Source organism: Castor canadensis, chromosome 10 (assembly GCF_047511655.1).
Source record: "Castor canadensis chromosome 10, mCasCan1.hap1v2, whole genome shotgun sequence".
Classification (NCBI taxonomy): Eukaryota; Metazoa; Chordata; class Mammalia; order Rodentia; family Castoridae; genus Castor; species Castor canadensis.
The window spans coordinates 24,805,433-24,877,521 of NC_133395.1; positions in this window are offsets into that span (position 1 = coordinate 24,805,433).

The window sequence follows — 72,089 nt, forward strand, 5'->3', positions numbered from 1 at the left end:
CAGCTATGCAGGAGGTGGAGGTAAGAGGATTGTGGACTGCAGCTAACAGACAAATCTGAGACCTTACCTGAAAAATGAACTAAAACTGACAGGGCTGGAGGGGAGCTCAAGTGTTAGAATGCTTGACCAGCATGTACAAAGTGCAAGGCCCTGAGTTAAAAGCCTGGTATATCTCTCTCTCTCTCTCTCTCTTTCTCTCTCTCTCTCTCTCTCTCTTAAAAACATGCATCTAAGATTTTGTCTTTGACTCTGGCTTTCTTTGGTTGGTAACATGTTTTAATTGCTTTCTGGATTATACTTTGTTTCACAGATGTTGTACCTGTGCTACTAAATAAGAGGACAGCACTGGAGTGAAACAATTTATATAATTTCTAACCACTATTCTGAAATAGTACAAATCTTCAGACAATTATCATGTGACTTTAAATTGATTGTCTATGACACTGTGTATGTTAACTATCAAGTCTAGAAGAGGATATTGAAATCAAATCCTAGTGATTCACAATTAATAATACCATAAATAACTTGGTATTTTTACACAATGTTTTCAAGTCACATTGTTCAGCAACTTCATAGTCTAAACTAGTACCTCTCATGCAACAATTCAATGTGTTTTATCTTAATAATAAGTAGAATTAAATGTAAATAGTAAAAGTATTGATTAACACACTCAAAGACACCCAAAATAATAAAGTTTGAGTAGGATTTAAACAGTAAACTACATCATAGTTTAAGACCCATGTATCTTTTTTTTTTTTTTAATATTAGGGTTTGAAGTCATGGCCTACACCTTGAGCCACTCCACCAGTCATCTTGTATGATGGGTTTTTTCAAGATTGGGTCTCCCAAACTACTTACCCATGCTGGCTTTGATCCTCAATCCTTCTGATCTCTGCCTCATGAGTAGCTAGGATTACAGACATGAGCCACTGGCACCCAACACCCATGTGTTCTTTTTATTAAGAAAAATGTCTCTAAATTACTGCTTTTTAAGGATTTGAACTCAATATTTTACAAATGAATATAAAGTGGAGAATTGTTATCATTATGATAATAATTTGATATCAAATTTAAAATATTTTATTTAAATGTTTTGGTTCTAAAATTAATGAAGTACTAACTTTTTCACTCATAAAAGGTACTGTGGTTAATAACAGCAGTTCAGCAAACAAAAGGGTGGTGGTTAATTTTGGTTATGAATTTAATAGGATTAAGGGGAACCTTGAAAATTGGTTTGTATAAGTCTATGAGGGTATTTCCAAAAGAGTTTGTCCTGAGTGTCAGGGAACAATATGCTAAATACCTCCTTGGAATGTGGATAACACCATCCAGTAGGGTATGAAAAATAGAGGAGGAAGAAAAAAGCTAAATCTTGCCAACTCCATACTTCTTGAGAGTGTGCAGTTTTGTGCTCCTGTCACTCGTAGACATAGTGTCTCACTCTTTGAATGTAAATTTCCATCTGCAGCTTTCCACAGGTCTTTTAAGGGTTTGTCCTCAGAACTGGGTCTGCATCATTGATCTCTCTCTCCTTCTAGGGGTCCAGGTCTCTTGCACTGAGCAGCTATCAATTTCTGAGGCTCTCCAGCCTGTAGCCCATCCTGCCTCTTACCATGTCAGCCAATCTATAGATGATAAGTAGATCAATGACAGATAAATAGGTATAGATATGGATATAAATATATTCTATTAATTATGTTTATTGGAAATCCTAACTTATACCATAAATAATATTAAAATAAATTAGACACTTTCCACCTTATTTCTTTAAAATTCTCATGTGGTGATTATCTATTATGTGTCTTACTTACCACTTTTCCATTAGAAAAAAAAAAAAAGGCCTTACACTTATTATTTAAGAAAAAGCTTTCCGAAATCAGTCTCTCAACAATCCCCCTGACTTTAACTGGCTACATGGGAATGTCACCTGTCACACACAGCTCCATGATTAGAATGGTACCACACCACAGTAAATGCTTTATTGTAGTGCCCCGTTATCACTATCTTTCAGTCTTAATAATGTTTTTAAACAGCCCTCATTTTCATCTTGAACTAGACTTCTCAAAAAGTGTAAGTAGATCCCCTTTCAATTATGTAGTTAGAAACTAAATACCATGTTTATCAAAGAAGTACCTTTTTGGCAGGCCAAATAGAACAGGTGAATTTAGTACCTTCCTTTAGAAAAAAAGAACTTTTTAAAACGCCATAATGTACCCCCACCCAGCACAACAATAAAAAGAGAAAAAAATAAAATAAGATAATTAATAAATAAATAAAAATATGGTAGTAGAAATTGTAAGTGGTAAAGCACTAATAATTTTTAAACTCTCAGCCTCATGTCGAATTGAAAACATAAATAGGTATTGAAGATCACAATATGTTTGGGGGAGGACTGTATGTATGGAATCACAAGAACTTATGCAGATTTTGATTTTTCAGTGGAATGTCTTTAAACAATTCAACTTAGAAAGGTTGAACAATGAGTTATGTTCTGAGACTTTCATCCGTTTCACAAAGTGGAAAAAGGTCTGACCACAGAATTTCTTTATAATAGTATTTTTTTCCATATTTTTTGGAAGCTGAAATTTTAAGGGCACATTTTACTTAGTCGTTTTTATCTTTTCCAAACTATGTTCACAACATGCATTCTTTTTCAGGTCCTGATGATAGCTAAATTCCCAAAGGAGAAAATGGCTGGAGACACTTGGTTTTGAGAGGCTCGCTCTATAATGTGCATTGCTGAACTGGAAAACCTGAAAAATTATATCCATTCCTCTGCCATTCTTAAGCCAACAGCTTTTAAATCTAGGAAGAGCAGCGGCAATCCTTCCTGATGGCCATATTTTCTAAGTACCAGGAAAAGACTGTACCAACTTTAGAAATTCAGAGGCTACATTTAAAGGAATTCTGCTCGGGACTTCCTTTTGTGTTTTTACGATGTGCATTTCATTTTAAGGAAATGATTGCCATATGGTCTTGATTCCTTTGCACTCAATTTATAAAAGTACAGTATCTTAGAAAACACTTAATATCTACAGAATTTCTGAGCCTTTTTATGACCCATTTTATTAAAATCAGGGAGTTATGTTTCCTTGGCATGTTACATTAAATAACAAAATGGCCCCTATGTGCAAAAATAATAAATGTCCCATCTATGAACAGATATATGCTGAAGGTTGACTTTTTATTTCTATCTCTTTAAATTCTAGAAGCCACAAGGACATATTTTAGGAAAGTGTAAATAACAAGCTTCTGAAGCTATAGTTTACCATTCATTAATTTTTAAGTTTATTCAAGTGAAAACTAATTCATTACTGAGTTTTAATTGACATCATGTAATTAACTTAGGATATATCAGGACAGATACCTACAGGTAACTAAATAAATAAAAACCTAACTCAGTTTACTTTTCTTACCAGTGGAAAAAATGAATGCTGATTTTGTTTATTTTAAAACATTTTTATGTCTCAACCAGAATAAGATTTACTTTTGCAAATTTTAGAACCCCAAGTCTAAAAATAATTCTTTTAATTCTTATTTCTTAGTTATCTGATTATTAGGATTCAACAATATCATAAAATTATCATGTTTAGCCACATACCTTGGTGGCTTACTGATAATTGACATTCCTTTGCATGGGCAAATTATATGTCTGCGTAGTGACACATTTGGTCAAAGAAAAAATTTGATAGAACATCGATTAACTCAGAGGAGTAAATTCTTTTTCTTCTTTTTTTTTTATTCATTTATTCACATGTGCACACATTGTTTGGGTCATTTCTCCCCCAGTCCCCGCTCCTACCCTCTAGCCCACACACCACTGTCTTCCAGGCAGAACCTATTCTGCCCTAATCTCTAATTTTATGGAAGAGAAGACATAAGAATAATAAGAAAAACAAAGCATTTTTCCTAGTTAAGGATAGCTATACAGAGAAATACCTACATTTGTGCTTTCATATACAAATGTATTACAATCCAAATTGATTCATCTCTAACTGATCTTTACACTGGTTCCTGATCCCTTCCTCATGTTAACCTCTGTCACTTTAAGGTTTCTGTATTAGTTCCTCCGGAGTGGGGACATCAAACACTTTCATGTTTTTGGTTTTCTGCATATCCCCATACCTACCTTATGTGCTCTCCCCTTGTCATGTGATCCAAGTCCAAAAACATTGCAGCATTTGCCCTAGATCCAAAGTCCTCATATGAGGGAGAACATAGGGTTTTTGGTCTTCTGAGCCTGGCTAACCTTGCTCAGAATGATGCTTTTTAGTTCCATCCATTTACTTGAGAATGAAAAGATTTCATTCTTCTTCGTGGCTGAGTAAAGTTGCATTGTGTATAAATACCACGTTTTCTTGATCCACTCAGCAGTAGTGAGGCATCTTCGTCATTTCCATAACTTGGCTATTGCAAATAGCACTGCAATAAACATCGGTGTACAAGTACTTCTGGAGTAATCTGTGACACATTCCTTTGGGTATATCTCCAGGAATGGGATTGCTGGATCATGGCAGATCTATGTATAGATTTTTAAGATGTCTCCAAATTTTTTCCAGAGTGGTTGCACTAACTTGCATTCCCACCAGAAGTTTACAAGGGTTCCTTTTTCCCCACATCCTTGCCAACATCTTTTATTGGTGGTGTTTTTGATGATGGCCATTCTAACAAGGGTGAGGTGGAATCTTACTGTGGTTTTGATTTGCATTTCCTTTATGGCTGGAGATGGTGAGCATTTTTTCGTGTGTTTTATGGCCATTTGAATTTCTTCTTTTGAGAAAGTTCTGAGTAGTTCAGTTGCCCATTTCTTATTTGGTTCATTGATTTGGGGAGAGTTTCGATTCGTAAGTTCCCTGTATATTCTAGTTATCAGTCCCTTATCTAATGTATAACTGGCAAATATTTTCTCCCACTCTGTGGGTGGTCTCTGCAATTTAGAGACCACCTTCTTTTGTTGTGCAGAAGCTTTTTAATTTTATGAAGTTCCATTCTTTCTCTTAGTTGCTGGGCTGCTGGGGTTCTAGTGAGGAAGTTCTTGCCTATACCTATTAGTTCCACAGTGTTTCCTGCTCCTTCCTGTACTAACTTCAGAGTTTAGGATCTGATATTAAGGTCCTTGACCCATTTTTAATTGATACTAGTACAGGGTGATAAACATGGATTTAGTTTCAGTTTCTTGCAGACGAATAACCACTTTTCCCAGCAACATTTGTTGAAGAGGCTGTCTTTTCTCCATCATATATTTTTGGCAGCTTTCTCAAAAATAAGGTGGGTATAGTTGTTTAGATTCATATCTAGGTCTTCTAGTCTATTACACTGGTCTTCATGTCTGTTTTGTGCCAGTACCATGTTGTTTTTATTGTTATTGCTTTGTAATATACTTTGAAGTCAAGAATTGTGATACTTCCATCATTTCTGTTTTTGCTGAATATTGCCTTCACTATTCGTGGTCCCTTTTGTTTCCAAATGAACTTTAGGATAGATTTTTCAATGTCTGTGATGGAAGCCATTGTGATTTTCATGGGAATTGCAATAAACTTGTAGATTGCTTTCAGTAGTATAGCCATTTTCACTATGTCGATTCTAGCAATCCATGAGCACAGGAGATCTTTCCATCTTCTGTAGTCTTCCTTAATCTCTTTCTTCAGGGGTTTGTAGTTCTCCTTGTAGAGGTCATTCACCTCCCTTGTTAAGTTTACTCCTAGGTATTTAATTTTTTTGAGGCTGTTGTAAATGGAATTGTTTTGTAAATGGAATTGTTTTCATATATTCCTTCTGTGTTTATTGTTGATGTATAGAAAAGCTAATGATTTTTGTGAGTTGATTTTGTATCCTGCCACCTTGCTATAGCTTTTTATGGTGTTTAGGAGTTTTTAGGTAGAGTTTTTTGGGTCTTTAAAGTATCTGATCATATCATCTGCAAATATGGATATTTTGACAGTTTCTTTACCTATTTGTATTCCTTTTATATCTTCTTCTTGCCTAATTGCTTTGGCTGGAAATTCCAGTACTATGTTGAATAGCAGTGGGGATAGTGGGCATCCTTGTCTTGATCCTAATTTTAGGGGAAATGATTTCTGTTTTTCACAGTTAAGTATGATTTTGACTGTAGGTTTGTCATATAGAGTCTTTACATTGTTGAAGTACTTTCTTTCTCTTCCTAGTTTTCTTAGAGCTTTTATCATGAAGTGGTGTATCTTGTCACAGGCTTTTTCTGTACCTATTGAGATTATCAAGTGTAATTTGTCTTTGCCTCTATTATTGTGCTTTATTTCATTTATAGATTTGTGTATGTTGAACTACCCCTGCATCTCTGGGATGAAGCTGACTTGGTCATGGTAGATGATCTTTCTGATGTGTTGTTGGATTTGATTTGCCATTATTTTATTGAGGATTTTTGCCTAAATATTCATTAAAGAGATTGGCTTATAGTTCTCCTTGTTGGAGGTGTCTTTGACTGGTTTTGGTATGAGAGTAGTATTGGCTTCATAAAATTAGTTAGGCAGTGTTCCTTCCCTTTCTATATTGTGGAACAGTTTAAAGAAGTTTTATGTTAGTTTTTCTTTAAAGGTCTGATAGAATTCAGCAGAGAATCCATCAGGTTGGGAGACTCTTTATTGTTGATGCAATTGCATTTTGTGTTATAGTTATATTCAGGTGATTAATATCCTCTTCTTTCAGTTTTGAATGGTTGTAAGTATCTAGAAATCTGTAAGTTCTTTAAGATTTTCAAATTTATTGGAATATAGGTTCTCAAAATCGTCTCTGATGATTTCCTGGATTTCCATGGTTTTTTTGTATCTCACCTTTTGCATTTCTGATTTTATTGATTTGGGTTTTTTCTCTCCTCATTTTAGTCAGATTTCCAGGAGTCTGTCAATCTTATTTATTTTTTCAAAGAACCAGCTTTTTGTTTCATTGATTCTTTGTATGTTTTTTTGTTTGTTTGTTTGTTTCTACTTCATTGATTTCAGCCCTTATTTTTTATCTTTTCTTGTTTGGGGATTTTTTTGTTCTTTTTTTTCTAGGAGTTTGAGATGCAGCATTAAGTCATTGATTTGAGATTTTCTGACTTTTTAATGTATGCACCCATGGCTATAAACTTTCCTCTTAGGACTGCCTTTGCTGTGTCCCATAATTTCACATAGGTAGTGTTTTCATTTTCATTAACTTTCCAGGAATCTTTTAATTTCCTCTTTTATTTCATCAATGACCCATTGTTCATTGAGCAACATGTTTTTCCACTTCCAATTGTTTGCTTCTTTTTTACTGTTGTTTTTGTTGTTGATTTCTAGTTTTATTCATTGTGATAGAATAGAATGCATGGGATTATTTATATTTTCTTATATTTGTGGAGTCTTGCTTTGTATGCTAAGATATCATCAATTTTTGAGAACTTTCCATAATCTGCTGAGAAAAATGTATACTGTACAGATGTTGGTGAAATATTCTGTACACATCAGCTAGGTCCATTTGATTTATGGCGTGATTTAGTTCCAGGATTTTGTTACCGATTTTTTTGTTTGGATGACCTATGTGTTGGTGATGGAGGTGGTTTAAAGTTTCCCACTAGCACTGTATTGGTGTCTATATATGTTTTTATGTCCTTCAGAGTATGTTTGATGAAATTGGGTGCATTGATATTGGGTGTATATAGGTTGATAGTTGTTATTTTCTTTTGGTGTATTTCCCTTTTTATTAGTATGGAGTGTCCTTCTTTATCTCGTTTGATCAATGTAGTATGAAGTCTACTTTGTCCAAGGTAAGTATTGCTACCTCTGCTTGTTTTTGGGGCCATTAGGTTGGTAAATTTTCTTCCATCCTTTTGACCTCAGCCAGTGCTTATTTCTGTCAATGAGATGGGTCTCCTGTAGGCAGATTGTTGGATCTTCCTTTTTAATCCAGTTTGCCAAATGTTGTCCTTTGATGTGGGAATTAAGTCTGTTAACATTCAGTGTTAGTATTGATAGGTATGCAGTGATTCCTGTCATTTATTGTTCTTTGTTGTTTAAGGGTTTGATTATGTGCAGCTGAAGCAATGTTACTCTCTACTTTCTTGCCTTTTCTTCTCCTGTGCTTTGGTACGACCTGCCCTTTCATCATTTTATTTGCTTTCACTTTGTGTGTACAGAATTCCTTGACGAATATTTTGTAGTGGTGGCTTGGTGGTCATATATTGTCTTAGTTTCTGCTTATCATGGAAGACTTTTTTATTTCTCCTTCTATGTTGTATGATAGTTTTGCTGGATAGACTATTGTAGTGTTGAAGTTATTTTCATTCAGTGCCTTGAGGACCTCACTCCACTCTCTTCTTGGTTTTAAGGTTTCTGTTGAGAAATCTGCTGTGATTTTGAAGGGTTTACCTTTGTGTTTTATTTGTTTTGTCCCTCTTATAGCTTTCAACATTGTTTCTCTGTTCTCTGTGCTTGTTGTTTTAATGATAATATGTCATGGGTTAGTTCTATTTTGGTCAATTTTGTTTGGTGTCTTGTAGGCTTCCTGTACCTCAAAGATGAATATATTACAAATTCGTTTTGCTTGAACATTTGTTCCTTCTTCCATGCCCATGATTCTCAGATTTAGTCTTTTGATGGAATGGGTCAGTTCTTGCATATTCCTTTCACAGGTTCTGAGTAATCTGACTAATAATTCTTCAGTTTTTTCTTTAATTTACATTCCATTTTCAAGTTCTGAGATTCAATCTTCTGCTTGTTCTAGTCTGCTGGAATGGCCTTCCATTTTGTTTTGTATTTTTGTTTCATTCTTTTTTTCTGAGGTTTTCCATATAATGAGTCACTTCCTCTTTAATATTGTCAATTTTCCTCCTTAATTAATTTATCTCTCTATTTATGGTTTTCTCCATTTCAGTTTGAATTTTATTTAGGGCTCCTATGAGCTCATTTATTTATTTTTGTGTTTTCTCATATTCTTTATTTTTGCATCCTGTAAGTTTTAGTTGACCATGTGTAGTAACATCTCTATGAAATTTTCATTGATTACTTGCAGGATTTCTTCTTTCAGATTGTTCTTCTGGGCTTCGTTGGGTTCCTTGGTGTAGTTTATCTTTGTTTTGTTGGAGTATGGGTCTGGGTATCTATTTTCTTCAATTCCCTCTGAATCCTGTACTAATTTATTTTGGGGGGATAATTAAAATCTTCCCATCATTCCACTTGGTACTGTTTCTGTCCCTGGTGTATGTGTAGTTTAGTATTAGTTAACTTACAATAGTAAAACTAACAAAACCAAGAAAGAAAGAGAAAATAGAAAAAGGACAAAAAAAAAAAGAGAACCAAAGAATCAACAGGGAGAGATGGTGGACAATCAAACAATGAACAAGACAAACAAACACTTGAAGAAAAGAAAAGAAAAAAATTCCCAGGTCAGGAACAGTAGAATTTCAGTCTTAGTAGTTCTGGTGTTATTCCTTTAGCATCCAGTCCTATTTGTCTGCGTCTCCTAGGTAGATATGGAGAGGCGTCTGATGGTACTGGAGCATTCCTGTGTTTGCAATGTAATGTGGCATGGAGAAGCTTTTTGCAGGGTTTGGTTTCAGGGTTTTGGAGTTTTGTTTCTTCTATTTGTTTTTTTATTTTGCCAAGTGAGGCTCCAGCAGGAAAGTATTCTGTTTGGTCTGCTGAAGGTCTCCCAAGCATGTTTGGAGCTGGTGGTCCATGGGCCAGATAGGTGGTGGCCACACTGGTGGGCCAGCAGGCCAGTGGTCAGGCAACAGGACAGTGGGCTGGCAACATGGGGGTGGTGGCCTGCCTCTTCTTTCAGTGTATTGTGGCATGGAGAAAACTTCCACAGGCTAGGGGTTCAGGATGCCAAAGTTTGAGCTCTCCCTTGTGCTCTACCTCAGCCAAGTATGTCTCTAGCATCTCCTCAAGGTCCCTAATTCATGTAGCTCCCACAGTCTGTGTCTGCATCCCAGTTGCCATTTTGGATCTTCTAGTAAATGATTTTCTGAAAGCATAATTTCTGGGTAATGCATGCTATCTGGATATATTAAAATTGTTTTTTCTAATCATTGTGTTATAGATTATTATATATATGTATATATGTATATTTTTTAAACTACCATTAATTAGGGTCATTTTCATACCACTTCTTATGAAATATAAGCAACTTACTATATTAAAATGCCTTTGACCACCCTCTATAATTTATGTAATTTTCATATATTTAAACCTACATAAATAAGTTTTTAACAATGTTGCTTCTGCTTCTCTCATTTTGTTCTGTGGATTTAAGTTTCCATCTGGTATTTTTTTCCTTTGTTCTGAAGTGCTTTCTTTAGCATTTTTATTGTACTGCAGTTCTACTGCTAACACATTTTCTCACCATTTGATTTTCTTCAATGGTTTTGTTACACATGCTTTGAAAGGATATTTTCATTTTAAAGGGAATTACTTGCTTAAAGTTATGACCATAGTTTTAGCACCTTTAGATGTTATTTCACTGTCTTCTAACATATATTGTTTCTGAACAGGAATCCATCATCTCTTATATTATAGGGTTGAAAGTAATTTGCCTTTCTGTGGTTGAATCTAAGATTTCACCCACTGTATTAGATTTTCATCTATTTCCCAATGATTTCTATATGTGGTGATTTTTTTAATAAATTCTCACTGGCATGTTCTGATTGACATCAATCTATCTCACAATGCTGTTTTTTAAACTTCAGAAATGACAGTGTTTAATCATTTATTATTGATATGTATATTTTCTTTCTTTCTGAAACTCAAAAATATGTGATATTTTCCCTACATTTCATGGGTCTGGTTATTTGGTCATTTATTTCAAAATCTATTTTCTCTTCTTTTTTTGTTCTCTACTTCTTAGCCTGAATTAACCATCTTGCTACATCTTGAAGATCATTAACTATATTTTGTTATGTCTCTGCTTTGTGTTAATGTACACCAAATGAAATTTTTATTTAGGATATGATGTGTTTAGTTCTGCAATTTATATTTAGTTAATCTTTCTGTGCCATAATTATCCATGTATTCACTTTAGATCAACCCTTTGCATTAAATATATATATACATTTACACAATATATATGATTACACAATTGTATATACACAATTGAGGTTTTGATGTTTTTATCTGCTATTTCCAACATCTGGATCATATTGAGTTTGTTTCCACTTACTTTTTTAAACATGTGCACTACATTATCCCTCTTCTGTGTATGTCTAGTTTTTAGTTTAGTTTATGTTGTATAATAGGGGTGATACATTGCAAGAAGTCTGAATTGTATTATTTTCCTATGGAAATTGATGGGATTGATTTCTCAGAAAAATAACTAATAGGTTGTTTCAATAATCATGACTTCTTTACCTAGAATAAAATTTTGGTGGGAAGATGAGTATACTCTAGCTACAAAATACTGGCTTTTTAGGATATTTTTTCAGTTAATTTTATACCTCTCCCAGATCTTTTCTTTCCAGTCAGAAATCTTAGATGATGTTCATAGAATGACATAAGGGATGGGGGGTATTGCTCTTTGGCTACTGTTGCTGTTATTGTTGGTAAAGGTTTATTTTACTGCTGCAGCTGTTACTGCATAAATAATGAAGCTTGACACAATCATTTCTTAGGCATATATGTTTTACATTTTACAAATCTGAAAAGCAAGTAAATTACAAAGCTTTACTCTTTGTTATCTTTAGCAATGCATTAAAATTTTGCTTATTCAGAAAATAACCTTTCTTTTATTATATAATTTTATTAAAAAGAAAAGATAAAAAAACACATACAGGAAATAGGGTATCATCTTGTCATATGTTTTTATCTTCCAAAGACCCATAATTAAAAATTGCATCACATCCTTCTGTCAGCACTTCAATATTATATTATATAACAAAACTTCTATTTAAAACATATTTAATAATATTTTAATATAACTAAAGACAAAAAATCATCAACCTGTAAAATACGGTAGGAATCTAAATAAAATGCTTTAATTGTTTTCTGGATTACTCTTTGAATAAATTATGGAATGCCAATAATGAATACAAAAATAAATAGGGTTATACCTATGTATTGGAGGTAGGAAAATGATAATGTGGGTCCTTTTAAATCTCAAGAATTCTTTGAATTGTGGATCTTACTATTTACAATAAATTTGAGATGTTTTTAATAAATATTTCCTGCAAGCTTCTTAATATCTTACTAAAGCCTCTAAGGTCTCTATATATGTAACATGGAATTTTGATTAGCATACTTAGATTATGATGGACTTTCTATTATCCAGTCTTCTATGATTGCAAAGAATAAGGATAAGCCAAATGTTTCCTAAACACATATAAATTATCATAGTTGTTAGTAATTTTCCTAAAATAATATATCATTTCTAGCTACAACCTTAAATGTATAAAGAAATAATGCCATAAAATCTTCCTTCAAAATGTGCTAGGCAAGTGCATAAGAAAAATATCCATGCTAGACTTCTATTCTCGAAGATCCATGTTTCTACCTTCCAGTATAATACACTATCATCTAAGGTTATCACCTATGTATCTTCCATGAGACTTCGGATACAAGAGGAAACAGTGTGAATATGAAGTCCATACTAATTCCTGTGCTGTAATAAATTCTTTTGTCTGTACCTCAAGAGTATATTCTGTTAGCATTCATGAATCAGGTCTACTAACATGTTAGGTTCCATGCAGGATAAATTCTTGACAATACTGAATAAGCACTTGATGTGTAATATGACATATGTATGGAAACTGTGCACTATGAATATCACATTCCAGAACACTGAGTGTGGAGGGAGACATTTGCAAAAGGCTACTGATGTTCTGAATAAAGCAAGTAAAAATTGAAGACATAATAAAGAACAATATGTCTGATAAGGGAAATGCTAGGAAGGAAATTTAAGAAAGATTATTAGGAATAAGTAGGAATTGGACATCAAATACATTTGAAAGACAAAGTGGGAAGAACCTTGTCACAGAGCAGTGGGTTAGAAAGTTATATGAGGGGAATTGGCATGTGCCTATATCTTAAATGGGAAGAATTTTGTATGTTACAGAACATTGCATGTAGCTCTGCAATGAGACCAAGAGAGAGGGTTGGACAGGCATTTAATGGTGGATGGTGTTAAAACATGTGCCAGGTATGGTCATGCACATCTGTAATCCAAGCTACTTTGAAGATGGAGGTGGGAGCATAGCAAATTACAGGGAATCCCAGACAAAGTTAGCAACACCTTCTCTCAAACATAAAATTACCGGGGTCATGGCTCAAGTGTTACAGTACTTATTTAGCAAGCAGAAGGCCCTGAGTTTGATCCCTTGTAAAAAGAATAAATTTAGAATGTGACACATATGTACAGGAAAGCAATGAGAGGAATCTCCCACTATAGCTATCCTTATCTCAAACACCAAAAACCTTCGGTCCTACTTATTAATATTTATACTCTCTCTTCAATAAAATTAGAGATAAGGGGAGAACATTTTCTTCTTGGAGGTATGGGGGTGGCGAGGGAGAGGGAGAGTGTAGGGGGAGAGGGAGGGAGTGGGAGGACGGTGTAAGAGATGACCCAGACAATGTACACACATATGAATAAGAGAAATAAAAAAAAAAAACAAACAAAAAGTCTGACATTCAGATACATCTTAAAAATGTTATCTAAATAAAGGAGAATGATATACAGGTGAATTTAACTGAGACATACTTTAAACACTTGTATAAATGTTACAATATACCTCCAGTACAATAATAATATGGTAATAAAGATGATATGCAAAATTTTATTCAAAAGACAGGCCATTGGGTTCCATTCAAAATGTAGTAGGCAGATTGGGATTTGTAGCCAAAGAGTTTAGTGAGGGAATCAGTGGATGGATAATTACTAACAAGGAGGATCATGGGTAGGGCATTCTTGCTAAAATGACCTAAGAGGATTCTTTCTAACAAGCCAAGAAAATATACATCAAGGTTAAAGAATAAAGATCTCAGGATGATATCAAGTGTGCTAAGATATCAAATATAAGCTGTGAAAATTCAAGAAACACTGATGGAAGAATTCTTATTAGGACTGAGTGAGTTGGGTCCAACAGAACATTGTGAGGGAGGTGGGTGTGAGTTGAGGAAGATAAGGAATGAATGGGGGGTGGGAGAGATGGTTTGTGGTAAGGATGAGGTCTTTCCAAGAACAGGACTCAAAGAACCCTGATTAACAAAGTATGAATCATGCAAAGCCTTATGGGCCATAGAAAGTAATTTACTTCTAAATTAGTCAGGTCTGGAAGGAAATAAACTTTTTTAAAAGGATTGCATTTGATGTTAATGTGAAGATCTGGAAGTGGTAGTTTCACCTCTTCGTAAAAGTAGAGTATAAAAACTAATTAATTTTTATGGTTTACATAGAATTATACCAAAATTCCTTTTCTACATTTTCTTTTAATAAGAGATAAAGCAGTAAGTGAAAATACATTGCAAATATGTTTTCAAAGTTTATACATTTATACCTGTCTCTTATGTGACAGATGTTTTCCTTGATTTTGAACATTATAGAATGTTGAACTAAATAACTTTACCATACTTTTTAATATAAAAAGAATGCAATCCATAATTTTGTAAGCAAACTTATAGGTATCTATTGAATATCCAGGTAAATATATGTTCTGTTATATCTAATAGAACAAAATGCATTAAATTAATAGAGCTAGTCTGATTAGGAAGGGAAAGCAGGTTAAGATCCCCTGCAGTGACCTATTACACATATAAATAGTGCTCCTGATAGGTGGTAATAGATGTAACCAGACATTAAGATTACGACCTTTTATGTCGGATAGATTTTAAGAACTAATAGCCTGCAATTTTATAATAGTTAATTACTACACCAATAGAGACCTTAGAAATGATTTTCCTCTTCACAGGATTTATCCAAAGCTTGTGATAAATGAATTAATTTAGGACTGTTCAATCTATTTTGGGGGAAGAAGAGAGAAATTTCATTATCCAGTTGACTTTAAAATATTGAAGGAATGATGAGTAAGAAGGACAGTAATGCAACCACGTAGATCCATCTTATAGAATGAGAGGTTTAAACATCAGAATTAAGAATCATAGTTAATCATCCTACATTTTCAGGATTGTATCAAAAAACAAAGAAAAAAGAATACATAGAATTTTCATTCATATCTTTAAATTGTATTTATATAGCAATTGAGCAAAATTTTGATTATTTCCTCTGAGATATTCTAGCAGTGATGGTATGAATAATAAGTTATTGGAAAGTATTTTACTTATTTATTTTATGTGTGTTACAACTTCATAAAACATGACCTCTTCCAGTTCTTCCTAATTTAGAATCTCTCACCCAAGACCAACAAACTTCGAAACTTGACTCATGCTGGCAGCTGATATGATCCTCTCATGGACACTACTACAGAAATAGCTTCATCTATGTATGTGCAGAAACAGACAGCACTGAAAGTTGCTCTCCCATTGAACTGTAAGGTTATTTGCAGTATTTCAAGTGGAAATGATGAAAACCAACCCTTCAGTTTCCTAAAGAAATCGATATAAAGGTTTCTCAAAAACCTAAAAATAGAGGTACTATATGATGCAGCTTTACTACTCTGCAGTATATACCGATAAAGAGGATTTAAGGTCACCATAAAACAGAAACACCTGCACATCCATGTTTATTACAGTGTTACTCATAACAGTCAAGTTGTGAAATCAGCATAGGTGCTCCTCAACAGATGAATGGGTGAAAGTATGATTATATAAAATTATATACAATTGTATATAATCACACACAAATCCACAAACACAACATAGAATACTATTTAACCATAAAGAATAAAATCATGTTGCTTGCAAGAAATGTGTAGAACTAAAGGTCATCACGTTAAATGAAAAATGATAGATTCAGAGGAACAAATATTGCATATTTTCTCTAATATGCTTTATCTGGAAAGGGAGATGATTTGGGAAGACAAATTTGTTTTAGCCAGAAAGGTAATGGGGGTTGAATATGATCAAAGAACATAATAAGCATGTATGAAAATGTCATAATGAAAATTGCTATTTTGTACATTTAATATAAACTAATAAAATGAGGAGGAATATGACTTAAGAATTATCAAATTATGAAGGTTATATGGGATCTAATCACTTATATACGCATATATATGTATATACGTATAATACATGGTATGACATATAAATGTGTATATACAAATGAACACATATACACATACTTATGCAAAAATACTTTTAAATTTGTGATGTGGTTATATAATAAAAATCTCATTCCTAGCAATGCTAGGAATCTCTCTGTATACCTCTCCTTAACTGAAGTAGCAAAAATCCTTTGTCTTCCTTATTATGCTTGTGTCTTCTCTTCAACAAAATTAGAGATAAGGGCAGAACAGGTTCTGCCTGGAAGCAAGGGGGGAGAGGGGGAGAGGGTGAGGGTTAGAGACGGGGGGAGAATGACCCAAACAAGGTATGTACATGTGAATAAATGAATAAAAAATAAAGAAACTTAAAATACAAGTGAAACATATTGTTTACAGACATAATCTGTTGAATATCATAGTTTAGCCACACAGGATACTATAGAGGATTATTTGTTTACCCTTGTGAACTCATAGCTTCATAATGCGCAAGGAAGTACAGCTCATTGTGATGTCTAGCACCATAAGAATATATCTAGTAACATACCTCCAGATTAAGAAAAACTCAGAACTCAAAATTTAAAGTAATATCTCTACTAAATGTGTTTTGCTTTCATACCAGTGTAAAGTTGAAAAAGTATAAATTTAACAATTGTATTAAAGGAATTGTCTTTCAATATAAACATCACTCACTACCCATAGTGGACTTGGTTTTGTGTTCCTCCACATACACCACAATCTTTTATGTATAATTTTCTTTTGTAACTGCCACAGAATTTACAAATGGCCAACACACTTGTTCTCATTTACTTTAACATATTTCTAGATTACTTTTAACATATAATATGATGTAAGACGTATATAAGTCATTGCTATTCTCTGCTGTTTAGGGAAAGCAATATGCTTTCATATGTTCAACACAGGCCTAATTGTATTTAAATATGTTTCATTCTCAGTTGGCTGTAGCTGCATGGAAAACTCACAGGTACAGATATATACAATACACACAGAGTTTATTTGTAATAGAATATTTAAATATAATATTATAAATCTATGTGGTGTGTCCATGAACCCATGATAGTAGAATATAAAAGCTACAAAGTAAAACAGTAATGACAGTTGCCAAAATAGATTATAAAATATGAAAACATTTCAGAGAAAATGTAAAATATAAAATAAAATTTGAATATTAAATACTGATATTCCACAAAAACATAGGCCCTGATAGAGGATGAAAATATTTTCAAAAGTCAAAGTTACACAGAATAAAAGTTGTGTTCTAGGAAGTAGAAATAATTTGTTAAATCTAGGGTTCAAATAATAATTAGATTTTAAAAAATAGAGACAGAAGCCAAGTAATGGAGAATTACAGTAATGGAGAACTCTACCAATGGGGGTAGAGTTGAACATTTAATTATAATATTTTGGGAGTAAAAAATGATTGATTATTAGTCTCTTTTTGAGCTATAAAGGCAAAGTTTACATCATGATAAGGAATATTAATTAAAGAAAGTTGCATTATAGATCCACAAAAAAAGAATGGGCCAGATAACCTTAATTTATAATTTAAGAAAATATAATATGCTATCTTTTCCAGAAAATTATTAATGATACATAAACCTGTGATCTTTCAATAACAAAAGTGATGAAAAAAACAGCAATTAAAAGTGCTTTACGTCTTATTTTCTAGTTAAAAATAATAGAAATTATTTTTCTTTCCAAAGCTCAAAGAAAATTTCTCAGTTGAATGATAGATTGTAAACACTTTTCATATAGCTTAAAAATGTAAAGATTAAGTAGAATAATAATTTTTATTTGTAGTAACTTGCTGCAAAAAATAAATAAAAAGTACATATTTTTTAGTACCCACTTTCTTATGGTGCAAATGAAAATTTATTGCTAAATCTACAGTGATTTTCATGATTACACAATAATGTAGCTTTAAAAGCTTACCTAACATAAAATATCCCAGAACATAAATCCATTTATTACTGTCAGAGTCTAAAGCAGTAAAGTTATTTAATAAAGTGTAGATTCTTTAGCACAGAATTGTTTTTTCATATTTTGATATTCACTGCCAGTGGAAATATTTTGGAGAAAGACCTGCAAACCTTTAGTGAAAAAACAGAAAATTCTATAAAATTTTATCTGTTTGAGATTAGGTTATTTATAACTGTTAATTTGGAGAGTGGAGACAGACAATTCCATTTAAAACCTTACAGCTATGATTTTCAGATATGGAAAGGAGATTCAAATCATTCCTGCCTATTCTCTTTTAAAATCCGTTAATGTAAAACACAGTAGAGAAAAGACATATCTCCAGAATAAATGCAAAACAAAATTCTATGATATTTTAGAATGTATTTAGATCAAAGAGGAAGGGTAGAAGAAAGGAACAAAATAAAGGAGGAAGAAGGAAGAGAGGGGATTTGCAGCTATGCTGAAAATTGTTTATGACCAATTCATAATAAATTCCAGAAGGGTTTCAAATTAGTATGTGTTATCATTAAAAAATGTTCACTTCACTATGGGTAGGTTTATACACACAAGAATTAGAAGTATTAGAAAAGAAAGTTTATACTACAGGTTGTAGATAACATCTGAAGTTAATAAGCAAACATAGGAATCAGAGAAGAATAGGAAATCAGGGCTGGGGGAGTAGGTTAAGTGGTAAAGCACCTGCCTAGTGTGCATGAGGCCCTGAGTTCATACCCCAGAACCACCAAAAACACAAATGGAACAAGAATAGGAAATAGGAAGGTTCTACAAGTGATGGATTCTTCCATTTTCTTTGGAAGAAAATTGAGGCTAGACAGAAAGAAAAAAAGGAAATAGCCCTTTGGTATTTCTACTAACTAGTGGACCTTTCTACTGGCTGATAATATCTAAAAACTTCAACATTTGTGTAATAGAGACCTGGGCATTGATAAAATAATGAGGATCAAAGAAATAAAAAGGATGAAAGGAAAGAGCAAATGAAGGTTAGTGTACTGAAGTTCAAAAGGAATATTTTTTATTAGTAATATTCATTAAAATAATTAAACTTATATAATAATAGTAAGACAAGTATGATTTAACAATACAAAGAAGAGGAAGAGCATCAACATTAAAATCTATAATGGATGCTCAATCTGGGTATGCAAAATTTCACATATATTATTATTTTAATGTCATCAGGAATAAGATAACATGAAGAAAATGTGTAAATAAATCAGTTCAATACACATAGGATTTTATAGGCATACTTTTTACCTTCTATTCATTTTATTAAAGTATAAATAGTAGGTTTCCATTTAAAAATTATTTTTCAATGAGCTCTGAAAATTGAAAAATAGTAATCCTAGCAGCAACAGTATCAAGTATTTCTATCATCAGGATTCAGAACATGGTACTCCAAAGTATGGCAGCATGGCATGCTTCATACACCGAAAAGTAGAGGATGCTGAAAGTGCCTGACAAAGTCATTCAGATGTCATTCACCCTCCTTTCTCCTGCTTTTCTTTCTTCCCCCAAAGCAAAATACAGAAAACAAAATTCCTCCCTGAAAGGGAGGTCACAAACCTAACAACTTCTCTCCCCCAAGCAAACAAAGCCTAAAAAGGCTACTGTCTCTTTCCTCTCTTCTTCCTTAAAGACTTTCAACCCAGAGGAGTCCAATCCATACCCATGGGGCAAGAAGTTCAAGAGTGAAGGGATACTACAAACAGAGACCAAGAAGAGTCTGAATAGTCAGCTCTTGTTCAGTTCCCTCCTCAGTCTATTCTCATTAAACAGTGACATTTCTATATGACTTCCCATTCTGCATGGAATCAAAGCATAAAGTTAGACCATCTTTCCTGAATCTTAGTAATTTCATTTCTGAAAGCTCTTATCTCACATACAATTTTTTAATAAATTTATTAGATGCTTGTCTTCTAATAAAGTTGTCTTTTGTTATAATGGTGTTGTCCCTAACACTTATGTCAGGAGAGAAAAATATCAGACCTTTCTGTCCATAAACTGCTAAGCTTACTATTGGTATTTATTTAAGTGACAATGTTGTTCTGCTACCCATCTCAGGATCCTATGTTCTTGCTATTCTTTAATCTTTCTATAAGGATTAGATTTTCAAGGTACCAATTAAATTTTTTTCCTTTATTTTTAATGTGGATTTGGAATGCTGGTTGAATTATTGGATAATGAAATACATTTTGTTTATTGGACGTGTTGACGTATACGATCATCATGTAGACTTTGACTTGTTTTTCTTCCATCAATTAGGTATATTAATGTCCAAGTGTTTTTCAGTAGTCATTTTATTTATTTTCTTGTTTTATACATACTCATAGGATGATCTTGTAACATAATGTGACACACAGTAACATTAAAAAGGTTTATTAAATTTCCCTGTCATTTGTGCATTAAAATTCTATGATTTTTTTGAAAGTGATATTGATAGGGCTGGGGATGCAGCTCAAAGGTAGAGCACTTACCTACTGTGCTTGAGGTCTTGGATCCAATCCCCTTCACCCAAGTGCTGCAAGAATAGAGAAAACTCTATTGATAGATGCTGCATATTCTACCTACATTAAAAAATATACTTCTTTTCTGAAAATAATTAAAGCTAACTTTCTTCCATTGCCTTCTCCAATAATCACATTAGTGACCAAAATAAGTATATGGTAAAATACATTAATGAATGAAAACAAAAATGCCACTGCAATGAGAAAAGTCTAGATAGAGTGCAAATTAAGTATTTTACTGCAAATTCCTATTATATCATGCAGAGCTCAAAATGACAATGACATCCCATGTTTCTACCATAATTTCATTTTGTGTTTGTTTGTTTGCTTGTTTTGAAATACACCAAGTATGCAAAGTCTTCTGGAAATGTGCATTTTATAAAATATCACTGTATTAACATATGAAAAAGAGAAAATAGCAATAAAATGACAGTAAATCATTATTTTCTAGCCTAACAATATGTAAAAAAATGAGTTTGCATTTTTAATGTTTTGTACATGATGAGGTAAAGAAGCAAGCAGCAGCCGCACAACAACATCCATACATAAACAATAATATTGAAGCTATGGATAATAAAAGTGAATGAAACCATGACTTGCAGTCCTCCTTTGTATAGAAATGTACTTTAGTGATTGTTCTCCTCAGTTCTGTCCTTGCAGAAACTAATTTCTTATTTTCTTAGTAATCTCATCAGGAAAGCTGAATTGCTTGGTGTTTGTTAGAACACTGGCACACTTTGCAATTGGTATAGAGTGGGGGAACACAAACATTTTGACCACCATCAGACCACAGTGGTGTGATGGGCAGTGCATCTATTTATCTATTATACAGCTAGGTAGCTATCCCATCTGTCCATGAATGAGAATTGCAATAATTCTATTAATTAGAATTTGCCATTTTGTGAATTTTCCTGAATGCTTTATATTTTAGGATTTATTCAGATGAAACAAAACTATCATTATGACTCATTATGCCATTTAAAGAGAAGATGTGAATGACTAATAGTAAGATTTCAAAATGTGTTAAAGTTAAACCTGGTATAATTCAAAGTAGTCCTATTAGTAGCTCTGCCTAATCTATCTTACCTTTCTAAAACTTCCATTGGAGAGCACTCTTACAGCTTTTTGGCAACCACATGCACTAGGCTGAACAGGGTGAACAGGGTGAACAGGGTGACCAGGGACTTGCAGGGGAATCAGCAGCAGAAACTGTGAAAGGATTCTGAGAGGCTGAGGAAGGTAAATGGGGGTCAAAGTCATAAATCAAGGATTGCATAGGCAGAGTAAATAAAGTCATTTTACTAAATCCAGAAGGATCGGTGTCCTCAGTCACACAATGCTGTTTGAACATTTCACTTAAACTGACCTGTCTTTGCTTTATGTTGCTTTCCTGAAGTCTTAACAATTTTCAGAATAATTGTTTCCTGTGCCATTATGTCAGACACTAAAGATAGACTCACAGCCCTTGAATTAAAACAAAACATCTGTTGCAAAATAGAAAGCTGCTTCTTTTTCCTCAAATAGAGTTATATCTGTCATAAGAAAATCTTAGAAAATTGATTTTTTTCCTCAAGAATTACTAACAATAACATCTTACTTTAATGAAGTAATAATTTTCATTTTAACTTCATTATGTTGCATAAAATCATATCTTCAGCTGGCCAATATTTTAAATTAATACATGTATACCTATGAATGTTTCTACTACTAGCCTACTTACTCCCAATTAATTAGGGAACAGCCTTTACTTGGCACAAATGACCTTCCCTAGATGACAGTAACAATGAGAGGGGACATCTAATTTACCAACCTAGAACATGAATATAATTGTACAATAAGAAAAATTAACTCACAGATAAAACACATAACATCAACAAAATCATAAAACCCAGGGCTTTTTAGATGAAACTGAGATAAATAATTTTTGTTAATTTACAAATTTGAAGTTTTTATAATATTTTGACTTGGCAATAATTATTTCACTATGCTTCCATAAATTAATTCAATCCATGTGCATGTTCATAGTGATTTCAAAATTCTTTAAGTAGTTAAATAACTAAGAGTCAAATTGTCTTCTCTTACCTATTTTGATTTCTCAAATAAGTGGAATCATGAAGTGTTGTTCCGTCTTTGGCTGCTTTATTTACCTTAGCAGAATACCATCCAGGTTAACTGTGTTGCAAAAGACGACCAGTGTTATAGTCAGTTTAGACTGCTGTAGCAAGATACCATAGGCTAGATGACATAAGCAATGTTTATTTCTCACAGTTTTGAGGACCTGAAAGTTCAACATCAAAGTAAGTGCTATTTCAGTCCTTGGAAAGGATCATGATTTTGTACTGCTTCTTCTATGTCCTCATATAACAGAGGTAGGAACTAAAAAAAAAAAAAAAAAGAAGAAAGCTCTCTCCTATCTATTATGAAGAAGTCTTGCTATAGGCCAGTTACATTCCAAAAGTTCTATCTGTAAACATGATCATATTAGTGTATAACATTTCAATCTATAAAATTGGGGGTGAAAAATATTCACTCTGTAATATCAGGACTGGCTTTTAAAAATCTGGACAACTTTCCTTTGTATGTGTGTGATCAGTACTTTTATTTATTCATCTGTTGATGGGCATTTTGGTTGCTTCCATAACTTGGCTTTTCGTTGTTTTTTTGAGACAGTGTCTTCTATATAGTCCAGAATGTCCTCACCCCACCCTGCCTCAACCTTCTAAATACTCACATATTGTAAATAATAGCTAAAATGAACATGAGAGTGGAACTTTCTCTTTGAAATCCTGGGGGTAGTAAGATATGGGGAGATACTATTCAAGTTTCACTTATGAAAGATAATGACATTGTAAAGATCTGTGGGATATAACTAGGTATACAGCTAAAAAAAACTGTTATAACTTCATCAGTGCTCTCACCAATAAAAGTATATCTCTTAGACTTTTCTTAAACTCTCCAGGTCCTAATTTTAAACTACTTAGGGCTATAGAACAACAACTCTTCATATCAGTGTGTAAGGCAAGGGTAGGTGTATATTTCAATAATAGTAGTAAATTAATCATGGGAGAATGGATGAAACACTAGTCTGTTGTTCTGTCTGCTTCTCTGTCATTTCCCATCATTGAAGTGACAACACTTTTGTCTGTTTAGCATAGAAAATACATGACTATCAGGAAGGGTGAAACTTGTGTATCTTTACATGATTACCACCAGCCCACAGACTTTGAATGTGTTACTGATCCCTTGGTAGTTAACCAGGTATCTAAAAGCTGTGTGAATGTCTTCACCACCTCTAAGTTGCTCTATTGGCAGAGTACCCTCCTTTTCTCACAGATATGTCTACTTATTACTTAGGGGAACTTTTATCTAGTGTATTTAATTCACAAAGTACTCACTGAATCAATAATCCGAGACATCCACTTAGGATTGAGTATATAATAGTGAACAAGATAAAAAGTGTTCTTCTCTTATTAAACACTCAAGGAAGACAGAAAATACATAAACATATAAATACGATAGACAATAACTACATTAATAAAATATAATAATAATGTACAGGTAGGCAGTGTACATACTTGTAAGTGGTAGACATAGTATATTTTTTAAACCGAAATCTGAATATCGATGTGTCAAAGTACTTATTTCATATTCAGAAGCATTCCAAGCACAAGGGCCAGACATTGCAAAAAACAAAATTGTGGAAGTAACTTAGAAATACTAAACAAACCAGATATCCAAGATGACCATCATATGATGAAAGTATCAAACAATTCTTCTGCTCTTCCCCCATTTGTCTTCACAATCCACCCTTAAATATAGATATTGATGTGCAAATCAGATTCACAAAAAGGAGATGTGTCTAAGCTCTCTGCTTTTGCTGTACAAGCAACTGCAGCTTTTGTCCTCCAGGATGTAACAGCGAAGTAGAGTTGGATTACTGCAGGAAATGTTGGCCCTCACGAATGTAGTAACAGTGGATTGGGACTCTATTGATAGAGATGAAACACCGTGTTTGTTTCCTATCATCTTGCAAAAATCAAAACAAAACAAACACACCACTCTCTATTCTCATCTTAACTTTCTACTTCACCTACTTCTGTTTAACAACCTTCATCTTATCCCAAATAGGGAGAAGAAAAATATAGCTTGTGATTTAAAAAAGGCATCAGTCTAGTTTTTATACTTGATGGTGCACTCTCTTAAGAAATGGGTTTCTAATAACATTTTATTCTCAGCTTTGATGTGTTATGTGCTATGTGGAAAGAGAACACAATATATTCTTTAATATTTCAAGTTACCTGTCTGCCATAGATTAATAATTTACATATATTTCTCCTCCATGCCATACAGTACAGATAAGTTCCAACCATCATTTTATCATTCTTTTTGTCAGAGACTGGCACCTGAGAATGGTAGAAGCAGGTTTTGAGGTCAGGGTATTACTAGGAGTAGTAAAACCATCAAACAACTTGATGGATGTAAGATGTTTAGTGGGGACATTTGTTCTGAAGTCTTTAGAATTTATGTTTCTTGATCATTTACTTGCTCGGGGGGGGTAACAGAATTCTTGAGGTTCACCACTTAACAGTAACAATATATTTTCAGTATATACATATATATATCATACATGTAAATATTATATATAAAATTCATAAGACTATCCATACTTTATTGCATATAATTTATGTTAATCTTCATGATTATAATAATGTCATTTTCTAAGTTATATATTTCATAGACATGAGAGTGAATTGTTCCATACTGCAAATACTTGAACATAATCTATAAAGAGATCAACTTTTGAAGGTAGTGTCCATAAATACACAGCTTTATAGGCCAGTACCTGGAGAGTCAGTATCTTCAGATGTTCTTTTAAATTTCCCTGCCTTGCTCATAATAAAAAGGTAAATGTATTTAGGAAGATAAACTTCCCTAAAATAAGAATTGTAGTTTGGTATGAGAATCTCTTATTACCTATATTTCCATAACTAAATAAATATATTGAAAAAGGCAGTGGAAAACCAGAATCCCCATTGTAGTCTAAATTCCTTTACCATGTATAAGACATAAGAATCATGATTACCACCTGCACTTTCTTGGTTTTCTTTGTTTCCTGACTGACAAAGTGAGCAGTTTGCTTTGCCACACACTCTTACCATGTTGCTCTGCCTCAACAGGGTTCCAAAATAGTAGGACCAGTTTATCATAACAGGAATCTTTAAAACTGTGAACCCAAATAAACCGTTTCTGTTCATAAAATATCTTAGAGATTTCTTTACAATGACATAAAGCTGATTAAAATAATCATATGTTATTCTAAGTATATGCTTATATGCATATATGTAGGATAATACCCAGCATAAATTAGGTGCAGACTTATAAATAATAAAATCTCAAAGTTAGGTATAAATAACAATACTGCATTGCTGATTACTTATACCAAAGATCAAGATATTAGTTAGCTAATGATCTATAATCAACCTACATAGTACCTTTTTCCCTATGTTTCTGGGAAAAATGTATAAAAAATTTGCCAAAATAACATATGCAATTGTACAGAAAAATACAGAAAAGCTAGCATTGAAATTAAGATTTAGGGATTATATTACATTCTAATATTAATTCTAATCCATCACCCTGGGTCCAGATAGATCTTTTCTAGCATTGTAGTTTAGCTGTATCTACCACAGAAATGATATCATACAAATGACTTTAGCACCCATCTCCAGGCAGTTGCTATGGATGGCTCTGTTTTTATCCTTTATGTTGGTTAATTTCACTGAGACATCATTAGCTTTGCTTCTGTGAGCAAAACTATCAAAACCCACTTTCCCAAAAGTATCCAACCAAGATATTGTGATCATAATCCTTTTTTTCTCAACAAATGTCAGCAACATGGCAAGCCAGGCCTTCCTTTGCTACCCTGTTGGATCTTTATGTGGATAAAACTTGCCTTTCAGCTGCTGATAGCCCTTTAATCTTATAATGGTTCAGAATTGTCCAATTTTAATCTGTTTTTAGAATTTTTCACAGGAAGAGAAATCCACACTGAGTCCCTTATTTTATTAACCTATTTGGCTGGATAGATCAAAGTTTTAAAAATAATAAGGCCAGGATTTCTACAACTTTTTATAACAACCCAATACTTCTACAGTTTCTGTGGTTTCAGTACCTACAGAGATTAGAACATTTTTATTTTATATTTGGCATTGTAAAAATTTAAAGCCCAGTGTTGCCCTCATTATGATATTCGAGGTGTAAATTCTTCCAAAAAGAAAATATACATATAAATCTCACTTTTCCACAAATAGTATAAGCAAATAGCCAAAATAAAATAGAAAGATCATATTTTTATTGTAAAATCTCAGCTTTTACCAGTTACTTTTTATTACTGAATTTTTTTCCCACTGCAAATATCTTAGACTTACACAATTCAGTCATATTGCAGGCCTTTTGCTTCATTGCTTTATCCTCTCTTTTTTGTTACTTTTATCAAAACTGCAGATGTGTGTTTGGAGGTCCCCTGCTTGGCACTGCTGCAGGGATTTAAACTTTAGCAAGTTCAAAGAGAACAAGAATTACAAGGAGAAACCTTGGATTTATATAGATTCATTTGAAGAGCTCAAAGTATGAGACACCTTGCATGGCCAGGGTTAAGGTTATAAAGGGTAGAACATGCAATCTCTGTACTCTTGTTAGTCTCTCATCCTTACATCTGATTCCAAACACATCTTATCAAAAATATTAGGTACAATCAGACAAGGTTCCACCAGGAAAAACATTTCCACTTAGATTTTTCAAAAATCTTTACCAAAGGAAATATTTCAGAAGTAAAGGCAAAGCAGAGGGCAGGTTAACTTAAGGGAAATAGCAATGGGTATTGAGGCACTCAGATGCAAACATGGTTTTACTGACCTAACACACCAAAAGATAACAGGTGGAAATCAGGCCTAAGAAGCTCAGCGAGAGTTAGAACCGTGGAAAAGGGGTTGGGTAAGAGGTGCTACAGAGTTGAGTGAACACGAGCACCATCAGAAAATGGGAGCCCAGCTAGACAAGTAGGTAAGAGGTGTTCCTTCTCCTTCCCTCTAGTCTCTGTGGCCCACCATTAGCCCAACTAACTGGAAACCAACCTAAAAGGGTGATGAGTGATGCAGCTCATACTGGTCATTTCTAAGGGCCTAAAGAAGGTAGAGAATGCATATGGAATAGTGAAAATGGACAAAGCACAGCTGTGACTTTTTTCTTTTTAATTTATTTTTGTCCTTTTCTCAAACTAACAAACTCATATTCAATACAAGAGAGGGAAAATTCTAATTATTTCATCCCTCACTATGGGACAAGGCCAATGATTCATAATGCCCCTAAAATATGTAAGATAAGATTAGCTATGTCAAGAACTCTTTATATGAGGGAGACAGAACCAGGAGTGATGGAGTCCAACTTGCAAATATTAATTGATAAATATGTGTGGAGCTGCAAAGGAATACGGGAAAATACAAGAATTGGACAATCAGAACACAGGCTTAAATGAAGAAGCTATGCTCTTTATATTTTTTTGACTTGTATTTGAGTAATAAGCAATAAGAACAATAAAGACACGTGGGAAAGAGGGTGGGGCACACTGAGCACTGAAGAGTGGGGGAAGGGAATCCTTCCCGGAACTGTAAATAAACAAGCTGAGTCTGGCAGGAGAGGCTCTGGAGGGAGCAGGGTGGCACCCAGCAACCAGGAGTGTGAAAGCTTGTGAGAGTGGCAGAGGGAGGAAAACTCCACAGGAGAGGTGGGAAGACCCACCTCCCACATGAGCTATAAACAAACACAGTGGCTGGCAGGAGCAGCAGCACCACCCAGCAATCAGGTGGTAAAAGTGGCGGTGGGAGGAAAACTCCACAGGAGAGGGGGGAAGACACACTTCCCACATGAGCTGTACATAAACATGCAGGTCAGAGAAAGCAGGTGCAGTATCACCTCTCCCAGTGTGTTTGGAAAGGGGACAGCTTGTAGTGGAGGCTCATGCACAGGAGAACTCTGAGTAAACAAAGTCTGCAGGGCCAGGTGAGTGTTAAGCTCATTCCTGAGATCTGCATAAATAATGCTTCCAGCAACAGCAGGCTGACAGCAGTGCACAGGCAAGCCACAGCCACAGATACCATTCACAGAACTGTCTCCAAACTCTTTTTTTTCTCTCTCCCTACCTTTGATGAGAAAACAACCGAACTACACCTGCATGCTGAAAAACTTACTGAAACTGTATTGCATTTGAACTTGGAACACTTTGTGGGTTTGGTTTTTTTTTTGTGTGTGTGCAGTTTGGTTCTACTTTATGCATCCCCTTTGATGAGACAACTACAGAACAACATCTGAGGCACCATCTCCAGGATTGGAGACAGAGCAGAAACCAAAATTATTAAGACTGAAACTTCATTGCATTTGAACTTGGAGGTTTTTTTTTTTCTAGTTTTCAATTTGTGTTATTTTATTTATATATATCTATATATTTCTTTCATTTACTTTTTATTTTTATTCTTATCTTTATTCTTTTTATTTTTTATTTTCAATCCTCTCTCTGTCTCTCTAATGACTGTTCAGCTTACTGTCGATTAGTACAACAAATGCTCCGTTTATACCTTTGAAACTTTTTGTTTGATTCCTTGTGTTCTTTTTTCATACTTGTTTATCTGTTTTTCCCTTTTTCTTTAACTTCTTGCTTTTCCTCTCCTCTCACCCTTCCATTCTAAATATTACCAATATTGGAAGCTAGAAAATACTTAATTGCACACAGTACAGGGACAAAAACAATAACGGGAAGACAGAAAAAACAGGGAAACCAGTTTCCCCACAGCAAAAAATTAGTACAGGAACCAGAGGGAAATGAAGAAAACAGAAACTCAGATCCAGACTCCAGGAAAACAAAGATAAAGTATGCCTAAGAACCCAATGAAGCCCACAAGAATAATTTAAAAGATGACATACTACAGGTACTCAATGAGAATTTTATAGAGATGATACTGGATAGGGTCAACCAAAATGTACAGGAGACACTCAAGAAATTCCAAGACAACAAAAATAGAGAATTTGAAAAAGCAAAAAAGAAATAAAGGAAACCATAGAAGCACTGTATAAACACCAAAGTGAAAGAGAGAACATGATTAATAAACAGATAAATGAACTCAAGATAAAAATAGACAACATTAAATAGGAAACCACTCAGGATATAGAAAACCTCAGAAAAAAGAACAAAACAGAACTGCAAAACAAAACGGAAGGCCAATCCAGCAAAATAGAACAAAAAGAAGACAGAATCTCAGAACTTGAAGATGAAATGGTAATTAAAGAAAAAAACGAAGAACTATTAATTAAACAACTCAAGACCAGTGAAAAGAAAATGCAAGAACTCATCGACTCCATCAGAAGACCAAACTTGAGAATCATGGGCATTGAAGAAGGAGAGGAGGTGTAAGCGAAGGGAATGTGTAATATATTCCACAAAACAATAACAGAAAATTTCCCAAATCTAGAGAAAGATATTCCCATACAGATGCAAGAGGCCTCCAGGACACCAAACAGACCAAATCAAAATAGAGCTACCCCATGACATATCATCATTAAAACAACAAGTTCAGAAACTAGGGAAAGAATATTGAATGCTGTAAGAGAGAAAAAACAAATAACATACAAAGGTAAGCCCATCTAAATCACAACAGACTTCTCAACAGAAACATTAAAAGCAAGAAGAGCATGGCATGAGATCTTCCAGGCACTGAATGAAAATAACTTCAACCCCAGGATACTCTACTCAGCAAAACGATCATTCAAAATAGATGGAGCAATAAAATCTTCCATGGTAAGCAGAAACTAAAACAATATGTGACCACAAAGCCACCACTACAAAAGATTCTTCAAGGGATTCTGCACAAAGAAAGTGAAACCCAACTTAACCATGAAAAGACAGGCAGCACCAAACCAAAGGAAAAGAAAAAGCAAAAAAGTAGACAGTAACCTCAATTTAGGTACACACAATCAAACCTTCAAACAACTAAGGCAACTAAATGACAGGAATCACCAAATACCTATCAGTACTAACACAATGTTAACAGACTTAATTCACCCATCAAAAGGCACCGCTTGATGAAATGGATTGAAAAGGAAGATCCAACAATTTGTTCCTTAGAGGAGACCAATCTCACCAACAGAAATAAGCATAGGCTTAGGATGAAAGGCTGGAAGGAGATTTACCAAGCCAATGGCCCCTGAAAACAGGCAGGAGGAGCAATACTTATCTCTGACAAAGTAGACTTCAAACATACATTAATCAAACGGGATACAGAAGGACATTCCATACTAATAAAGGGAGAAATAGACCAAAAGGAAATAATAATAATCAACCTGTATGCACTCAATGTCAATGCACCCAATTTCAACAAACATACCCTGAAAGACCTAAAAGCATATATTAACTCCAACACAGTGGTTGTGGGAGACTTTAACACCCCATTATCATCAATAGATAGGTCATCCAAACAAAAAATCAATAAAGAAATCCAAGATCTAAAGTATGCAATAGATCAAATGAACCAACTTGATGTCTACAGAACATTTCATCCAACTTCTACACAATATACATTCTTCTCAGCAGCCCATGGAACCTTCTCCAAAACAGATCATATCCTAGGGCACAAAGCAAGTCAAGCAAATATAAGAAAATAGAAATTATACCATGCATACTATCTGATCACAATGCAGTAAAAGTAGAACTCAACAACAAAAGTAAAGACAAAAACCATGCAAACAGCTCGAAACTAAATAACTCATTACTTAATGAACAATGGATCATTGATGAAATAAAAGAGGAAATTAAAAAGTTCTTGGAAGTCAATGAAAATGAAAAAACAACGTACCAGAACCTATGGGACACAACAAAGGCAGTCCTGAGAGGACAGTTTATACCCATGAGTGCATATATTAAAAAGACTGAAAGATCCCAAATCAATGACCTAATGATACATCTCAAACTCCTAGAAAAACAAGAACAAGCAAATCCCAAAACAAATACAAGGAGATAAATAGTAAAAATAAAAGCTGAAATCAACAAAATAGAAACCCAAAAAACCATGCAAAGAATTAATGAAACAAAAAGTTGGTTCTTTGAAAAAATAAACAAGATTGACAGACCCCTGGCAAATCTGACTAAAATTAGGTGAGAAAAAAACCCAAATTAGTAGAATCAGGAATGGAAAAGGGGAGATAACGACAAATACCATGGACGTTCAGGAAATCATCAGAGACTATGTCGAGAACCTATATTCAAAAAAATTTGAAAATCTTAAAGAAATGGACAGATTTCTAGATACATATGACCATCCAAAACTGAACCAAGAGGAAATTAATCACCTGAATAGATCTATAACACAAAATGAAATTAAGCATCAATCAAGAATCTCCCCAAAAAGAAAAGTCCAGGATCTGGTGGATTCTTTGCTGAATTCTATCAGACATTTAAAGAAGAACTGATACCAACCCTCCTTAAATTGTTCCATGAAATAGAAAGGGAAGGAAAACTGCCAAACACATTTTATGAAGCCAGTATTACACTTATCCCAAAACCAGGCAAAGACACCTCCAAAAAGGAGAACTATAGGCCACTCTCCTTAATGAACATTGATGCAAAAATCCTCAACAAAATAATGGCAAACCGAATTCAACAACACATCAAAAAGATTATTCACCACGACCAAGTAGGCTTCATCCCAGGGATGCAGGGGTGGTTCAACATACGAAAATCAATAAACATAATAAACCACATTAACAGAAGCAAAGACAAAAACCACTTGATCATCTCAATAGATGCAGAAAAAGCCTTTGGTAAGATCCAACATCATTTCATGATATAAGCTCTAAGAAAACTAGGAATAGAAGGAAAGTATCTCAACATTATAAAAGCTATATATGACAAACCTACAGCCAGCATTATTCTTAATGGAGAAAAACTGAAACCGTATCCTCTAAAATCAGGAACTAGACAGGATGCCCACTATCTTCACTCCTATTCAACATAGTACTGGAATCCTAGCCAGAGCTATTAGGTAAGAAGAAGGAATAAAAGGAATACAAATAGGTAAAGACATTGTTAAAATATCCCTATTTGCAGATGACATGATCCTATACCTTAAAGACCCAAAAAACTCTACTCAGAAGCTTCTAGACATCATCAATAGCTATAGCAAGGTAGCAGGATATAAAATCAACATAGAAAAATCATGAATATTTCTATACACTAATAATGAGCAAACTGAAAAAGAATGTATGAAAACAATTCCACTTACAATAGCCTCAAAAAAAATCAAATACCTAGGTGTAAACCTAACAAAAGATGTGAATGACCTCTACAAGGAAAACTATAAACGTCTGAAGAAAGAGATTGAGGAAGACTATATAAAGTGGAGAGGTCTCCCTTGATCATGGATTGGTAGATTCAACATAGTAAAAATGTCCATACTCCCAAAAGTAATCTACATTTTTAATGTAATTCCTATCAAAATTCTAATGACATTCATTAAAGAGATTGAAAAATCTACCCTTAATTTTATATGGAAACACAAGAGGCCATGAATAGCCAAGGCAATACTCAATCAAAAGAACAATTCTTGAGGTATCGTGATACCTGACCTCAAACTACATTACAAAGCTATAACAATAAAAACAGCATGGTACTGGCACAAAAACAGACATGAAGACCAGTGGAACAGAATAGAGGACCCAGATATGAAACCACACAACTATAACCAACTTGTCTTTGACAAAGGAGCTAAAAATATACGATGGAGAAATAGCAGCCTCTTCAACAAAAACTGCTGGGAAAACTGGTTAGCAGTCTGCAAAAAACTGAAACTAAATCCATGTATATCATCCTATACCAACATTAACTCAAAATGGATCAAGGATCTTAATATCAGACCACAAACTCTGAAGTCAATACAGGAAAGAGTAGGAAATACTCTGGAGCTAGTAGGTACAGGTAAGAACTTTCTCAATGAAACCCCAGCAGCAGAGCAACTAAGAGATAGCATAGATAAATGGGACCTCTTAAAACTAAAAAGCTTCTGTTCATCAAAAGAAATGGTCTCTAAACTGAAGAGAACACCCACAGAGTGGGAGAAAATATTTGCTAGCTATACATCAGACAAAGGACTGATAACCACAGTATATAGGGAACTTAAAAAACTAAATTCTCCCAAACCTAATGAACCAATAAAGAAATGGGCAAGTGAACTAAACAGAACTTTCTCAAAAGTAGAAATTTAAATGGCCAAAAAACATATGAAAAAATGCTCACCATCTCTAGCAATAAAAAAAATGCAAATTAAAACCATACTAAGATTGCACCTCACCCCTGTTAGAATAATCATCATTAGCAACACCACGAACAACAGGTGTTGGTGAGGATGTGGGGAAAAATGAACCCTCTTACACTGTTGGTGGGAATGTAAACTAGTACAACCACTCTGCAAAAATATTTGGAGGCTACTTAAAAAGTTAAACATTGATCTACCATTTGATCAAGCATTACCACTCTTGGGGATATACCCAAAAGACTGTGACACAGGTTACTTCAGAGCCACCTGCACACCCATGTTTATTGTGGCACTATTCACAATACCAAGTTATGGAAACAGCCAAGATACCCCAGTCTTGAGGAATGGATTAAGAAAATGTAGTATCTATACACAATGGAATTCTATGCAGCCATGAAGAAGAACGAAATGTTATCATTCGCTGGTAAATGGATAGAATTGGAGAACATCATTCTGAGTGAGGTTAGCCTGGCCCAAAAGACCAAAAATCATATGTTCTCTCTCATATGTGGACATTAGATCAAGGACAAACACAACAAGGGGACTGGACTTTGAGCACATGGTAAAAGCAAGAGCACACAAGGGAGATATGAGGATAGTTAAGACACCTAAAAAATTAGCTAGCATTTGTTGCCCTTAATGCAGAGAAACTAAAGCAGATACCTTAAAAGCAACTGAGGCCAACAGGAAAAGGGGACCAGGAACTAGGGAAAAGGTGAGATCAAAAAGAATTAACCTAGAAGGTAAAACACATGTACAGAAAAGCAATGCGAGTCAACTCCCTGTGTAACTATCCTTATCTCAACTAGCAAAAACAGTTGTTCCTTTCTATTATTGCTTATACTCTCTCTTCAACAAAATTAGAGATAAGGGCAAAATAGTTTCTGCCGGGTATTGAGGGGGTTGGGGGGAGAAGGAGGAGGTGGAGTGTGTGGTAAGGGAGGGGGTGGGGACAGGGGGGAGAAATGACCCAAGCCTTGTATGCACATATGAATAATAAAACAATAAAAAAAAGAAACTATGCTCTTTATATTTTTTTGACTTGTATTTCACTCTTGGTTCACATAGCTTTGTATATTTAGCTACTTACTTGAAATTGGATGTCCTCTGCACCATCCAAAAGTATGGTTAGAATCGCTGAATAGGTTGCATTGCAGTACAACCATTTCAATGCATTCTTTTTTCAATCCTTCACTCTCATTCTTCAATAATAAAAGTAAAGTATTAGCCCTTAAATTTCATTAACCATAGGCCACTATTGAATCCAGACTTCAATTAACCAATGAAGCAAATTATTTGATCCAAGTATTCATGCTAACACATCCAATTACAAAAACCTTATTCAACACACTGAACTCTACCCCTATGGCATGCTTTTTCATTTAACTACTTTTTAATTCATTTCCACAATTTCTCCACCAAATCAGCTGTTGTAAGTTAGGAATTCATTTAGAATAGAGGTATCATATTGGATCCCAAATCTAAAGCTATTTCTCTGGTTCAAATTAGTTATACTTTTCTTACACTGTGGAACCCAGTGTTGGTAGGGTGGCTACTTATTGAGAATTCTCCTTGTATATAATCTGTATACAGTGAAATCATGGTAATGTTCTATTGAACGAATGATATATTTTTTTCTCCAGACAGGGGAAGAGGGGTTATGGCTGCAATTATTCATCTTCATCAACATTTGGACAAATGCCAACATCCTGTATCTCAAGACAGCTTTGTTTCCCATCTACTCTAAGAGATTTTGAGATTTAATTAGCAGATCTGCAGCTTGCAGGATAAAACTCTTGTGTTTTTTCTGGGCCTTATTACAGAAAATATTCAGATTTCAAATATTTAATTAGCAAATCCATTGACATAAAAAAGTGCTGATGGATAGACTATCATCAGCAATAAATGTGGTAGTTATCCACAGTGGAATTTCATTCAACCACAAAGAATAATAAAATTTTGTCATTTGTAGGTAAGTAGATGGAACTGGACAAGCTCATGTTAAGTGAAGTTAGCCAGGCTAAGGAGGCCAAAAGCCACATGTTCTCTCTCATATGTGGAATATAGGCCTAATACAAATACAGAAGCAGTATTACAAAGCACTCATCACAACTAGGTCACATATGAGAGGAGAAGGGTAAAAGAAGGAAACTAAGAAGATGAATATGGTTGGTATACTCTCTATACAAGAATGAATACACTTATACCAGCTGAAATCACTATAAGAAAGGGACCAAGGAAGAATGAAGAAAAATAGAGGAAATGAATCAATTGATATATAATACATATGTACATGGAAATATCATAAGGAAATTCCCTCTGTATCTACCTTCATCACAAACAAATAGAAATGTCAGGTTTTTCTTTCTTTTTTAATCTTCTACAAAGTCGGAGGTGGAACAGGTTCTTTCTTTGAAGGTTTGGCACCAGTGGGAGTGGGGAAGTGGTGATGAAAGGCTGTAATAGGGTGAATATGATGCAAAAACTATGTATACATATATATAAATTCAAAAATGATACCTGATGAAACTATTCCTGCAATAGGGGAGAAAGGGACAAAGGAGAGCTTTGGAGGGTATGAATTCATATATATATATATATATATATATATATATATATATTCATACATATATATATATATATATATGTATGAATATATATATATTCATACATTGTAAGAACTTCTGTTAATGCCACAATGGCAATAACATTTTATTAAAAATAAAATGTAGCAATGCAATCTTGAGTAATAATATAACAAGTCCATCAAGTAAAAGTTAAACAATATTAATTTTTAATGACTTACTGTAATAGTTTTAGGCTGGTATAAAAAAAAGACTAATAGCAATTGAGTGAGTTTTAAGGAAAGAATAGTGCACTTAGTTACTGAGGTACTATTATGTTAAATTTCTATGAAAACTTATAATTGTTAGATATTTAAGTAACTGGAATCACTGTTGAGGGACCACTTACAGTGAACTGAAAGTAAAAAACTAACCTGACGAGTAATAATTAAGCAATAGCCACAACTCAGCAAAAAGTAGAAGCAGTTCCTCAATCTAGTTTTCTTTGTAAAAATTTAGGTCAAAGCTTCTGTGCTAACGTTTTATTTCAGGAGTAGCACCAGAGAAGTTCAAGGAAAAATGGGGTGTGTTGCAATACATCTGGTCATAGCTCTTCAACAAATACAGCTGATGGCTCAGCCATGTTGAATAACCTCCTACAGAGGTTCAAAACATGCAGTTTGCAATGTTAGTATGGGAGGGAGAGGAGGCAGTAGTTTTTGCTGCTGTTTTGGTTATTGTATGTTTGTCTGGATTACTGTTTTGTTTGGCTGGTACATAGTAAATTCTCATCTCTCACTTGTAAAATCCATTACCCATACTGGCAGGCCTGACATTGGAATAGTCCCTGGATTTTATTCTTGTAAAGTCAGAGGCCATGAATGTTTGGCTCAGGAGCTGAAATCATTCTTTTGTTTGTTTTAATATTTGATAACAAAAAAACAGGGGGAAATGCCTGAGTGAGTCTTCTTAGTTTTAGATATTGTTCTCCAAGCTCTCAGAAAAAGGAATCTTTATCTTCTTGATCATTTGAATTAAGCATATCAGGTATTTTATATCCTATTTTAGATCAATCCCTGTAAGCTCACCCCAGAGTCTTTCTTAGACTTCTTTGATCAGATCTTCCAGTATTTTTCTATGCTGGCTGCTAATTAAAGTAGCCAAGGTTTTTATCACTGCCCAGTAGTCGGTGCACTTATGTATTGCAAGCTATGGCTCCCCTCATACTAAGTCGTTGAACAAGCACACTGCTCTGAGCTTTTCTTATTGGAAAGGTTTCTTTTTGCTATTGCCATTCAGGGTCACCTGTGAGTGGGGATTTAAAATGACAGAAGCTCATCTTATCTAAGTGCCAACTTAATGCACCAATTTCTTAGCCAAAATCAATGCTTTTTTTCATGTTAGTTACACATAAGAAATTATCAACAAGGCCAGAGAAGAAAGCTTAAGAAGAAAAGAAGAAAGTAATGTGTGAGACATGGGCATCCATTCTTTTTTTTTTTTCTTTTATTATTCATATGTGCATACAAGGCTTGGTTCATTTCTCCCCCCTGCCCCCACCCCCTCCCTTGCCACCCACTCCGCCCCCTCCCTCTCCCCCCCCCAATACCCAGCAGAAACTATTTTGCCCTTATTTCTAATTTTGTGGTATAGAGAGTATAAGCAATAATAGGAAGGAACAAGCGTTTTTGCTGGTTGAGATTAGGATAGCTATACAGGGAGTTGACTCACATTGATTTCCTGTGCGTGGGTGTTACCTTGTAGGTTAATTCTTTTTGACCTAATCTTTTCTCTAGTGCCTGTTCCCCTTTTCCTATTGGCCTCAGTTGCTTTAAGGTATCTGCTTTAGTTTCTCTGCGTTAAGGGCAACAAATGCTAGCAAGTTTTTTAGGTGTCTTACCTATCCTCACCCCTTCCTTGTGTGCTCTCGCTTTTATCATGTGCTCATAGTCCAATCCCCTTGTTGTGTTTGCCCTTGATCTAATGTCCACATATGAGGGAGAACATACGATTTTTGGTCTTTTGAGCCAGGATAACCTCACTCAGAATGATGTTCTCTAATTCCATCCATTTACCAGCAAATGATAACATTTTGTTCTTCTTCATGGCTGCATAAAATTCCATTGTGTATAGATACCACATTTTCTTAATCCATTCGTCAGTGGTGGGGCATCTTGGCTGTTTCCATAACTTGGCTATTGTGAATAGTGCTGCAATAAACATGGATGTGCAGGTGCCTCTGGAATAACAGTCTTTTGGGTATATCCCCAAGAGTGGTATTGCTGGATCAAATGGTAGATCGATGTCCAGCTTTTTAAGTAGCCTCCAAATTTTTTTCCAGAGTGATTGTACTAGTTTACATTCCCACCAGCAGTGTAAGAGGGTTCCTTTTTCCCCGCATCCTCGCCAACACCTGTTGTTGGTGGTGTTGCTGATGATGGCTATTCTAACAGGGGTGAGGTGGAATCTTAGCGTGGTTTTAATTTGCATTTCCTTTATTGCTAGAGATAGTGAGCATTTTTTCATGTGTTTTCAGGCCATTTGAATTTCTTCTTTTGAGAAAGTTCTGTTTAGTTCACTTGCCCATTTCTTTATTGGTTCATTAGGTTTGGGAGAATTTAGTTTTTTAAGTTCCCTGTATATTCTGGTTATCAGTCCTTTGTCTGATGTATAGCTAGCAAATATTTTCTCCCACTCTGTGGGTGATCTCTTCAGTTTAGAGACCATTTCTTTTGATGAACAGAAGCTTTTTAGTTTTATGAGGTGCCATTTATCTATGCTATCTCTTAGTTGCTCTGCTGCTGGGGTTTCATTGAGAAAGTTCTTACCTATACCTACTAACTCCAGAGTATTTCCTACTCTTTCTTGTATCAACTTAAGAGTTTGTGGTCTGATATTAAGATCCTTGATACATTTTGTGTTAATCTTGGTATAGGGTGATATACATGGATCTAGTTTCAGTTTTTTGCAGACTGCTAACCAGTTTTCCCAGCAGTTTTTGTTGAAGAGGCTGCTATTTCTCCATCGTATATTTTTAGCTCCTTTGTCAAAGACAAGTTGGTTATAGTTGTGTGGCTTCATATCTGGGTCCTCTATTCTGTTCCACTGGTCTTCATGTCTGTTTTTGTGCCAGTACCATGATGTTTTTATTGTTATTGCTTTGTGATATAGTTTGAAGTCAGGTATTGTGACACCTCCTGCATTGTTCTTTTGACTGAGTATTGCCTTGGCTATTCATGGCCTCTTGTGTTTCCATATAAATTTAACAGTAGATTTTTCAATCTCTTTAATGAATGTCATTGGAATTTTGATGGGAATTGCATTAAACATGTAGATTACTTTGGGGAGTATAGACATTTTTACTATGTTGATTCTACCAATCCATGAGCCTGGGAGATCTCTCCACTTTATATAGTCTTCCTCAATCTCTTTCTTCAGAAGTGTATAATTTTCCTTGTAGAGGTCTTTCACACCTTTTGTTAGGTTTTCACCTAGGTATTTGATTTTTTTTGAGGCTATTATAAATGGAATTGCTTTCATACATTCTTTTTCCGTTTGCTCATTGTTAGTGTATAGAAATGCTAATGATTTTTCTATGCTGATTTTATATCCTGCTACGTTGCTATAGCTATTGATGATGTCTAGAAGCTTCTGAGTAGAGTTTTTTGGGTCTTTAAGGTATAGGATCATGTCATCTGCAAATAGGGATATTTTGACAGTTTCTTTACCTATTTGTATTCCTTTTATTCCTTCTTCTTGCCTAATTGCTCTGGCTAGGAATTCCAGTACTATGTTGAATAGGAGTGGACATAGTGGGCATCCTTGTCTGGTTCCTGATTTTAGAGGGAATGGTTTCTGTTTTTCTCCATTAAGTATAATGCTGGCTGTAGGTTTGTCATGTACAGCTTTTATAATGTTGAGATACTTTCCTTCTATTCCTAGTTTTCTTAGAGCTTATATCATGAAATGATGTTGGATCTTACCAAAGGCTTTTTCTGCATCTATTGAGATGATCAAGTGCTTTTTGTCTTTGCTTCTGTTAATGTGGTTTATTATGTTTATTGATTTTCGTATGTTGAACCACCCCTGCATCCCTGGGATGAAGCCTACTTGGTCGTGGTGAATAATCTTTTTGATTTGTTGTTGAATTCGGTTTGCCATTATTTTGTTGAGGATTTTTGCATCAATGTTCATTAAGGAGATTGGCCTACAGTTCTTTTTGGAGGTGTCTTTGCCTGGTTTTGGGATAAGTGTAATACTGGCTTCATAAAATGTGTTTGGCAGTTTTCCTTCCCTTTCTATTTCATGGAACAGTTTAAGGAGGGTTGGTATCAGTTCTTCTTTAAAGGTCTGATAGAATTCAGCAGAGAATCCATCAGGTCTTTACTTTTCTTTTTGGGGAGACTCTTGATTGCTGCTTCAATTTCATTTTGTGTTATAGGACTATTCAGGTGATTAATTTCCTCTTGGTTCAGTTTTGAATGATCATATGTATCTAGAAATCTGTCCATTTCTTTTAGATTTTCAAATTTATTTGAATATAGGTTCTCAAAGTAGTCTCTGATGATTTCCTGGACTTCCATGGTGTTTGTTGTTATCTCCCCTTTTGCATTCCTGATTCTACTAATTTGGGTTTTTTCTCTCCTCATTTTAGTCAGGTTTGCCAGGGGTCTATCGATCTTGTTTATTTTTTCAAAGAACCAACTTTTTGTTTCATTAATTCTTTGTATGGTTTTTTTGGTTTCTATTTTGTTGATTTCAGCTCTTATTTTTATTATTTCTCTCCTTCTATTTGTTTTGGGATTTGCTTGTTCTTGTTTTTCTAGGAGTTTGAGACGTATCATTAGGTCATTGATTTGGGATCTTTCAATCTTTTTAATATATGCACTCATGGCTATAAACTTTCCTCTCAAGACTGCCTTTGCTGTGTCCCATAGGTTCTGGTAGGTTGTGTTTTCATTTTCATTGACTTCCAGGAACTTTTTAATTTCCTCTTTTATTTCATCGATGATCCATTCTTCATTAAGTAATGAGTTGTTTAGTTTCCAGCTGTTTGCATGTTTTTTGTCTTTACTTTTGTTGTTGAGTTCTACTTTTACTGCATTGTGGTCAGATAGTATGCACGGTATTATTTCTATTTTCTTATATTTGCTGAGGCTTGCTTTGTGCCCTAGGATATGATCTATTTTGGAGAAGGTTCCATGGGCTGCTGAGAAGAATGTATATTGTGTAGAGGTTGGATGAAATGTTCTGTAGACATCTACTAGGTCCATTTGATCTATTGCATATTTTAGATCTTGGATTTCTTTATTGATTTTTTGTTTGGATGACCTATCTATTGATGATAATGGGGTGTTAAAGTCTCCCACAACCACTGTGTTGGCGTTTATATATGCTTTTATGTCTTTCAGGGTATGTTTGATGAAATTGGGTGCGTTGACATTGGGTGCATACAGATTGATGATTATTATTTCCTTTTGGTCTATTTCCCCTTTTATTAGTATGAAATGTCCTTCTTTATCTCATTTGATCAATGTAGGTTTGAAGTCTACTTTGTCAGAGATAAGTATTGCTACTCCTGCCTGTTTTCAGGGGCCATTGGCTTGGTTAATCTTCTTCCAGCCTTTCATCCTAAGCATATGCTTATTTCTGTCAGTGAGATGAGTCTCCTGTAAGCAACAAATTGTTGGATCTTCTTTTTTAATCCATTTTGTCAAACGGTGTCTTTTGATGGGTGAATTAAGTCCATTAACATTAAGCGTTAGTACTGATAGGTATGTGGTGATTCCTGCCATTTAGTTGTCTTAGTTGTTTGAAGGTTTGATTGTGTGTACCTAACTTGATGTTACTCTCTACTGTCTTGCTTTTTCTTATCCTGTGGTTTGGTGCTGCCTGCCTTTGCATGGTTAAGTTGGGTTTCACTTTCTGTGTGCAGGATCCCTTGCAGAATCTTTTGTAATGGTGGCTTTGTGGTCACATATTGTTTTCGTTTCTGCTTATCATGTAAGACTTTTATTGCTCCATCTATTTTGAATGATAGCTTTGCTGGGTAGAGTGTCCTGGTGTTGAAGTTATTTTCATTCAGTGCCCGGAAGATCTCACCCCATGCTCTTCTTGCTTTTAATGTTTCTGTTGAAAAGTCTGCTGTGATTTTGATGGGTTTACCTTTGTATATTACTTGTTTTTTCTCTCTTACAGCCTTCAATATTCTTTCCTTAGTTTCTGAACTTGTTGTTTTCATGATGATATGTCATGGAGTAGTTCTATTTTGATCTGGTCTGTTTGGTGTCCTGGAGGCCTCTTGCATTTGTATGGGAATATCTTTGTCTAGATTTGGGAAATTTTCTGTTATTATTTTGTTGAATATATTACGCATTCCCTTCGCTTGCACCTCTTCTCCTTCTTCGATGCCCATGATTCTCAAGTTTGGTCTTTTGATGGAGTCAGTGAGTTCTTGCATTTTTCTTTTCACAGGTCTTGAGTTGTTTAATTAATAGTTCTTCGTTTTTTCCTTTAATTACCATTTCATCTTCAAGTTCTGAGATTCTGTCTTCTGTTTGTTGTATTCTGCTGGATTGGCCTTCCGTTTTGTTTTGCAGTTCTTTTTCGTTCTTTTTTCTGAGGTTTTCCATATCCTGGCAGTTTTCTTCTTTAATTTTGTCTATTTTTGTCCTGAGTTCATTTATCCGTTTATTCATTGTGTTCTCTCTTTCACTTTGGTGTTTATACAGTGCTTCTATGGTTTCCTTTATTTCTTCTTTTGCTTTTTCAAATTCTCTATTTTTATTGTCTTGGAATTTCTTGAGTGTCTCCTGTACATTTTGGTTGACCCTATCCAGTATCATCTCTATAAAATTCTCATTGAGTACTTGTAGTATGTCTTCTTTTAAATTATTCTTGTGGGCTTCATTGGGTCCTTTGGCATAGTTTATCTTCATTTTGTTGGAGTCTGGATCTGAGTTTCTGGTCTCTTCATTCCCCTCTGGTTCCTGTACTAATTTTTTGCTGTGGGGAAACTGGTTTCCCTGTTTTTTCTGTCTTCCCATCATTGTCGTTGGTGTTGTTACTGTCCCTGTACTGTGTGCAATTAAGTATTTTCTAGCTTGTAATAATAACAGTTGTAATATTTAGAATGGAAGGGTGAGCTGAGATGGAAAGCAAGAAGTTAAAGAAAAGGGGATAACAAATATACAGACAAGAGGGATAAAGCAGAACAAGGTATCAGACAAGAGAGTTTCAAAGGTATAAACAGGGAGTGGTAGTGTACTAATCGACAGTAAGCTGTACAGACATTAGAGAGACAGAGAGAGGATTGAAAATCAAAGATAAAAAAAATAAAAAATAAGTAAATGAAAGAAATATCTACATATAAAATTGAATTAAAATAAAATGGAAAATAGAAAATTAAAAAAAAAATACAAAAAACTTCCAAGTTTATATGCAATGCAGTTTCAGTCTTAATAATTTGGGTGTCCGTCTCAATCTCCAGTCCTGGAGTTGGTGCCTCAGATGTTGTCTGTAGTTGTCTCATCAAAGGGGATGCATAAAGTAGAACAAAACTACACACTCACACACAAACACATACACACACACACACACACACACACACACACAAAAGCCCCACCAAGTGTCCCAAGTTCAAATGCAATACAGTTTCAGTAAGTTTTTCGGCTTGCAGGTATAATTCGGTTGTTCTCTCATCAAAGGTAGGGAGAAAAAAAAAAGTGTCTGGAGGCAGTTCTGAGAGTGGTATCTGCAACTGTGGCTTGCCTGCCTGCTGCTCTCAGCCTGTAGCTGGCGGTGTTATTTATGCAGATCTCTGGGGTGAGCTAGCACTCACCTGGTCCCACAGGCTTTGTTTGCTCAGAGTTCTCCTGTGTGACAGCCTCTGCTACAGGCTTTCCCCTTTCCAAGCACTGGGAAAGGTGACACTGCCCCCGCATTGTCAGGGCTGCTTGTTTATTTACAGTTCATGTGGGAGGTGGGTCTTCCCCCCTCTCCTCTGAAGTTTTCCTCCCACTGCCACTTTCAGAAGCTTTCCTGCTCCTGATTACTGGGTGGTGCTGCTGCTCCTGCCGGCCACCATGTTTGTTTACAGTTCATGTGGGAAGTGGGTCTTCCCTCCTCCACTCTCACAAGCAACCCCGCTCCTGGTTGCTTGGTGCGCGCCCCGCTCCCACCAGAGGCTCTCCAGCCCGCCCGGCTTGTTTATTTACAGTCCCGGGAAGGATTCCCTTCCCCCAATCTTCAGTGCTCAGGGCGCCCCACCCTCTTTCCAGCGTGTCTTAACTGTTCTTATTGCTTATTCCTCAGTTTCTCTTTTTTTCCCGGGTGGAGGTCAGCCTGTCCAGGGGGCTATGCTGCTCTGGCCCAGGCTTGTCTGTGGGAGTACCACGGTACCTTGAAGCTCACCTGGTCCGCGTCTTCCCAAGCCGTATGGGCGCTGGCCACTGGCGGCCCCGAGGGCCCTCCTCCTTTCTCCATTTAATGTGAGGTGGAGATTCTCTGCACTGGCTGGAGATGTGGAGGGGTCAAAGTTATGCCTTTTCTCAGTGATTATGCCTGCAAAGTGTGTCTCCAGCGTCTCTCCAAGATTTCACTATAGGAGGGTCGCTTTCTGCTTCCTACCTCTAGCCACCATCTTGGAATCTTGGCATCCATTCTTTAATTTAGTGTGGCTTCTTATTGTGTATTAGTAAGTGCATTGCATCTACATATGAGCAACTTTATAAATTGATAGATATATTATGTAGAGGGTTATTAGTCAGTTGTTTTCTTTAATATTACTTGGTACTATTTTAGGAAATTTCTTTCAAAGAAAGAAAAATTATTGTCTCTAAACATGAAGACACATGTAAACATGGTGCTAATCCTTCTGTAGCATCATGGAATTTCATGGTGAGATTCTCCTATCAGGCCCTTCAAATAACTCTAGACAGCATCCTTATCCATAGCCTGAATTATATGTTCTAAATAGCAGGTTGGGTTTTCCTCCTAAATCTTTTATCTGCTACAGTGCTTGTGAGTATCACTCAAGACATTTACTAATTACCTAGTAAATGGGCCTTAAATATTGTCACTCAGCTCTCTGATTCTTTCATGAATATAGGAAATTAAAGGCATAAAAACTTGTCTTTTTTACAGAAGGCATACCCCAGCACAGCACAGAATATTAAATTCAAATAATTTCCTCATTGTAAATGTACATTTTTATCTCTGCTATATTTATCTGCTAAATTCTGTCACACATTTAATTTCTAGGTCAATTAGAATATCGGGTATGCTAGGTCAATTAGAATATCGGGCATGCTATGCACCCAGAATGGAATCGGCATTATATGATAAATATCTCATACCAGCACAATAGCCAATGAAATTCCAGGGACCAAAGTCTGTGGAGATGAAATCATTAAGGGAAGAAGTTAATTTATATTTCTCTGTAGCAAGATAATTAATGTGTACTGCTGCATTTTCCAGGTAGCCAAAATTGCTTTTGATTCTCTCTCCTGATGTATAAGCAGAAGTAAGTATTCAATAATTCAACTTTATGTCATGGTTTTTTTTAGTAAAATGTATTACATTTTTACTAGCAGCTACAATGATCACTAACATTTGATAAAGTTTAGAGTGTTACCATCCTGTGTACAGTTTGTTCACAGGCTAGAGGGGCAAATAAATAAAAGACAAAGTGGTTGCAAACATACTCTCAACCTTCAGCTTAGTTAGCATAATTCATCACTGAAAATCATTATGGGATTCCTCTGGTTTCTCCTTTACTAGAATGTTAATATATCAAGAAGTTTTTTAAGTTATTACTTCTCAAACGAGTTGTCCTTTGCAGATTAAGAATGCAGGGAGTTTTTAGATTTTGCTAATACCTCAACTCCACTTTTCTAAATATATGTAAAAGGGAAATAACTACTGTGGAATTATAGCCCCTCTGGTTCAAATCTAAAAGGACATTAACTAGAAATCTTTATCCTGCATCTCCATTACCTCCCAGTGTTTGCCAAGATCTATGGTGCCCTTTCTTCTTCCTTGTGTCAATGTCAAAAAGGACTCTAACCATTTCTCTAAAGTCAGGAATGACATAAGACTGCCATTCTCCACACCCTTCCTCAACATTGTTTTGGAATTCCTATCCAAGGAAATGAAATTAAAAGAACTCAACTAGGAAAGAAAGAAGTCAAATTATTCATATTTGCATATAATATTCTTATACCTAAAAGGCCCTAAAAATATACCAGAAAAACTCCTAGGCATCCTAAACACCTTCAGCAAAGTAGTAGACTACTAAATAAACACAAAAATCAATAGTTTCTCTATATACCAATAATGAACACACTGAGAAAGAATTAGGAAAACAATTCCATCTATAATAGCCTCAAAAATACCAATGAATAAATTTAACAAATGAAATGAAAGGCCTCTACAACAAAAACTGTAAATCTCTGAAGAAAGAAATTGAGGAGGGCATCAGAAGATTACAAAGATCTCTCATGCTCATGAACTTGCAGAATTAATATAGTGAAAGCAGCAATACTACCAAAAGGAATCTATATATTCAAGAAAATTCTCATCAAAATTCCAGTGAAATTCATTATTGAGATTGAAAATTCAACCCTAAATTCATATGGAAGCTACACCTACCTAATTTTTAACAAAATTTCCCAAAATACATGATGGAGAAAAAAAAGCTATTTCACAAATGTTGTTCAGAAAAATGGATATCTGCTTCTAGAACACTAGCAATAGATTCCTTAGACCCTGTACAAATATCAATTCAAAGTTGATCAAGGACCTTAAAATAAGGCCCTAAACTTTGAAGCTTTTGCAGGAAAAATAGGGAATAAACTGGAATTTGTAGACATAGGCAGTCCCTTCCTAAATGGAATTCCAAAAGCTCAGCAATTAATAGAAAAAATTCAGAAATAAGAGTACATGAAACTACAAAGCTTCTACACAACAAATGAAATAGTCACCAGACTGAAGAGGCAGATCATAGAGTGGGAGAAAATCTTGACCAACAATGTATCTGACAAGGGATTAATAAGCAAAATCGGCTTACAGGGAGTTTAAATCTAAACTCCAAAAAATTCAATGGCCCAGTGCAGAAATGGACAAATGAATGGAGCAGAATTTTTTCAAAGGAAGAAGTATAAATGGGCAAAAGTCAACATTCCTGGTCATAAAGGAAATACAAGTCAAAAGCCACATTAAGATTCTACCTCACTCCTATTAAAGTGGCTCTCAAGAACACAAACAAGAAATGTTGACAAGTATTTGAAGAGAAAAGAACCTTATATGTTGTTGGTGGGAATATAAATTAGATCAGTACTATGGAAAGCTGTATGGTGGTTCCTCATAAAGCTAAAATTAATACAACTATCAAATAACCTAGCAATAGCACCTCTAGGCATATATCTGAAGGAGGGTTAGCCAGGATGCTATAAAAATATTTGAAAACCTATGTTTAGTGTTGCTTTATTCAAAACAGCTAAGTTATGAAAATGTCCAGGTTTGATGAATGAATGGATTAAGAAAATGTATTATACATTTCATATATATATAATGAAATATATATGCATATATATATATACATACAATGAACCTATATATTATATGTAATGGTGTATTATTAAGCTATAAAAAATGAAAAATTCTATCCACTGTAAATGGATAGAATTGAAGACCATGTTGAGTGAAGTAAGCCAGGTTCAGAAAGACAAAGGTCGCATGTTTTCTCTCGTATGTGAAAGTCAGATCCAAATACAAATATAAGCATTAGATAGATAGATGGATAGATAGACATATATATATATATATATACATATTCTGTATATATTCATATATATGTTTCCGAAAGTGGGACAGTTTGAGGAGACTAATGGAGGAGAAAAAGAAGAAAAGAATGGTAGGGAATGAATAATATTGAATAAATTACATCTGTGTCAGAACAAGACTGTATTAGACACACAGACAAGTGCTGAATGATATGTGGTGGGGGAAAGGATAAGAAAGCATAATAGAGGGGTTAAGCTGATGTAAGCACAATATATTTACAGATAAAATACCAAGGCACAACCCCAAATGAACAATGAACAGACACTTAAGCAAAGCAGAATAGAAATGCAAAACAGGTAATGTTAAGGGAAGGAAAACATAATCTAGATGAGGTGGAGGTAAGTGAAGTGGATAAAGGATTATAACTCTGGTGAATGTACTTTCTATACATGTATGAATATGAAACATTTAAACATATTAAACATTTAACATGTAGTTATTTAAGAAGGCATAAGTGAATGAGGGAGAATAATGGAAGGGATAAACCAAACCAAACTCCATTTACAATTATCACATGCTAATAAAAATGTTCAAAAGTAAAAGGATGATCTTGAGTGAGGCAGCAGTGGTTCATGCTAGTGCTACATGGGAAGCTGAAATCTGAGATGGGGAAGATCAAAGTTTGAAGTCAGCCCAGGTAAATAGTTTGTGAGATGCTGTCTCCAAAATAACCAAAGCAAAATGCACCCAAGATATTGCCTTGGACCCAAAGTAGAGGGCCTGCTTTGAAAACATGAAACTCTGAGTTCAAATCCTAGTCCCACAAAAAATAAAAAATGATCCACCAAACATTTGATAAAAAGACTTGTCATTTTCTTTCTCTTTACCTAGTTATGTTGGAAAATCCATGTATATGCCCACTGGCTTTATAAAGCTCTACCTTTAGGGGATTTGATTTCTACTCCAAACAATATAAACTATAAAATAGAATAAAGAACACAGTATTCATAACATTTTTACTATTTTTAAGCTTTATTGAGATATGTTGATATTGAAAACCCCACATAATTTATATATCTATACATATTTGATGAATTTGCTCACATGTATAAACTTGTGACACCATTGTCACTATAATAAGCTTGTTCATAACTTTCAAAAATGTCCTTGGGTTCTAAGTGTGTTTGGGTGTGTCTGTGTATGGTCAAAACACTTAGAATGAGATCTAGTTTTATGAAAATTTTTATTCACTAGTTCCTGAACTTTTAATTCATACAAATCAATTTGCACCACAGTTGGATGTCTATCTCTTCTTAGGAAAACATAATCTAGATGACATCATCATGATAACTACTCAGGTTTTGCTGATCCTCATGTTAATTTGGGTCTCCTTGACCTCTGCCACTTCCTTTCTGCCATTCTATCATGTCACTCCATCTATTGATTATTTTAGTAGCATTTTCCACCACTAAAAAGTCCAACATGCAGGTAATTCCCACCGGTAACATTTCAGAAATGTTGGTGTGCCCTTACCGGTGGCTTCCTCATTATGTGAGTAAAAGTTCTGTTCTTTGGAAACTCTAAGGAGACATAATTAGGTGGTTGGTTTTTTTGGTCTTATATAACAAAGACACTCTAGCATTTCCACCTCCTTTACTTTTGACGAATTCCTAGTTCTTTGACTCTCTTTTTCAGTGATTGAAAATCTTCCTGGGCTCAATGTAGACATTGCTCATGGCTATGAAGAAATTTTAGGACTGAAAGTGCTCTATTTTACATAGAGTTGGCGTCATGGGATGATAAGCACTCAAGATTTTGTGGCAAAGTACACTTTTAATTTACAGCTGCAAAAAGACTTAAATGGATCTAGTTGAAGGAGTCAGACATGGAAATGTGTTGAAGTCTTGAGACTGTACAGCAAGATGGGTAGTACTTATTTGATTCCAAGAAGCAACTCTAATTGAGGCCCAGTTCACTGTAGGTATCAAGAGGAAGGAAAGCATTGGCAAAATGGGAACCTGTTTTGGAAGGAACAGACAAATAATCCTTCAAAGAGTTACCCAAAGTACACATAGTTTTAAGACAATTTTCCAAGCTCTACAAATGTACCCTTGCTGATCAGAAAATCAAAGCAAAAGTCATGTCATGAAAGTGAAGCGAAGGAGCAAAGGAATATAAGTTTTTTAATAAGAATATCCCATTAGCAATGATTTATAAATCTGGATTAGATTAAAAAATCAATAATATTTGGAATTTACATATTATTAATAATGATTATCTAAAGAAAGCCCTAGTATTTCTGAAACTGGAAACTTACAGGTCAACACAAACCTATTTTGGTTGGCCTTAGAAACTCAGAAGCAAACAAAATAGTTCCTGCTTCTTAGTTCTGATTGTCCACTTACTTCTTTGAAAGAAAATTAAGTGAAACTACTTTAAAAAACAATATCTTTTGATTAGTTCATGAGAAGCATATAACTTTCTAATAATTACTTTCTATGTTTAGATTGACATATGGACACATGCTACATTTGTATGTAAATTAACTTTAGATAAATTTCAGGTATACTGTGTTCCAGGGCCTTTAAAAAAATATAATATTTGCTATAATTTTCTGATTTTAACAAACAGTTAAATGTGTAATCTGCTAATAAATGCTTCTTGTACTATTTAAAAGTTTTGAGGATATAATGTATTAGGCATACATAGAAATTTCATGACATCATCATACTTAAAAAGAATACCAACAAATAATATTTGTTCTTTTAAAAAGAAAAATGTTTGGTTTTATTTTGAAATACTTCAAATTTTTCATACATATTTAAAATAATTTTCAAAAATGTTGTTTCAAAATAGAGGGGATGAACCAATTCAGGTTATAATATATACACACATGAAAATGTCACAGTGAAAAACCCTGTATAACTATCTTAAATAAACAATGTTGGTGCTTTTTTTAGTAAAATAAAGAACAGGAAAGTAAAACAGGACCTGACTGGGGAGTTGATACCAGTGGGAAGGGGAAGGATGTAAGGAAAGGGTATGGGGGGTGAATATGGTGGAAATATTACGTACACATGTACGTAAATGGTGAAATGAAACTAATTAAAACTATTCCAGGAATAAGGGTAAAGGGGATAAAAGAGAATGACAGAGGCGGTGAATTGAACCATAGCATAGTGTAAGAACTTTTGTAAATGTCACAATGCAGCCTCAGTACAACAACAATAATGAAAAAGTTGTTTCCATTTTAAATCAACAGAAAAAGCATAAAGAAATTTAAAGTTAACAGGATGTGGTGGATTCTAGCTACTCAGGAAGTGGAATCAGAAGGACTATTTTTCCAGACCAGCCAGAACAAAAAGTTTACAAGACTCCATCTTAACTAATAAAGAGCCAGTACTGTTGGTGCACACTTGTCATCTCAGCTGTGGCAGAAAGTGTAAACAGAAGAATCGTGATCCAGGCAGGCTGGGGAATAGACCCCAGATTTTATTTGAAAAATAACTAAGCAAGGACTGGTGGAGTGGTTTAAGTGGTAGAACGCCAGCCTAGAAAACAGGAGGTCCTAAGTTCAAGCCCCAGTACCACCAAAATCAATCAATCAATCAATCAGACATTCAATAACCACAGCAAAAAGACTGGGAGGTGGTTGCTCAAGTGCTCAGTGACTGTTTAAAAAAATGAAACACCCTGAATTCAAACCCCAGAGTCAGAAAATTCCAAAAAAAGAAAACTAAAGTTTTCTAATAAAATATGTATATATTTCAGAAAAATGTGGATCAAAATTGCAAGTTAAAAATGAAACAAAATGTAGCCAAATGATAGAACATTGTCCAGCCAATGTGAGGTCCTGGATTCAGTCCCCAGTACCAACAAATAAATTAATGAAAAAATGAGTAATGAATGAATGAATGAATATATAAACCAAATCAACCCAAAACCAAAGGTATTACTTATTTGACTTGTCCTCCCATAGAATACGTGGTTTGGTATTTCAAGTAAAGATGTTTTAGAGGATTGCTTTTCTCTGAATGTTTTACTTTCTGTTACTTATGTTATGTCCCTTTTTGTATGCCAGATCATGCATTACCTGAGCAATGTTGAAAACCAGGTATTTCAGGGCAATATCACATACATAACTGTAAGATTGTCAAAACTAACATATGATTTTGAGACAGAGATGAACACTTTGTGGAAAACATACACTCCATATCTTTAATGCGGAATGCACTCTAGCTTCTTAATTAATTTGTTCATTTCAATTTTCTGTTGAAACCATCCACAGCTTGTTGCAACTCCAAAGACCATATTTTCATTCCTGTTAGTTCTCTTGGGCTCTTATGCAAGTATGTTTGTTTTAATAGTCTCTAATCAATGCCTATATTTAGTATTTCATTAATGTATTTTATAAGTTTATAATACACATGTAAAGGTCTTATTTGACAGTTCCACTATTTAAAGCCCATATTATTCTACTATTGCTTTCAGTTGTGTCTTTTGCTTTTCATTCATTGTGTGACAGATTGTCCACTGAAAGAGATTGTATGGGTAATAGCTCATGGACTATGTGATTAAGTTTGCAGGGAGAATTGACAGGAGCTTGATCTGAATGGTATGAGTTTAGTCCCATGACTCTAATCTGACTAATTTTATAGGAACTACTTCCAGTTACTGAGATAGGGAAGTAGTTGAATTAAGGAACTTGTAAGGCAAAAAAGTGGAAATTTTCATTTTTGAATAAAGTTTGATGGAAATTTAAGCTATTTGAGAAAAAACCTGACACATGAGAAAGTTTGCTTTATGGCAAGCTATCTGACTACTTAATGGATTATCTACTCTAATTCTTCCAGAGAACCTCCAGAAATAGAAATAATTCACATATGTTGTATGCTTTGGCAATTTAAAAGACTGTAACTAATAAACATATGAAATTTAGGAAATGAATATGTATGACTGTGTGTATGAGAAAGTCCTTTTTGCGTGAGCATGCTTTTAGCAGAAATATAACAGTAGCACATAATTTTGAAGTATTAGTGGTAATACACTATTAGATTGAAACTCGTTTCAATTTAGTAAATATTTTAACCAGCTAAAATAAATTTAAGGATCAGAATTGGTGTATTTGACATGTATGAACATATAAAAATGCTTCAAAAATACTACAGATTTATCAGTTGATAGATGATGAGGGATGAAAGATTCTTTCGTCTTTCCCACAAACATGAAATCCCACAGTACTAAAACTAGCAAGAGTAGATAAAATTTATTTGAAATAGAACTCTAAAGCACCACACACATTGAGGAATAAGTGTGAAATAAAAGGCTGAAGTTCCTGTTCTAAAGTGTTTATTCTGTCATTAATTTATATGTAAGAAGTGTTTGAAGCCAAAGGGAATTTGCAAAGACTTAGTCACACCAAGGTTATTCTTTTTGCATAAGGGTCTTGTTTTTTGTACAGAAGTTTAACAAGTAGCAGTGTAGTTTTAAGCACAGGGGATCTCTTTAGTGGAAATGACCAGCCGTTCTCTGTTCTTCCCAGTCCTAACAGTTCATTTTGCACCACATATACTTGATAAGTTCTTTTAAGTAAGAGGGAGACAGGAGAGCCAATGTGAGCAGGAAACAAAGTTGTGCATTCCAGGGAGAACTGTGGTCAGGGGATTTATAGCTTAATGAATGACAATTTAATCCTTTATAATGTTTACTAATTCTAACTGCAGAATCTGAAATAAATAAATTCCACACAAAATGCCCTATGTGTTAAGACTCCATTAGTATACTGGTTGTTGTTTTTGAAATAAAGGAGTTATAAAGAAGGCATTTCCATTATATAGATTAAAAGAATTACTATTATGCTCATTAAATTCTATGGATGAATGAATTATCACTTGAATATTATTGGTTAAGGAATGTTTAGAACATACAACTCAGAGACTATGACATGATTTCTAAGTATGAGTTGATTTTCAAAGCAATCAAATATGTACAGGAAAAGGTAATGATTTATTGCTTTAATATGCAATAAAATTACCAGGGATGTGAAACTCAACAATAACAAAATATTTCCTGAAAACCAAATAAATGACTCACATACTTGAAAAGGAACACACAGATATTCAATTTGCTCTAGATTTAGCTGTGTTGCATTCAAAAGACAATTGTCATAGAGCAATGAACCTGCATTACCACAGATGGTCCTACTTCATGTAGGCAAAGACATATGTACCCATCATTACAGCAGATCAGCTTTTTAAATTATTTCTTTAAAGATTTCTTAATTACTTCTTTGTCATGTAGAAAAGAAGTATTTACTTTGGCCTGTCTAAAAATTTTGGAACTAATTTACTCGGATCCTTTCAAAAATATTCATTTTATTTCACATAATAAATTAATTTTCATATGATTTAATTCATTTGATTCTTGTTTTACTCCTTCAAGGAACTGAGCATAAAATCAAGACAAAGTACTTTGTGGTAAATACATTAATGACCAGGAGTATGCTAAAATATGACTAAAATTATCTCAATAACTTGTGATTGGAAAACAACAAATTCTTATCCAGAAGACTGAAACTTGACTGTAATCTTTCACCTGGTAAATAACAACTCAAAATTAATAAAAGACCTAACTCTTAAGACCTGAAATTCTGAAGAAATTTCAGAAAACATAGGCCAAGTGCTCCAAGACATAAGGATCAGCAATATTTTTCAGATATGACCCTTGCATGCCCACGCGTATTGCTGCACTATTCACCATAATTAAGACATGAGCAGATTCTTGAGGTTCACGTCTGTATCTTACCTCTTCAGGAGGCAGAGATCAGGAGGATTGAAGTTGAAAGCCAGCCTGGGAAAATAGTTTGTTGGAGCTGATCTCTAAAAACCAAATATAAAGCAGGTCTAGTGATAGATCACCAACCTAGTAAGAGTGAGGCCCTGTGTTGAAACTCCACTACTACCAAAAAGAAAAAAAAAATCTATCAAATCAACCTATATGCTAATCAATGAATGGATGAACAAAATGTGGTATATATACATAATGGAATACAATTCAGTTATAAAAGAAATAAAGATCCTGCTGTTATAGCAAAATTAATAGAAATGGAGGACATTATGTTAAGTGGAATAAGCCAGACACAGAAAAACAAATACCACACATTCTCGCTCATATATGGAAAGTTATAAAAATAAATAGTCCAACTCGGTGTACAATAGCAACCACTGGAGGCTGGGAAAGGGAGGGTGGATTAACAGAAATTGAATTGGATCAGGGCATGCTGTCTGGAGGTATTGAAATATTACACTTAATCCTTAATAAATAAAATAATCTATGGAGAAAAATGATCTTAATATCAGGTAAATCCATTAGTTTAACTGGAAAAATGCATTCAATATTTTGGGCTTTCTTGACATTGCCATGATGATTTATGAATTTTTCACTTCTTTAATAGAAAGAATAAGAAAAATAAGATTTATATTAAGTTCTCTGATTCCACTGTAAGTGATTTTTGCACCAGATGAAAGACAGAGGTCTAGTTTTAGTTCTCTGCATACGAATATTCAGTTTCCCAATACCATTTGTTGAAGAGACTGTCTTTTCTCCAACATAGGCTTTTGATGTCTCTGTCAAATGTATGATGGCTATGGCTATGTGGGCTTATTTTTGGATATTTTATTATATTCCATTAATATAGCTGCCTTTGTGCCAAAGCTTAGTTGTCTTTGTTACCATGGCTCTGTAATATAAATTGAAGTCAGATATTCCAATAACTCTAGAATTGCCTTTAACTCAAGATTGATCCAGCTATTGTTGATATTTGTGATTCCAAGTGAATTTTAAGATTGATTTTTCTATTTCCATGCAAAATGCCATTGTTATTTTGATTGGCATTGCATTGAATCTGTATATTACTGTCAGTAATGTAGCCTTTTTCACAATGTTAATTCTGTCACTGCATAAACATGAGATGTTTTTTCATCTATTATTTTCTTCTATCTTTCTTTCAAATGGGATAGCATGAGATTAAAAGGCTCTGTGAAGCAGTGGCAAAAACTATCAAAATCCAAAGAAAAATACAGAATGGTGGAAAATCTTTGCCAATTATTTATTGGATAAAGGATTACTATTCAGAATAAAGAGCTCAGAAAATTAAACACAAAAAGAATAAATAACCCAATTACTAAATGTGTAAATGAGTTCTAAAGAAGTATAAATAGTCAACACCCTTAGCAATAAGGGAAATGCAAATCAATTTGCAATATCATTGATATTCCATCTCACCATACTCATAATGGTTGTCATGAAGAAAACCAAGAATGATAAATGCTGATGAGGATGTGAAAAAGAGGAACTATTAAAAAAATGAGGACTATAAAGTCAAAAATTTTAGTTTAGCATATGCACAACTATAAGCGGCAGAGCAAGGATTTCAGCACAGTTAGATTTGCGCAACACCCAGGACTCTTAAACCATGCATCATATTGCTGCCTTATCTCACGTTTCACTGTGTGTGGTTGCATCACTCTTTAAGTTCTTTGAGTACAGGGTTTTTAACTGATCTTTAGTGTTCTCTTCAGTGATCTTTAGTGATCTTTTAGTGTTCCAGTACATTTTGATAGGAATAACAGGAAATGTTTTTCCTACAAGTGAAAATTTACAAAATACTGATTTATTCGTGGTTTGCATCAGCAATAAAAGAAAAGCCATTACCTGGAAAACCAAAAGAATTTTTTTTCCTTGTACCCATTTCCCCACTGAGATATGCCTTAAATATCTTCCAAAAAGCTTCCTACCTATTTTTAAAAATTATTATAATTTAAAGGAAAATAACTTTTCAAAACCCTTAATCAATTACTCCCAAGTAAATCCACTTGATCTTCAAGTCACAGATCATTTAGTATGATAAGTATGTGTTAAGTCAAGCAATGAAGTCAATGAAATTTTTTTTAGTAGTATTGTCCTTAGCATTTATAACATGGGATGTTATTTTGGAAATCCTAGTAGAGACTGCCCTGTGACAGTAATCACACAGTAGCTTTTTATTGTCGTATCCCAATATCTCAAAGAAGTCAATGACAGCCAGGAGAATTTTACTATTTTTCTTAATTAACATCAGAAACAATAGTCTTTAATGGTGGGCCAGTACACTAGGGAAGATTTTTAATGCTGGTTAAAAAAATAGTACTAGATAAGGGATCTAAATACTTGTGAGAAAGGAGAAACGATTCAATATTCAAATACTAATTCTTTCATAAATGCAAATAATTATAAGACTGATATTTAGTTACTTATTTTTAGTGATAATTCATCTTCTTTCTGAAAACTTCAGTATATGTCAGTAGCATTCAACCACCCTTTAAACTGAAGACTTAAACTCTTCATAAATGTTTTTTTTCCCCCCATTGATTTTACTGCAGGAGATGAAATTCTTATTACCTGGAGTATTACACAATGATTAAAGAAGTATAGTATTCTAATGATGATTTCTGTTGTTAAAAGGAAATGTGTAGCCACATGAAATTGAAAACAATAGTGGTACTAGAAGACACATTTTATTTGTGTTACATAAATGGTTTTTGCTTTCTAAATTGCAATGATTATTTTTCAATATAATTTGTATATTGTAGAAAAATAAATATATATATGTTCCCTGCTTTTTTTTTAATTTTGTGAATTTTACTGCATTAATAAACTTTATTATTAAGACCAGTATTGGATTTAAAAGCTAGTGAGTAGAAAGCATAAAGTTCTCACTTTCCCTCTCACACCTTCCCTGGGTTCCCCATTATTGGAATTCACTGTTTATAATGTACATTCTATGGGATTTCACAAATGTAAAACTGACACATATACACAATGATCATGCAGTATAGTTTCACTGTTTTAAAATTTTCCTTCATGTCACTTACTTACTTATTTCTTCAATACATAAAATGATCTATCATGATATCTTTGTAACTTCATTTGTTGGGAAAGTATGAATAACTATTACAGAGACATTTATGAATGCTCTTTTTGTGATTGTGTATTTCAAATGATTTAATTAAACACCAGGGATTGTCATTATTTGAACATATTCTGAAAGTATGTATAGCTTTGTAGGAATATATTCTCTATATAGAATATATTCTTTACAGTGTATGTATAGAATATATTCTTTAGAGTGTATTCTAAAGAAAATGTATCATTTCACATTACCAACAACAATGAATGGGTTTTCATTGCTCCTTATCAAGTTTTGTTGCTGTCAATGTTTTGAATTTGAGCTATTCTATTAAACGTAGAGTGGTATCTCCCTACCATTTCAACTTCCTAATAATGTATAATTGAGCACATTTCAAACTCTTATTTGCCACCTGTATAACTTTCTTAATAAGGTGTCTGCTCAGATATTTTGCCACTTTTCAAATTTGGCTGTTAATTTTTGTTGATTTTTAACACTTCTTTATATATTTTGAATATCTGTCCTTTATAAAGTATATGATTTTCAAATGTTTCCTCCTAGTCTGTTTTATGTAATGTTATTGTTTTACAAAGATAATTTTTTTATTTTTATGAAACCCTACTCATTAATTTTACATGTGCTTTGGTTTTATTGGTATATCTAAAAAAATCATTATCAGACACAAGGTCATCAAAATTCTCTTCTGTGTTGTTTTATATTATTTTTACAGTTCTGTGTTTTACCTTTGGGTCTAGGATCCATTTTGTGTTAATTTTATAGAAAGTGTTAGATCTATGTCAAAAATCATCTTTTTTGCCAGTGGATCTAGTTTTGTGTCATCTTTAGTTGAAAATATTATTTTTTTGTTGTTGAATTGCCTTCATTCTCTCATCAAAGATTAGTCAACTGACTATAAAAAGTTGATTCTACTACATAATTATCTGTTTTGTTCCATTGGTTTTTTTGCCTGGCATTTGGCCAACATCAACTATGTTAATTACTCTGTGTTTATTTTAAATCTTTAACTATATTAGTGTTTAGTCTCAATAAAGTCAGTGTTCTTCTTTGGTATTTTTGGTTATTCTGAGCCTTTTGCCACCATACAAACTTTGCAATCAAGTTGCTGATATTCATAAAATAAGTTTCCATGTTTGGTTGAATTTGAATAGAATCAATATATTAAATTTGAAAAAACTCACATCTTAAAAATATTGAGTATTTTTACCATGTATTTTGAATACCTAATAATATAGCTAAATATTCTTTGTTTTCCTTCATCAGTTCATTGTGGTTTTACTCATTAGAACTTGCACATATTTTGTCAGATTTATACCTAAGGACCTCATTTTCACGCAAATATAAGTAGTATTGTGTTTCTAACTTTATATTCTATATGCTTTTTGATTATGATTTATATACCAGAGAAATTATAGTCAAAGATTTTTAAATTGTATGGCCAGTGAGATTAAAGAAAGGAAAAATGTTGTATGACAAAGTTCACTAATGTCACTAAGAAAGTATTATAACATTACAATCATAACCGAACAGTATTTTCAGGTGGCAAGTATGCAACTTTATTCAGATAAAGCTTTTTCTACTGCCTGTAAAATTATATTTATATCTCTATCATGCTGTGTTTGCACTAATAAGATGTATTCTCTGCAGTAATTTGGTGTATATATATATGGATTTGACACTGCTTCTTACCAATTATATTGTTCTACTTCAATTTACCATGAAATATGAACAAAGAATGAAATGACATATACCTTTATATTTAGGAAAATAATGTTTTTTCCTTTTCTGCTGGCATATCATCTAATAAAAATAAATCAAAATAAATGTTTTAACTGAAAGTGAACATCTCTATAAATTTTCCTGTGTATATTTTTATTCAGAAATTCAATTTAACCCTGGGGCATTCAGTATATTAATTTGTTCATTTCTATGTATCATCAATACTTATTGCACATATTTTTATTAAGCCCATTCTAAATCTATTGGCATTTCTTTGTTTTCTCATTTATATTTTTCCACAAAGAGTTTTGTAAAAATATGGCAGCAGCAGACATATTTGAATGTCCTCATTCTATCACTATTCCATACTAATGTTATACAATTCAGTTCCACAGATTATGCAATATATCAACTAAAATGACCTTTTACTTTTCTTAAATTTCATGGGACTCTGTTCATGTTTTGGGAGAAATGGAGTATCTTTCAAAATTTTGTTGCCTATTAAAGTACTTCCTGAAGAGGGTTTAATTCCTGCATTTTTCCCTAATCTTTTCAACATCATAATTACTTATTTAAAGTTCAGTTACCTAATGACAGTAACGATAACAAAATGCTATCAACGTTTAAAATATCTGTTGAATGTTTGGTGAGCTTTAGAACAGGTTAGATCCTCTTACGTGGCCTGAGATATTAAATATCATAAAACCAGTGTGGGAGCTGTTATATCACCCATGTTTTAGAAATGGGGAAATTGAAGTGCATAGATGGTATCTTGCTTAGCAGCCACAAAGCATATAAATGGTATGATATTTTTAAATTAGAAACACATAGTTTTACTGTTCAGCATTTTATATTTGTGAACACTTTATTCACCATTTTTCAAAATATTTTATTTCTCTACATTTATTTATGCATTAGAAATCAGGAAGTGATTTGCTCATTTGTATTGCTATTAACATTTTTTAAATGTCACAGAATCTGCAATAAGTATACAATAATTCAAAGCAAGCAAAATAGAAAGTGTTTCCTGAGCAGAAAAATGTATCTTATTTGAAATTATGCATCAAGGTCATGCTGTGAACTCTGTTACAAGCAAGACAGGTATCCCTGCTACACTGACTTGAAAGATACTTGAAACAGAAGCTAATGGATCATTTACCATGAATGAATAAGTTGATGGTTCATGATGTAGTTATCATGCTACCCTCATTAGTCAAAATTGTTACCTCATTATTTCTTTGGGAAGCCAAATGAAAAGACTGCCCTAGTTAGAAAATAAAATAAAACAGAGCTTGAATTTTGTCTTATATTTCATTTGATTCTGAGGATTCTTTAAAAATGATTATCTAATCATTTTTGTTGTTTTCAAAGATTTCAGAGACACAATATTAAGAGGTTAATATGACAGAGAGAAAATGCCTTATTGTTGTGGCAAAACATAACTGGGAACCATTACTTTTGGAAACAAAATCTCATTAAGACAATTCTATATACATGGGTAAGCCTCTATGGGCAACGATAATTTAGTTTTAGCGTTTATAAGCATGTAAAAAGCAAGGATTATTTCTATAAACAAAACTTATAGTTTAACTTGACATTTTTCACTCATGCTTTTCTTACACAGTGTGTACATGGTAAATAGATAACAATAAATAAATATTATGAGTCAGGGATTTTCACTTGGAAATGTAGGTCTGTTCCTATCCCCCATCACTCTTTCCATAGTCTTGAATTTTCTGGTCAAATAACTTCACATTGCTGATCTTGGGAAAGGCATTGCTGCTCAGGCCACAGGTGACTTTCTGTGGTCCAGCTCTCCAGAAAACCTTTCTTCATACCTGAGAGAGATATGACACTTTAATATTACTAGTGGAGTAAAAAGTCATTTGGTGAGGCAGGGTTGTTTGAAGGAATCTGGCAGCGATAGCATGGATAGTCGTGAGACTAGAAGGTAGATTAATAATTATGCAAGAGTCTTCTATAGACTTCAGAGATAACTTCAGTTTGCTGAGCTTCTGTTGCACCCTGGTGAGAACTAACAGCTTTGTAATTAGTCACTGAAAGTAACGTCAGTGATTTATGCACATCTCTGTGTAGTGCTCTATAATTTCCTGTCATTAATTAATGCAGCACTATTCACAATAGCCAAGTTATGGAAACAACCAAGATGTCCCACTACTGATGAAAGGATCACGAAAATGTGGTGTTTATACACAGTGGAATTTTACTCAACCATAAAGAAGAATAAAATCTTACCATTTGCAAGTAAATGGATGGAACTGGAGAACATCATTCTGAACATGGTTAGCCAGGCTCAGAAGACCAAAAATCGTATGTTCTCCCTCATATACAGACTTCAGATCTAGGGCAAACACAGCAATATGGTGGACTTGGGTCACATGACAAGGGGAGAGCACATAAGGGAGGTATGTGGATAGGTAGGAACCCCAAAACATGAAAGTGTTTGATGTTCCCACTCCAGAGGAACAAATACAGAAAAAGCAACAGAGCTTATCTGTGAGAAAGGGATCAGGAACCAGTGTAAAGATCAGTTAGAGATGAATCAACTCGGATTGTAACATATTTGTACATGAAAGCAATGCTAGCAATCTCTCTATATAGCTATCCTTAACTAGCAAAAATACTTTGTTTTCCTTATTATGCTTCTGTCTTCTCTTCAACAAAATTAGAGATAAGGGCAGAACAGGTTCTGCATGGAAGCGAGGAGGGGAGGGAGGAGAGGTAGGGAGGGGGGGACAGGGTGGAGAAATGACCCAAACAATGTATGCACATGTGAGTAATGAATTAAAAAAATTAGAAATATTATAAGTAAGGCTCAGAATATAGTAAATAATATTTAGGTTCCTCTTTAATACATTTATTCCTGAAAGAGAATAGTTATAATAACATAAAAAATATATATACAATATTTATAAATATTGTGTATATTTATCGTGTTCAACACTAAAAGCTGATTCATTAAAGCATGTGAAATAATCAAGGAAATAAGGCTTATTCACAAACCTGAAGTCTTTGTGATTTAATTGGGGATGTGAAATTATTTGTCACAAAAGTTTTCATAAATAATTTATGCAGAAAATGATCTTTACCTAGATCTTGGGGTCCTATGTTACCCCCATATTATCTGAAGACAAAATGATTAAAACAAAATTTAATGCAAAAAAATCAAATCTGCCTCTTATTTTGAAAAGCTTCTTGGTGAAATTGTTTATGCTTTATATTGTTAAAATAATGCTTCATTTCAAAGAATTTTGGAGCCCATGAGGTATGGCAGGACACGTTCAAGGAATGTGTAATTTTCATCTTCCCACACTATAATGTACAACATAATTTCACTTTGAGAAGAATTAATGGAAACATCACTTGACATTACAAATACAGACATCTGTCTTTGTTTATATTCATCTAAGCTTAATGCAGAAAATGTCAAAGAAAGAATGTAGGAAAAATTATGCATCTTTTGGTTTTACTTTCATTGCATAGCACAAAAGGGATGAAAAAGCATTGTGCTTCTTGTGTGGTCAAAAGTTAGCTAATGGATGTAGAAAGCAAACAGAGCTGAAAGGAAATGTTTTATTGCTCCATTATGGACCATATGGATTTTTGTTCTCTTATTATTGTTGTTTTGTTATTGTTGTTTAAATGATGCTTAATTTGAAATTCCTGGAACTTAAACAAAATTTGGAATTGTACCAACACAAAACTTTGTCTTAAAACATTCTACAATGCTGCTTATTCTCTTGCCAAGACAAAGAAATCACACGTTTGGATAGTCCTGGAGAAGTCCAAGAACTGAAAATAAACAGAAAATATATTTGCTAAGTTATTTTAATTGGTTTTGTATCTTTACAAAAAGACAGAAAGAAAATATAAAATATTTAGATGAAAAACAAGATGAAACATATGGTGATGCTTGATTTTACTCAAACAAACCATATATAGCCTGTTCAAGTACTTTATCAAGTACAATACTTACAATATTGAATTATGCTCTTTTGCTGTTAGTACAGATTGATTATAATGCTAATATTTCATTTTATTAACACTTAATTATGCACTAGTTATTCTTGATTTATTTGTAAATAACTCCAATGTCAGATTGCATTTTAATTGATGACTATTTTCTAGACAAATTCAAAGTACAGATCATTATTTATACTAGCACCATCATTTTTATTCAATCCAGAAAATGCAACCAATCTCCACCTTCAAATACATATGATAAATCATATGAGAGATCACCAAAATTTCTTGTGCCATATTTCATTGCTCATGAAGGCACAAGTGTTTTATTTTTAACAAAACAGTGAAAACACTGCACAACTACCTAACATCTTCTTTTTTAAAATTTTTTTATTCATTTATTCCCATGTGTATACATTGTTTGGGTCATTCCTCCTCCTTTCCTCCCACCTCCTCATCTCACTCTCACATCCCTCACTTCCAGGCAGAATCTGTTCTGCCCTTATTTCTAATTTTGTTAAAGGGAAGACATAAGCAATAATAAGAAAGACGAAGCGTTTTTTCCTCTCTGAGATAAGGATAACTATACAGAGAGATTCCTAGCATTGTTTCTATGTACAAATATGTTACAACCCAAGTTGATTCATTTCTACCTGACCTTTTCACTAGTTCCTGATCCCCTTTCCATATTGACCTCTGTCACTTTAAGGTTTCTGTATTAGTTCCTTTGCAGTGGGGACATCAAACACTTTCATGTTTTGGGTTTCCTACCTATCCACATACCTCCCTTATGTGCTATCCCATTGTCATGTGACCCAAGTCTAACCACATTAGTGTGTTTTCCCTAGATCTAAAGTCTGCATATGAGGAAGAACATACGATTTTTGGTCTTCTGAGCCTGGCTAACCACGTTCAGAATGATGTTCTCCAGTTCCATCCATTTACTCGCGTATGACAGGATTTCATTCTTCTTCATGGCTGAGTAAAATTCCATTGTGTTAAAAGCCTCATTTTCTTAATCCATTCATCAGTAGTGGGTCATCTTGGTTGTTTCCATTATTTGGCTAGTGTGAATAGCTCTGCCATAAACATGGGTGTGCAGCTGCCTCTGGAGTAGCCTGTGTCACATTCCTTTGGGTCTATCCTCAGGAGTAGTACGGCTGGATAATATGACTAATCTATATTTAGATTTTTAAGAAGCCTCCATATTTTTTTCCAGAGTGGTTGCACTAGCTCGCATTCCCACAAGCTGTGTACAAGGGTTCCTTTTTCTCCACATCCTCACCAACATCTATTTTTGGTGGTGTTTTTGATAATGGCTATTCTAATTCACTTGTTACACAAACATTCTACCAACACTTGCTTCCACTGGTTTATGGATTGACAAAAAGGAAAATAAAGTCTGGATATTTGGTGTTTTCCTTTCCTTTCATGACATCATTTTTAAATATGTAATTGACTACCACTGGAAAGAAGCATGAAAAATAAAAGAAATGATAGAGGTCTCAGTCATTCCTATTTCTTAGAACATCACTAACGTTTTGTGCGTTTGCAGCAAATTCTGCTTCTAAAGCAAAGTGTGGCTTCTCTGGTTGTCAGCACACTGCCAGTGCACTAGCTCAGAACATTTGATGAGATCCCATGTGTCTTGGAGCTTCCAATATGCTGTGCTCACGTGGCACTGAAAACACCACGTGCAAAAAGGATCCCACAGAATTGTAGGCACACAAGTTGCACACACCTCTTCTTATTATATACATGCACCATTTTCATACAGACAACATGTACAAAGCTCAGATTTATCTGCACCCCACTCCATCTGGTGTTCTTTGGTTTCCTTTTTTTTTCTCAAAATGTTTTGTTTCCTGCATTTTTTTAACATGATAAACATCTGGCTATGAAGTCAGAAAGTAAGACATATTTCTCCTCACACAAACTATGGTGAAATGGGCATTTGTTCAGTGTATCCCATACTCTTTGTGTCATGATATCTGGTGCCAAACTTGCTGACCTTTTCTGGAAATTTTTGTGTTTACACTGGCACTTCCCATAGTTATGCCTTATTATGCATAAGGTATGTATAAGCTACAATGTCAGCTATGAATTAATCAATGGCCTGCCATTTTCCACTGTGTTGCTAACATCTCTCATCGGCTTGTAATCTTTCATGATTTTCAGGTAGCATTTGTTCTTTGAGAGGATATAAAATACTATATGTTGGACTATAGAGGCTTCTGTTTCTGCTTTGGCGATATTCTTTGTAAAAGATTTCTTAAAGTCAAAAGTTGAAAGAATGGTGAACACTGAAAATCCAGAGGATTTTTTGATGTTTTGTCTAACATTGTAGATGATCAATTATGCTTCCTCACTGTGAAAATGTGTCAGTAACTTTCTCTTTCACATAAAAATTCCAATGAGCAAAGGATATTGGTTTGACTATCTTAAAGAGTTTCTTGGTCAATGTTAAACTTTAGCATTTTTGTTCTCATTGACGCTGAAAATTCCTGTTGTAAATTCACAGTTTTCCTTAGATTTTCATTTAGTAGACATTTTTTATTTACTCAAACTGTCTAATAATGATTGAATTATTAGGTTATTTAACATTTTAACTTAAAAGGATAAGTTCATATAGGATATAAATATAAACCACTTTAATAACCATAACAAGATTTTATCATTAAGGTAAATATATATATAATTTAACATATAATGGAAACTTAATAGTTGTGATAAAATTTTAATATAAAATAAGCAACACATTTATTTTGTCTATAAAAGTTATAATTTCATTATAGTCAATAATATGGATGATTATTATGTTTTCCATTTCTTAATCAAAGTTTCTCTATTTTTAATTGAATTATCTGCCATGATCATTGCAACCACATCCTTATTAAAATATGAAACAACTTCTTCTCCAACCATAAAGGAACTGACCTTAAACAAGCTTTGAGATGTAACCTGAATATGTATTTGGCATCATCTGTGAGTCCAACATTTAATTAGTAAAACATTACACTTGCTTGGAAGTAATGCAGATTGCTTTCAGGACAAAAAGTTCTAAAACAATGAAAATAAATACATTATTGAAGAACTTAGAGGAGCTAAATGAAAGAAATAGGTTGTATTTCTTGGTAAACCACATATTATTAGTTCATTCTGAGGATGATGTATATTTCTTCTTTGATTTTTATCTTAAACATGAGAATGATAGTATGGAATTGTGATATGTCAATCATCTAAACAATAGTACAGTTTTTGAATGTTTGCAGTGAAAGAACATCAAATAAAACTAAATGGTCTAAAAATTAATATCACATTACTTACTTGTATGCTTTAAGAAAACTTGTAAATGTAAGTCAGGCATGTTGACAGACCCTTGCAATGCTAACACTCAGTAAACTAAGGCAGGACGATCATGAGCTCAAGGCTAGTTAGGCTGCATACTGAATTTGAGGGTGGCTTGGAGTACATATTGAAACTCTGTTTCAAGAAAATTAATTAATCCATTAAATTAAACCTAAATTACATGAGTAAAACAAGCTAAACATGTTATTTTATTTGAAAGAATTCTTAAAAATGTTTCAGGAAGAAATTTATAAATATATACCCAATACTGCTATGATCAAATTAAATAAAAAATTTGATTGTCTTGAATAATTAATTAATAGCTTTTCATCCTATTTCATTTCACATATTTTTCTAGCTGTTTCACAAAGCACAAATACATGATAAATGTAAGTGTATTACTAAGATTATTTCAATTGATTCTTTACTTTAACCTTTGTAAAATAGAAACAGAGAAATACACTTAGCTATGTATATCAAGGATATCAAGAGCCATTACAATTGTTTGTTGTTTAGTAACTAGGTTACCTGGCATGGCCTAAAGAAAAATATTTAGGATATCATGTTTCTTCTTGCAATAGCCTTTACCAACTACCTTCATTTAAAAATGCATGTTAATATTTTCTCCATAATAAGACATGAATATATAAATATTAGTTGGATTCTTGGCAAATTGAAATGAACATATTTTTCTCATTTGCTAGTACTGAAAAATGTAATAATTATTTTCTCACAACTTACTCCATAGGTCTTCTATATGTTTATGGGTAAGTTCACAAGAACTTTTCAGACAAAGTTTAATAATCAATGAAAATTATAATGATAAAGTTCTGATATGTTTCATGAATAGGTTTAAATTTCATAGAGAAAGTAAAGTTATTGAACTTTTTATGATGAGGACAATATGTTCAAATAAACACCTGAAACACACACATAGATATTTTGTAACTGAAGTATTAGTCTGTTTGGCAATACTCTCAAATATGTTCCAGTTTTTGTGATATAGCTATTGTGGAAAAAATCAAATCAACTGTTAGCATTTTCTGCATATGCTAATCATTAGTATTGCAGCTCATAAATGTTCATTAAGTTCATAGAATATAATAAAATATTGACCCAAAACCAGTAGCAAATGATGCTACAGGACTTAATCCTTAGAACAGTAGAAAGCTTGAGTAATTAAATGCTCCTTTGCCTTTTTTATTTTTAAATGTATCATTAGTATTTAATAGTGATACAGGAGGTTTTGTTGTGACAATTCCATATATGCATGTAATATACCCAAATTTGATTCATTTCCTCCATTATACCTCTTCCTTCTAACCCTTCTTAAAATGACTTCAACAGGTTTTATTGTTACATATTCATTAATGTGTAGAAAATATACCAGCCATATTCAGCCATCTTTACCCTCTTCTATTACCCTCTCCCCTTACCACTCTTACCACTCCTTAAAATGGGCATTTTTTGTACTCCTTTCCTTCTTTTCTTGTTGTTACTGTGCTAGGTGAGGAAAGGTACATTGTGACATTTACAAAAGTTCTTGCAATGTATCAAATATACCATACTTGAATTCACTCCCTCCACCATTCTCTTTTATCCCAATACTATTCCTGGAATGGTTTCAACAAGTATCATTTTTGCATTGAAGTATACATGTACACATTTTTCACAGTGTATTCACCCTTTTGTCCCCTTTCCCTGCTACCTCTCTCTTCCCCTGGTCCCTACCCCCTTCCCAGGCAGGATCTGTTCTGTTCTTATAGTCTCTGATTTAGTAGAAGAAAAAGAATAAAAAAATGAAATTTTAAATTGCTGGAGATAAAGGTAGCTATGCAGGGAGATTCTTTGTGATAGTTCCACATATATATGTATTATGACCCTAGTTGGTTTATCTCCTCTCATTTTCTTCATTCTGCCTTAGTCCCTTTCTTATAGTGGTTTCAGTGGTTGTTTAAGAATTGTGTAGTCATTCTTGTTTAGAGAGTACATCAACCATATCCACCTTCTTAATTTCCTTCTTTTACCCTACCCCTCTCATATGTGATCTCCCTTTAGTATTTTCAGTTTTTCATAATATTGCTGCATTTGCATTAGGTCTATGTTCCACATTTGAGAGAAAACAAGTGACTTTTGGCTAACTAAGCTTGGCTAACTTCACATTAGATGAGGTTCTCCATTTACCGGCAAATGACAAAATTTCATTCTTCTTTGTGACTGAGAAAAATTCCACTGTACATAAATAAAACATTTCCTTTTTTTTTAATTCATTTATTCATATGTGCATACATTGTTTGGGCAATTTCATCCTCCCCGCCCTCCATCCTCTCCCTCTCCCCTCAAAACCCCTTGCTTCTAGGCAGAATGTGTTCTCTAATTTTGTTGAAGAGAAGACATAAACAATAATAAGAAAGACATAGCATTTTTGCTAGTTTGAGATAAGTATAGTTATACAGAGAGATTCTTAGCATTGCTTCCATGCAAATGTGTATTACAATCTGAATTGATTCATCTCTACCTGACCTCTTCACTACTTCCCGGTGACCTTCCCATAGTGACCTCTGTCTTTTTAAGGTTACTATATTAGCTCTTTACAGTGGACACATCAAACACTTTCAAGTGTTAGGTTTCCTACTTTTCCCTATTCCCTGTGTATGTGTTCTCCCACATTTTCTTAATCCATTCGTCAGTAGTGGGGCATCTTGGCTGTTATAATAACTTAGCTATTGTGAATGGTGTTGTAATAAACATGGGTGTACAGGTGCATTTGTTATAATCTGACTCACATTCCTTCAGGTATACCTTAGGATATGGCCTTTGCAGTCCTAAGTTTCTGCAGGTTGTGTTTGCCTTTTCATTAAATTCTACGAATGTCTTGATTCCTCCTTATTTCTTCTATGACCCACTGATCATTGAGCAACATGTTTTTCAGCTTTCAATTGTTTGTGTATTTTTTGCTGCTTCTTTTGTTTTTAATTTCAAGTTTTATTGCTTTGTGGTCAGACAGTTTGCAGGGGTTATTTCAATTTTCTTATATTTGTTGAGACTTGCTCTGTGTCCTAACATATGGTCTACTTTAGAGAAAGTTCCATGTGCTGCTGAGAAGAATGTGTATTGTGCAGTTGCAGGATGGAATACTCCATAGACATCTGTCAGGTCCATTAGACCTATGGTGTCATTCAATTCTCCAATTTCTTTGTTGATATTTTGTCTGGATGACCTATCTATTGGTGGTAGAGGAGTAGTAAAGTCTCCTATGCCTACTATCTGTGTTTTGAAGTCCATTAGTGTATGTTTAATGAAGTTGGGTGCACCAACATTGTTCACATATAAGTTAATAATTGTTATTTCTTCTTGATATATTGCTCCTTTTATTAGTATGAAATGACCTTCTTTGTCTCTTCTGAATAACTTAGATTTGAAGTCTACTTTATCTGATATAAGTATTGCTAATCTTGCCTGTTTTCAGGGGCCATTAGGTGGTAAATCTTCTTTCACCCTTTCACCATAAGACAGTGTATATTTCTGTTATTAAGGTGGGTTTCCTAGAAACAACACATTGGTTTTCCTTTATAATCCACTTTACCAATCACTGTCTTTTGATGAGAGCATTGAGCCATTAACATTCCTGCCACTTAGTTGTTTTTATTGTTTAAGGATGTGTGTGTGTACAGACAATTCTATGCTAGTCTCTGGTTACTGGTCTCTTCTTCTCTTGAGGTTTAATAGTTCCTGTCCTCATTAAGCTCATTGGACATACTTATTCCTCATTTTACTGAGGTCAGCAACTGAGTATTCAGTTCCTTTATTTTCCAGTAAATCCTCTATTGAATTACTATTAGTCTTTTGAGGGGTTTTATTCTCCTGCCTTCTTCTTCTCCCCATATTTCTGTTTTGTGACTTGGTCTTGTGTTATTAATTGTCTAGATGGTAGTTTTAGTCACCTGTTACCTTCCCCTTGGCTATGATGTGACTGGCTTAATCATTAGGTAGATTGGTATACTATTACTGTTCTCTGACCTGGAGGTATAATTTAGCAATGGCAAATTCACAGATTCAATGCCAGACCAGTTTTTTACATAATATTGAGTGTATAACAGTTGTTTGAATAGAGATAGATATGGAGAAATTACCCAAACATTGTGTGCACATATGAATAAAAGATATATTAAAAAAAAGAAATGGTGCTGGGCAGTGCAGAAAGGAAGAATGGGGTGCAGAAGGGGATGAGTATGAGGTGTGGGGATATAGGTAATAGGGCCCCAATATTTGTTAAGATGTAGTTAGGTTGTCATGGGGGAGGGTGCTTTTGTCAGGGATTGTAGAGGGATAGGATAGATGGGAGTAATGGGTAGAGTTGGTATAGTAGACTATATTTGGAGGAGTAGACTATGACCTGGAGGAGGTAGGGGCACTGGAGTGAATGATGTGGGGGAGGTAAGAAGGGGAATGTAGATAAAGGTAGAGAGAATGGAGGAAAAGGACAGAAAAGAAAAACAAGGCAGTTTCAGAAAGACAAATATTGCATATTTTATCATATTTAAAATCTTTTACTAAAAATGATATAAGGTAGAAATTGCACTATTATGTACTAAGTGGAAGAGAACCAATTGAAGCAGTAGGGGGAACAAAAGGTTGTAACATGTCACTAATGTGATATAAGTACATTATAAACCACTTGTAGGAAAATATAATGAAATCCATTAATATGTAAATTTTTGTATG